This window comes from Prosopis cineraria, unplaced genomic scaffold (assembly GCF_029017545.1).
Source record: "Prosopis cineraria cultivar Desert tree isolate PC_DT_omini unplaced genomic scaffold, ASM2901754v1 PC252, whole genome shotgun sequence".
NCBI lineage: Eukaryota > Viridiplantae > Streptophyta > Magnoliopsida > Fabales > Fabaceae > Prosopis > Prosopis cineraria.
Window position 1 is genome coordinate 1 of NW_026555579.1, and position 58,915 is coordinate 58,915.

The 58,915-nt window shown below is 31.4% G+C and overlaps 4 protein-coding genes and 2 pseudogenes across 5 annotated transcripts; 3 read left to right on the plus strand and 3 right to left on the minus strand.

The window, feature by feature from the left end:
• Positions 1-125: 125 nt before the first annotated feature.
• Positions 126-3,853, minus strand: LOC129296076 (indole-3-acetaldehyde oxidase-like; annotated as a pseudogene).
• Positions 3,854-12,374: 8,521 nt separating this feature from the next.
• LOC129296077 (benzyl alcohol O-benzoyltransferase-like) lies at positions 12,375-14,934 on the minus strand (annotated as a pseudogene).
• An 8,778-nt stretch (positions 14,935-23,712) lies between these two features.
• Positions 23,713-38,183, minus strand: LOC129296082 (uncharacterized). Of its 2 annotated transcripts, XM_054934681.1 has the most exons (15): positions 37,944-38,183; positions 35,843-36,538; positions 34,911-35,117; positions 34,483-34,794; positions 33,375-33,499; positions 32,042-33,190; positions 31,151-31,292; positions 30,890-31,049; positions 30,512-30,675; positions 29,603-29,688; positions 27,951-28,050; positions 27,180-27,241; positions 26,207-26,363; positions 25,547-25,614; positions 24,564-24,671 (listed from the first exon to the last, which is right to left on the minus strand). In XM_054934681.1, exons 1-14 carry the CDS (start codon positions 38,112-38,114, stop codon positions 25,552-25,554), a joined length of 3,594 nt encoding a protein of 1,197 aa, XP_054790656.1. In that variant the 5' UTR covers positions 38,115-38,183; the 3' UTR covers positions 24,564-24,671; positions 25,547-25,551. The 2 variants fall into 2 exon arrangements, with proteins under 2 accessions (XP_054790655.1, XP_054790656.1); XM_054934680.1 differs by lacking the exon at positions 25,547-25,614 and having other exon boundaries at positions 23,713-24,671.
• Positions 38,184-42,451: 4,268 nt separating this feature from the next.
• On the plus strand, positions 42,452-44,624 carry LOC129296081 (uncharacterized protein At2g39795, mitochondrial-like). Its single transcript, XM_054934678.1, has 3 exons — positions 42,452-42,747; positions 43,725-44,053; positions 44,161-44,624. The coding sequence occupies exons 1-3, from the start codon at positions 42,511-42,513 to the stop codon at positions 44,318-44,320; spliced, it is 726 nt and encodes a 241-aa protein (XP_054790653.1). The 5' UTR covers positions 42,452-42,510; the 3' UTR covers positions 44,321-44,624.
• Positions 44,625-49,567: 4,943 nt separating this feature from the next.
• LOC129296079 (putative ubiquitin-like-specific protease 1B) lies at positions 49,568-56,155 on the plus strand. The gene is made up of 10 exons (XM_054934676.1): positions 49,568-49,669; positions 49,782-50,095; positions 54,466-54,625; positions 54,728-54,815; positions 54,906-54,992; positions 55,089-55,200; positions 55,293-55,441; positions 55,532-55,620; positions 55,709-55,784; positions 55,907-56,155. The coding sequence occupies exons 2-10, from the start codon at positions 49,798-49,800 to the stop codon at positions 56,153-56,155; spliced, it is 1,308 nt and encodes a 435-aa protein (XP_054790651.1). The 5' UTR covers positions 49,568-49,669; positions 49,782-49,797.
• A 925-nt stretch (positions 56,156-57,080) lies between these two features.
• Positions 57,081-58,825, plus strand: LOC129296080 (probable disease resistance protein At4g27220; the record flags this gene model as incomplete). Its single annotated transcript, XM_054934677.1, has 3 exons — positions 57,081-57,115; positions 57,254-58,059; positions 58,177-58,825. Coding segments are annotated over exons 1-3 (1,490 nt in total), but the record flags the coding sequence as incomplete, so codon positions are not given.
• Between the last annotated feature and the right edge of the window lie 90 nt (positions 58,826-58,915).

A 58,915-nucleotide genomic window follows, 5' to 3' on the forward strand; every position in this document is an offset into this window, starting at 1 on the left:
CATTACAGAATTGTTGGCATCAAAGATGGAATGGAATTTTTTGCATTTTACTACTTTCAAATGCCATAAATATGAAACGAAAAGAGGTTATCAAATGATTTTTAACTGGAAAGTAGGAAAAAAACCTGAAGCTTGTAATGCAGCCCCTAGTTTTGTTATTGGCTCACCAATGGGACGATACTCATCACTTACTTGAAAGTCTTGTTTCCTAATGATAGTAAATCAGGAGCTTTATCATGATGAACATGGCCATTACTCTCTTTTATGTCAATCAAAGGGCTTAAAAATGTATGAAGAAAGCCAACTGCCAAGCTTGACCTATAAGAGATTCTAGAAGTTCCATCTTCTGGTACAACACTAACTTTGAGCAAGTCGATAGCCTCATATAAAATACCAACACTCAACAACTTTCCGACCAGTAGCTCCTCAACTTTTCTTGCTCTTATTGCATGTTTGGTCCCAAAAGCACCAAAGGAAAGCCTGCAATTATCTATCACATTCCCTTCAAAATCTTTACTTGGAGAAACCTCAACCAAGAAAGCTGCATTCAAATAAGACAGTACATTTCCAAGTGGGCGAGGAGCAGCTCTAAAAGTTTCAAAGAGAATTTTACTTTGTGTTCTTCAGGATCACTTTTACTAGATTCCCATCTTGGTATTTTAATACTTAAAAGCACGCTTTGCAATCCTAATGGTGGTCGTTCCAAAAACTCTTGCAATGTAAGCCATTCAATTTTGTACCAGCCATTATATGAACCATCGTATCCACAGCAAGAAGTATTGTGGCTAAATCAGAAGGAAAATGATTCTTCTGAGCCATCACTAGATTGCCACCTACCTACGCTGCCGTGTTCCTTATAAACCTGAGGCTATTTTGCTCATGTGATCAGCAATTCTTTGAAGTATCATATCAAAGTCAGAGAGAAAACTCACACTTGCTCTTTGTCTTTAAAGCTTCAATAGCCTTAAATATAGCTACTGTTGCTCCAATCTCAATTCCTGCGGCATCCCTTTTTTATTTTTGAGAGCTCAGGAATTCCCTTCAGATTAATATACTTGTCATATCTTTCTGTATCTTTGTAATAACCCATTCCTGTATTACTCACAACAAGCTTTATCTTGGTTCCATCACTATTGTGGGTTTCTAGCATGCCTTGAAGCTCCTTTAGACTAACAGGACTGAGCCAACTTTGTTTTTCTGAAGCCATGAACACATCAGGCTTGATCTCCCTCAAAAACTCAGGAAATTTTCTCTTTTTGTGGTGACGATCATATTTAGGCAACCTACTTATCTTTACATCAATGCTTTCTCCCTTCCCCCAGAAAGAGTTTAACCCCAAATCCTCCATATCAACATCAGCACCAAAACTTTTACAGGCATCAGAAAGTGGTCGATAGCCGGTACAGCGACAAAGATTCCCAGAAATGGCTCTTTCACCTCAGAAGCTGTGGCTTTTGAGAAACCTGAAGGAGGCTCGGGACGATTGGTCTTTTCAGCATTCATAAGAGCTCCAAAAAGAGAAACACACATTCCAGGAGTGCAAAATCCACACTGAGTAGCATGGAACCCTGCAATTCTTTCATGAATGGATGGAAGCCATCTTTACTATTTCCAAGGCCTTCACTTGTAGTTATGGAACATCCATGTATGCTGCAAAGTAGTGTGAGACAAGAACTTGCTGTGAAATCCTCAATTTGGTCATGCACAGGATCGTATTTGGATATTAAAACTAGACAAGCACCACAACCACCTACAAACCATAAAGATTAAATCATGAAGTGAGAAGTTGACTAAATTTGAAGACAAGAGAGAAAGAAAAAAAATTACATATAAGTCCCAAATAAGGAACTTAATTACAAATAAATCTCGAAATTTTATAACAATGCAACCATGTTCCTTGGGATCAATGTAATTTAGTAATTTACTATGGGTGTAAAAAGATCACTTTGCCTCAACTTCAAACTTGTCCAGTCGTAAATCAAGAAATTTTAACTGTAAATTATGATTTTTCGATTATAAATTCACTATGACAAGTTGTAAACTTAAGCCCATAAAAATGTCATTTTCCTCTTATATGTACAACTGGTCCTCGTGATTTACCATTAAAATTTCGTAATTTACTATTGGACAGGCCAGAAGTTGGGGTAGTGTGGTCTTTCCACACCCATGACAAATTATAAGAAATAGGTCTCACAAGTCTTGACTGTAATTTTACAAATTCGTAGGACTTGTTTGCATGTAAATCCCTTATTTGAAACTCGTAGGTAATTTTCCAGAAAGAAACGCCTTAGACCTTGACCTTCATGTTCATATTAAAACTATCCATAAAAATAGATGAAGAATATGTGTATATACTTTCAATAAATTGTTTTAAACAACTTCTATTATAATATGAAGGAGAAAATAAACCACATAAGCCAACGAATAAATGAAAACAGGGAAGGGTAGTACAATCTATTCCCAGCTCCTAAGGCCCGAAATTATGATATACAAGGAAGTTTCAATATCTAAATTTTGTCATACCTCTGTTTCCTAAAATGCCCAATACGAAGAAGTACACCAACATTCAGATATTTCCCAACAAAAATAAATAAATAAAAATAAAAGCTCCATTAGGGAGTTCAACCATAGTAAGAACAGAGAGAAAGTCGTATAAACAGGGGAAGAGAGAATCGTCATTTTCTCAGTCTTAAGTGAGGCAAAAAAGAAATTAATGGGACAAAAAGTTTGACGTTGATTGATTAAAGAATGAATTAAAGGTATATAAACTTAAAATAAATCCGATCAAATTGACTTAAACTATTTAATAAAAAGACATAATATATGCCTAAATCAGTAAAGTTAAACACCCGATTTCACAGCCATTCAACGTGGTATGCCCGAAAAAAAAAAAAAAGAGAGAGAGAAAAAAGAAAAGAGAGGGGACAAAAAAATAGTGGACTTGAGACCTTTAAAATTAGAAAGAAGTAAAATCCTGTAAAAAGAAGAAGAAAATAATAAATGAAAGACAAAGACAAAACAAAGAAGTGAAAAAAAAAAAAGTAGTTAGAAGAATATTTAGAATATATGGAAAAAGTACCACGTTTATTCATCAAAGAATGGATTGAAGGTATATAAGTTTAAGCCTTTAAGGTAAATTCATTCTTTTAGTCTCAAGTGTGATGCTCTGTGTGATCAATATAGAATTAGTATATAACTCATGCCTTCATCTTCTCTTGGAGTAACCGTGCTCTGTTATTTTTCATTGCCAGCTCCTAAGGCCCCAAATTATGAATGAGCAGCTAGGTTCAGAGCCATAGAAACACTTTACACAAGCTAGTTTTTCAACTGAAGAAAAGTCTCAGATTGATCTTTTCTTTTGGTCACTTCAAACAACCTATATCAAACATTTTGATGATGCTACATATCATCAGAAGATACACTGAGTAAGGTTCTTGATTATCTACTACGAAGGAGATGAACGCTAATAACTCATGAATTTAGGAGGATTCAAACAACATGAGTGACTGATGATTAAAGTATTATCAGTGTCCTTTCGCATCCAAGTTGACCCGACTAACCATTTTCAGAATCAAGAACTCACTACAAATCAAGAACATGAAGATGATCATGAAACAGAGTGTGAGAGACAGACCTTCGCCGCAGCCGAGCTTGACGCTCTTAAATGGAGTGTGAGAACGCAAGAACTGAAGCACAGTGGTTGATGGGTCCACGCTTGAGAGCTCAAATCTCTCTCCATTTACAGCGAAAATCAAACTTTCTCTTCTTTCACCGTTCTCCTTCATATTATTTATGTTCAGATGAACCTAGAAGCCTGAGAACCAGAATGCTCAGCCTCCAGGGAAGTTCGTGCTAGTCCACGCACTCTGTTTAAAGAAATGATAGAGCGATTAGCTTTGAGCCATTCATTTTCCATATTATCAGCTTTGAGCCAATCAAATATGCACAAGTCACATTTCTTACTTAAATTCACAGTTCATTCTCCCTAAATTACAAATGGAGAATCTTACCTACGGCTTACAGAACACAAAATTATACATTTAGGGCTTTATAAAATTTGAAAAATACACTGTAAGCATAAGATCCTTCTTACAAATTTTGTTGTAGATAAAAAAGCATATTTGTTCCTGTCTTAATAGAATATCCATACATGCAAAGCACCATATTCACAAATCTCAACTCAACATTTATAAATACATAATACATTTGATGAACATTAACTTAAATTATATTATTTCAATGAAAGTATATTATTCATTATGGACTTTATATTATATAAATGTTACAAGTTTATATGTGTTCATTATGTTGAGAATTGATAGATATCATGTTATGAATTCATAAATATTGTGTTGTTCATCATTTGTTTACTTGTACATTTTACTTCAAGTTAAATTATATCTACCAAGTGTGTTGTGCATTCATGAATATTGTATTGAAAAATTTGTAAATATTGTGTTGTACGTACATGAATATTATATTGAGATTAAGACAAATGCATCTTCTTGTCCACAAGAAAATTTGAAAGAAAGGCTATCCAACTTGCAATGCATTTCCAAATCTTATCAGGTCCTACAAGCAAATTTTTGTATTCTAAAGGCTCTAAGTGAAATTCTTCCAATTACAAATGTTACGTAAATTTATAAAACTATATCTATTTATTCACAATTAAATTTGTATAAATTCATTGATGACTTTATTAAAAATGACAAATAACTATCTTTAAATTTATAAGTGAGATTCTTCCAATTACAAATGATACATAAATTTATAAAACTATATCTATTTACTCACAATTAAATTTGCATAAATTCATTGATGATTTTATTAAAAATGACAAATAACTATCTTTAAATTTAGAAATAACAATACATAAATTTATAAAAATAATATATTCATTGAAAATTAATTTTTATTTTTTATAACTAACATTTCTTAAATTCAATTACTAATTACTAAGTTTACCTAAATTCCTAAATCACATCTTATTAATATTTAATAATTATTTATTTTTAAATTACAATTAAAAACCATAGTCATGTCATGACATTTTAATAATTTAAAATATTCAATTATCATTAATAACTGCTTAAAATAACTTTCAAAAAATAATAAATTAATTAATTTATCAACAAAGAATATATTATCTTTATTCAAAGTACATTCTCTTGAAAAATAATATTTGAATAAAATTGACGTTCTTTGAAATCTATTTTTTTACTACACTTAAAAATTATGAATTCTCAGTAAATTGCGCTGACAAGGTAGAATTAATAAATGTTCAATGGCTCACAAAGGTTACACTAGGTTGGTGTCCATTATGTCTTTCGGGAGGAACCTCTTCAATTTTTTATCTTATTTTTTCTCACTTCTTCCATCGCAATCATTCATATCGTTTTATTAAATAGTTTTTTAAAAAAATAGAGGATTAATGAATGGTTAAGATGGAAAGGTGGAGGAAAATGGAGATAAGGAAATGGGGAATGTGTGTTACTCCTTCGTTTGTCCTTAGTTTCTTAGGGTGGGTCCCACAATATGCCAGGTGTCAAGATTCCATTGGCCACTTCCCTTCCTCTCCTTCTTCTCTTTCCTTTTCATTCTCACTCCGAGATTGTCATGTATCCCTGTGTTATCATTCACAAATGTTATTTATATATTTCACATGGGTATGCTATCGCACCACTGGACACAGAGATAATATATTCATTTACATGCAAACCCAATACTGCATGTCGCCATCTTCTTCTCATAGTCTCATAGAGTGGTCCCGACTTTCTGCATCATCTTCGTACCCATTGTTGTGTCCTTTTTCTTCTCACAGAGCCCCGAAAGTCCCTCTTCTCCCTCCCTACTCACCGGAAGCTCAGGGCAGCTTGGTCCCTAACGGCGTCTCCGGCCTCCCTCGCATCTCCTTCTTCCCCAAGTTCATGTGGTCTGAAGGTTCGGCCATTGTCGAAGCTGTGGCGAGGGTCCGAACCCGCATGTATGACGTCATCATTACTCCTCGCCATGAATGACCAGCCACTTATCGATGCAGCAAGAGTGAAAGTTATGCTTGCAGTGCATCTCCCTAGCCTCGTCCCTAACCTCGTAATCTTTCCAAGGAAGTTCAATCTAGCCCGTTGAGTGACTGTTCATATGGCATAAGCAGGCACTATTGAGAAATCCAAGACTCTGTAGTTTTTCATCAGAGTATGGGTCCAGTGAAACCAGCCGCCGCCATGAATCCGAGGGCTTTGTCCGCCATGACAAAGGAGTTGAGGAGGTAGGAGAAGACAGTAGAGAAGTTGAAGAGTGAGTTGCAGGATTCAGTGGCAGGACGTACGAAATGTTGGTTCTATATTTCCAGGGAAGGGAAGGGAGGATGAGAGTGGTTTCTGAGACTTGTACCGTATTTGCTCGCTGATGAACGTTGAATTGAGCAGATATGCTTGAAGCTATGAAGTATGAATTGATGGATCGGAAAACAATAACCTTGATTTAAAAAAAAAAATAGAAAATTGTAGGACCCACTTTACAAAATATAGGGGACGTCTGACACTTTTAACGGTCCAAAGAATGTTGCATCCTTTAAAAGTTTATGGATAATCTTACACCATTTTTTATTCAAAGAAATCAGATGCCTTAAAACAATAAGTTGGTAAGGATTTTTGACCTATTCTCCAAAAAATTAAGTTAAAATGCTGAATAAATTAAATTTAAGAAATTTGAATTATATTCTTTGGGAGAATCATAAAATTAATTTATTACACACATATATATAATTGTTGAAATAATATATGTGTGTGTGAAGGTAGGGATATTTAAAACAGTTCTATCTCATCTCAAAAGCCGTCCTATATTGTTTTGGATTAGGACAGGCTCAAGATGTGGAAAAGATACCTTACAATGACATTTATCAATTATTAAATTATATGACTTATTAGGTCCAAAATTAAAACAAAATAAGTATATAAATTTAGTTATTGAGTTACAACTATATAATCTAAAGTAAAAAAATATAATTATAACTTAAAGTCAAGTATACCACAATCACTGATAGCCTTGAGAATACAAGTACAACAACGGCAAAATTATTGTGTTACACAGTGTAAATTAATTAGCGAAACACAATATCAAATTATTGGTTATTCATTTTTAGTTGAGATAATTGAAGCTATTACACATTAATAAAAATATATGTATATTATTAAAAAAATAAACATTGAATTTGCTCAGAAAAAATATACACTGAATAAATGAAGCTATTATATATTGACAAAACAAATAATAATAATAATAATAATAATAATAATAATAATAATAATAATAATAATAATAATAATAATAATAATAATAATATGTGTATTATATTCGAGACGAGACAGAAAATCTCGAAAGTAATCTTGCTCCCATCATAAACTTTTTTTATTTTGTTATGCAAAGTCCCATCCCCTTTTTTCAAATTGGGATAGACCTCTCTTGATATAATCAAAACCAAACCAGGTTGATCGAAACGAGAATAAATATGAAAACCACAATATAAAGCTATCTTAAAAAAATAAATTAATTTTTAAAAGGAAAAACCTTCAAATTATGTAAATAATAATTTGATTTCTTGATATATCATAATACCAATAAAGTCTCTAGAGATTTCTTTATCAATAATCTTTTTTAAAAAAATTATTTTAATCTTATTGATAAATTATAATTTCTTATTCAATTCTTGTGATTATTTGAAAAAAAGCTATAATTCTTTAAACAATAGTTATAAATAAAGTTTGTTATTTTGAAAACTTTTTTTACTAATAAAAATTACATTTGACAAATTGTGAATTTTTGTTCAACTCTTTTGCAATTCACAAAATAAAAGTTGCTATTCCTTATATAAATATTATGATTGGGGCTTATTTTTTTTAATAATAGAAAAATTTTTAAGATTTACAGAATAAAAATTGTGATTGGCTCTTATTATTTTTAGTAAAGTTAAAATAGTCTTTTTCCTAAAAAATTATTAACAAGGAGGTCTCTAAAGACTTCATTTATGTTATGACATTTTGAGGAACTAATTTATTATTTATATAATTTAAAAAAAATTATCGTCATTTTTTTTAAACGATTAAATCAATAACACATAATACACACGCTGCCCTTTCCACACCATAGCATGCCGAGCCAAATAAGCACAAGACATTGTCGACACGTGCGGCACTAGCAAGTACATCCAAACAATGTCCGGCCAAAAAAAAAAAAAAAAGAGTATAGTCAAACGTGGTTTAAAAATTAATCATTTACTTCTATACTTTCCTACCTTTAATTTTATTATAATTTAATTTTTTTAATTTTAACTTCGTATAATTTAATTTTTATGATTTTAATTTAATTAAAACTCAGTTTTTCAACCATAACTGCAATTCAGTATTTATTGTTTTGTAAAAAATTATGTTTTAAATTAATTAAAATTATAAGAACTAAATTAGATTTAGTTCAATTTTAAAAATATAATTTTTGATTGAGTTAAAATTACAAAAATAAAATTATTATTTTTGCCAACAACTTCCCCTAAAAAAATTATTAGTCAAAGAATGGCCTTTTTATTTAACTTTTCACACATTTTGAATGACTAGACAACAATATGTATTTGTATTATACATAGAAAAATTAATCTGCAAGTCTTTATATTTTTTAAATTTTGAAGGAAGTCCCTATAATTTATTTTGTTACAATTAAATCCTGATAATTTGATTTATTAATTAGATTAATCCAAAAATTTAAAATTATTAATCAATGATTAAATTTCTCCAAACAAAAAAAATTTTAAAATTTATAAAAAAAATTATTGATTTAATAATTTTGGCCTAAAATAAAAAAGAAACTTTGATTTAATATAATCGTTACATTTTTATTGATTTTTAATAAAAAATATGTATGCAGAAAAATTGTTTAGAAGACTTAACTTAATTATATAAATTTTGAGTTATAATTAATTCTAAATTTATATAATATTTTAATAAAATTAAAAAATTCCTTAATTTTATTTCTTAAAAGGAAAAATTCAACGATTTTGATTTTTAAGGATTAACCTATTTAATCAATCAAATTATAAGGACTTAATCAAAATAAAATTAATTTTAGAAACTTGGTATTTCCTCCATTAAAAAATGTAAGATATTTTTTGAGAAATTAAATGTTCAAAAATATAAGACATTTTTAATCTTTCGAAGTGTAATTATTATCTTTTTTTTAAATGACTCTCTTAATAGTGACTTTATATTTATTATAGAGTATTTAATAGGGGTGAATATAGAAAGATAGGATTAGTTTGAAAGTAGATAACCACTTTATTGAAGGTGAGATTCGATTAAAAATATCTTATATTTTTAAACGGAGGAAGTATAAAATTAAAACAAATTGATCTTCAGAGAGCATATGGAAGATTTTGAGGGAAAATTAAAATAAATTATAAAAACTTGGAAATTAATTTTTCATCATATGTATACATGATTTCTCCGACTGCAATATAAATTATAATTAACTAATTTAAGATTTATAAATAATATTAGTTAAAATCTTAAATTCTTAAAACCCTTCATATCTTTCTATTTATATTATCATTAACTACCTTATATAAGAGCTTTATTAAATGTGATTAAAATTCTAATGTATGATTTTTTTCAAAAAAAAATAATAAATGAAGTAAGGGTATAGTTAAAAATAAATATAAAAATTATTTAATATCCTTTATTTTAAATTAAGTAAAGTTTTTAGAAAATATTTTATATTATGGTTCAGATACCATATCTTATATTTTATGAAAAATTATATACAGGTCTCATATAAAAAAATTAATTACTATAAAGTTCATTAATAATTAATATAAGTCCATTTACAACATTAGCCTTATATAAATTATTTATGAACTTTATAATAATTAATTTTTTTGTGTAAGATTTAAATATAATTTTTCCTATCCTTTAAAGTTAGACATTACCCTACGGCAGAATGACTAATGAAAGTGGGATTGTGAGTGGAGATAAATAATAAAATATTATGTTTGATATACCTTAATAAAAAAATTTTAAATATATAAATTTTAAATGTTGGACTTGAAATATAATATTTTAAATTTTAAATTCATCAATTCATACACTATTTTATGTAATGATTCACTTTCCCTGAGAAGTTATCCTAGGTATGTTTGTTTATCAGTTTTGACGTAATCGTTTAGCTTTTTTTTTTTTAAGTGAAGTTTTTTTTTCTTTAAAAAAGGGTCATTATTCTCATTTTGTGCGTGGAACAGACTTCATTAATTAAAGACAAGATTATTTAAAAATTATAAAAATTATTTTTTACGACTAAGATTGTTGTTAATATTTTATCAACTTACCGTTGGTTTATATTGAGGTTTTATATATATGCGTGTGTGTATGCGTGTGGGGCCAGCTATTGAGGTTAAATAATTACAATATAATTCGGACCTTACATAAAAAATTATTTTGCATTATAAATTTCACATGTGACTTGTATGCGGAATTCAGATTCTCTTAGATCATGATTCACCTAGCAGGAAAAGAATCAAATCCTAACCAATAAAAATTATCAATGTAAGGACTCTATTAATAGATGATTTATAAATAATTTTATAAGTGTTTTTTTGAATTTGAAGATAAATTTTTAAGCTTGAGAACCTAACTGATTTAAGATTTTTTTTTAAAAAAAGCAAGAGAGAAGAAGAACAAGAATATATGAACTTCACCCTTGACTAGTTCTTCTTGGGCTGGACCACCCTTGGACACTTTCGGACTGTAACTTCCAAGAAAATTCATAACGTGATTTTCCTTGTAGAACACTGAGATTTTTATAAAATATAAAAACATGTTCTTCGGTCCATAAAAAGTGAATTCAAAATAAGAAGAAAAAATTAATTTTTTAATTTTTTAATTTTTAATTCACTTATAGTCCATTCCTTCAACTATAATTCACTGTGATTTAGTCTCTTAATTATAACTTGCTGCGATTCAGTCCCTCAACTTTTGATTCACTTATAATTCGATCCTTATTTTTTATTTTTTTAAAAAATTTCCTTATCAAATAAGATAGATAAAAGAAATACTCATATATTGTTTTAAAATACTCTCTTCTTGCTCTATAATGTGAGATCTAAGTTAACATGAAAAAAATTAACAAAAGTTAAGATATTGAATTATAAGTGAGTCAAAAGTTGAGACACTGAGTTATAAGTGAATTAAAAGTTAGAGAACTAAAAGATTAATTTTTTCAAAAAAGAATCCAGCCTCCCAAATTTATGTTATTGTTCTATTGAGCAGGTTTGTTACTTTGATCCTTCCCTGTAAAAGGAGTATTTTCTCGAATTACAGAAGATTACTTTTGCATGTAAATGATGCAGCAAGAAGCGACTCAGGTGAGATCCTCTGACCTTTAATTATGAACTAATTAGTTCCTAGAGACCCAAATGGAATAAATTATGCTAATCAGCTCCAATCTATCATTGTCACTCATGTGAGTAAGCTCATTTTTCCAAACCATGGCTCAAAATGAACATTGTACATTCAGAGGAGCGAAGACCCAAGGATGAAGCAGACCAAACTGCTTGCTATATTGCAATTAAGAAAGAGATGGTTCCAAGATTATTCTTCCAATCCACAAAATTTACGTTTGCCATATGTCATCCATATTCATAATGATCATTTGTCATGAATCTCCAGAAGTTTTACAAGTAAATGATGAATTATTCTATCTAATGTGTTAGTCTTGTGGGATAGATTTTTCCTTTAAATCCATAATCATAATATTAGCCCTTTAAATCATAATATTCATTCTTGAAGGAGGTGGTATTATCATGATCGAGTCTTATATTGTGAGGAGCTTCACAAGTAGTGTACTTTATAAGTATATATAATAGGCTCTCATATCATACGAATTACCTTTCCATCTGCATTAATGAATCTTTGACAGTCATAATAAAGAGAATGATGTTTTTTGAATGGAAGAAAAAGTCTCTTCATCGTTATGTTGTCTTGATAGTTGTGTACTCATTTAGCTCTGTTATGCATTATAAAATTACCCACAGTTGAAAGAGTTGTTGTATAACTATTCTGCATTCGCCACCAGAGGCAACTAAAGAGGTTAACGATGGTAGTACCATCACCCACTTTCCACCAAATAATTAAACAATACATATGCTACACATGCAAGTGTTCCCCCCAATGTGTGTGTGTGTATATATAATACATAGGACCTAACATGTGTGGAGTACACGCAACAACAACGCAGATCTTCACAAAATAAAACTTCAAATAATTTCCTTGTCTTTGGAAAATATTTTAAAATAAAATTTGGCCTCAGCTAGCAAAATTTATTTTAGATATTAGACCTCAGGATCCGCGCGGCCACTGGACACCATTGAGTAAAAGATTCAACTCTTGAGCAAATGTCTCCATGCAATCAGGTGACAAGCATAGAAGTACCATTCTACCTTTCTCTCCTTTATTATTGGTGTGTCCAATGCAAGCTATTGCTCCTTGAAATTTCTCAAACAAATTCATCTCTGTAATACCAGCATACACTGCCTTGCCCCACCCAAAATCCACATCTTTGAATCCAAGATGAGTCCAATCTGTTACCACGCATGAACTTATTGATGAACAACATGTTGGTCCTCTAGTTTCTATCAGATCAACCACTGAGTGAAAATACTCATTGTCCACTTCAGCTTTTGCTTTCCTCACTAGATCCACTGCATACCCTAATGGGCTCTCACAAAGCTTACCAGCAGTTGAAACTGAAGTTGGAAACACGATAGCGTTGCCATAATAACCTTTTGGCAATGGAGGGTTTAGTTCATACTGTCCAGAACGTGCATTGACAACGACCATCATGCGAACATCTTCTTGTGGGTTAAGCTGTAATGCTTTTGTTCGGCAACGCCACAGACATGCCGTGACTATATCAAATGAGGAGGATTGACTTAGGCGGTCGGGGAGTAATCTACGAAGTGAAGAGACTTCGGTTGGTCCGAAGAAGAAGGATCTGTGAACTACATTTGTGGAGGGGATATCAATGATGGTATCGATCACTTCATCGTACTCACGATGGGTGCACGTGACACGTGGTGGGTCTCTTGCATTTAGAAGTTCTCTATGCCAAACAGGTGGAATTGAAGGTTTAGTTGCACCATTTGCTATGTCAGCAAGAGCTTTCATGAATTGGACAATACCAGACCCATCGCACATGGTATGATTCATGCGAAGACCGAGGATGAAACCACCACACTTGAGTCTTGTTACCTATGGAAAAGTGTTTAAGATAAAGAGATAGTAAGCCTCTCTTGCGCATATACATGTATTTAAAACCTACTTAAAAAATACTCCCTCTAGTCCAAATCCAAATTATAAATATAACAGATTATCAAATGATGTTTAATTTTTGGTCATATAATTTTAATAGCTTTATTGTAATTAACTTCGAGCCAAGGCATTATGAGGTCACACAAAGTAAAAGACTATGTATGTCTTTAATTAATAATGGTATAATTAGAATATTGAGATGTTTCTAATAAAAAAAGAATATTCTGATTTTTCAAACAAATAAAGTAATTTAATTTGACAACCTTTCTTAATCTGTGTGAAAAATATTTGAAACATGGGAAAATATTGTATCCTGTCCAATCTCTTATGGGCTCCCTCATGGCAAGTAAAACAAGTGGCATGTGAGTAAATATATTTGAGATATGCACAAACCCAAAAAATTGAAGTGTCATCGTGTTTTTTAGTGGAGCAAGATTGGACGGGAGAGAAGGAATAGGGAGAAGCACCACTAGAGGTTTTAACTAGAGCCGATAATTTGAGAGGGTTGAGTTTAAAATACTTGAACAAATAAAAAAAAACTCTCATATAATCAAACTCAATTATAACATCTCTCATTTTTTGACTTATTTGGACTAACCTAAAATTGTTAAGTATTATTTTTTTTTTGTTTTCAGAAAATTTAAATTTTTATCTGAAAAAATTAAGATTTTTCAAGCAACATAACATTTTAATATATCTTTTTTTCCTATCCTTGTTGAAGTAAGACCAAGTATTGAAAGAGTAAAAATAAAAACATCTAAAGTAACCTCACATGTTTATTTTTGCATGATATTTTTAAAAATATTCAAAACGCACAATTATTAGAACATTAAAACTTCATTTAGGAGCATGAAATTAAATGTTCAAACTGAGAGTTTGTGAGTGCTAACTGAGAGCTAAAGTGAATGTTAATTTAATTTTATTAATAATAAAAAATTTGGGTATTTAAACTTGGCTCGAATTTCTTTAGGCTTAAGCTTGGAATAAAAAATAATTTTTAAACTCTCAAATCTGATTCTAATATTATTTTTTTTAGCTTATTCGTCCATCAAACTTAACCTAAATTATTGGCTTTAGTTTTGATCTCTAAAACACCTTATAAGAGATCAGAGGGAGTAAAGTACTGTATAAAACCTGAATAAGCAAGATGGGGCAGTGAAAGATTTTGTCAGATCCAGGGGGCGAGTAAAGGTCTTCCACACATGGAGGTTGAAGATGGAGGTTGAAGATTATCACCAAACTGTTGCAGCGTGATGTCAGCGTCAGCTTCAATGAACATCACTCCTTCTCCATTACATTCCACCATGAGTTTACGACCTTCACCTTCCCTAACTCTTCCTGCGAATGGATAGTAAAACACAAGAGCTTCAGCCAATGCATCTCTAATCACTTTCACTGGGTCTTTTCTATCCATGGATGGCTTGGGACGATAGAAATGTAAGACTGGAAATTGGATACGTAAGAATTGTTGGTCATCTATGTTAGATAGAATCTTGATTTCATGAGGAGTAGGCTTCGCCGGAGATATAAGCTCCGGCTTTTGTCTCCTCACATTGAAGACGAGATCCAAAGCAGATTGTTTTGCCATTGGATATGTACTAAAATGCAAATATGAAATCTATTTTATAAACTGAGAAAGAGGTGTAGTTGAGAAAAGTCTTATAAAGAGTTGAAGTACTATTCAAAACCTGGCATTTATGTGGGGACAGTTAAAAATAGAAAAGTCGTGGGCTTGATTCTCCTGAAAGCCGTCTATAAATTATTAAAGAATATTAAAGAGTTCGAGAAAAAATATATAAAAAAGTAAGATAATATTAAAAAAATATTATTAACGAAGGTTTATTTTTGTTAAAATATGAGATAATCAAACTTTTGCTATCGATTTAGTTACTCAAATTTAATTTTTAATAATTGGTCCTTTTATGTGTTTTCTTAAATTATTAGGTAAGTCCTTTAAGTTTTAAAATTTAAATTAACTTTCAAAATAATCTAACATATAAATATATTAATAACTTAGCATGTATATGTAATTAAATAAGAAAAAATTAACCCTAAAATTAATTAGTTTAATTTTGTCAATATAATCTCTTACACTGCATGTGTTTTCCTCTTTTATTCTTTAAAATTTTGGAATATGTTTTTTTTCTGATCTAAATAAGTGTACTTCTTTTCATTAATTTACATGGTTGCCATTCCTCCTTTTTAAATAATAAAAACTAAATTGATAACTGAAATAAATTTAAGAAATTAAATTAATAAAAATTAAAATTAAAAAAATTAAATTGATAAATTTAAGGAATTAAATTAATAAAAATTAAAATTAAAAAAATTAAATTGATAGTTGAGAGAAACTTGTAGGACTAAATTATCTTTTAAAATATTTTTTTATTTTAAAACGTTAAATTTTTTTAAAAGTATTTTATAATTTGAAATGTGAACATTAACATGACGGCTATATGAAAAATATAATCCTCCTTCCGGCTCTTCTATTTAACTGTCCCCACGTGAATGCTTAGTTTCGATTAGTCTTCAACTCGTTATTAGACTTTTCTAAACCAGCCCTCTTTCTCAGCTTATGAAGTAGTACTTTTACAAGTTACTAGTCGTCACCACTCTATCGTCACAGCCACAACTACACTATCAATGTTATTGGAAAGTGATCGATGAAGATTTAATATCAGCATTCACTTTTTTTAATATTAAGATACAGTTTTCTAGAAGAAGAACGACAATTCATCTTTTAATATTCAACATTCAATTCCTTTGGTATCTCTGTCTTTGTCATTTCCTTAGCAACAACGATCAAGACAAGGAGTTACATTCCTAGACAGGAAAACGTGGGGAATTAGAGGGAGATATACAAACTACATCCCAGCCATCAGGTTGATTTTTCAAGAATAAATTCATCCATTGGTAAAAAAAAAAATCTTGTACCCAAAAAACATAAACCAAATTTTTTAAAAATTAGAAATATAACGGATTCATATTGATATATAATAGATTTATTATTAATATGTAAAAGATTTATTATTGATATACAAAAGGTTTCTCATTAAAAATTTAAAAATTTATTATTAATATAAAATAATATATCCTTGACAAATATAATAAATTTATTATAATATAAAATATAATAAATATTAGACTGGTTTCATATGTTGATCCTATAACAAGGAATATAATCTGTAAAAGTCCCTTTTTTCAACAAGTATGAGTGGCATTTGACTCCATATAAGTTACTATACGTTTCCTTTCGGCTTTGAACGGACCTCATATTTATACTACTTTAAATTATTGGCGATTGTTGCAATGGAATCAAAACTTTTTTTATTAAATTAATATTATAGCATTAAAACATATGAAAGTTACAAAAGGGAACGAAGAATTGAATCAATACTTAAATATTATTTTTCCAAAAAATATATTATTCAAAAACTTATCTAGTAAATTTCATTTCTAAAAAATAAAATAATTAATTAAAATTTTTAACACCACTTTTTATTTTTTTTGAAAAAAAATAAGAGTCATTAGAATTTTCTCCAACTAACAAATCTCTAGTGTCAAGATATATAGGACGACAAGGGATCACCCAATCTAATTATCCCTCTAGAAGGAGAGAATTCCAATGCTTTTGCACCATTCCAAAGAAGCTACATTTTGGGAGAGATACCACATGCCTCAACTGGGCATGGATTCTCTTAAATTGTTAATAGACCTAAAAGTAATTAATTATTTTGAGTGGGATTTGCATGTAATTCTCCCAAAAAAATCTGCTTTGTCTTTGTGATAGCAGGACAGGGACTAATCCAGTGGACCCATGCATGTAAACAATCAATCAGAAATTTCCATAAAACCATGGCGGCCTTTCAGTTTTCTCATAAAGTGAAGAATAACCTCCTGCACCAATATAATATATATTATCTGAACTTCATCTCCCTTGCACGAAGCTGCACTGGTTTGGAGCAACCACATGGGGGCATAATCTTTTCAAGTATTATATATCACATTATACAGGTTAATTGGACAAAATTCCCTTATAGGCTCTGGTCGTTCAACCTTGGGAATTAAGACAATATGCGTAGCATTTAGAGGTTGAGTGTGACTAGGCTAACCATATCTCAGTGAGTGACCCAAGCCCAACAGTGTCCCATCATTGGCTTTGAAAAAATTAAAGGACACAAGCCATCGTATCGAAAAGAGCTTGTTTAATTTCCCCTTCCTCTACCATTCTCTCTAACATCTGTAAGTCTTCAAAGCTTCTATGCGGTTCTTTCGTCTCCACTATTCGCCATAGAGTGAAAAAAACCGATTATTCCGATTGATGTACCACTTGCATCTGGAATTTTGCCACCATATTACTTCCTCTTGTTCTAAGACCGATTCATGCTCCATCCATGGCTCCTTTCTTCTCTTGTTAAGTCCTCAAAAAAAAAAACGATAGAGATGTTCCAAAATAATTAATTAATTTAAATTAAGTCTCAAATGTTAAATTCAAGAAATTTGTAAGTTCAGCTATCATTTTTATAATTTTATTAGAATGAATTTGTAACTTATATTTTAAATTTTAATAGAGAAAATAAATTTATTTATTCTTTAATTATGTCAAAAATTAAAAAACAAGTTACAAATTCATAATGACGAATGAAATTAAGAGATGAACTTTCAAATTTGCATTTGAAATTTAATTTGAATTAAATAATCTTTGTGGGACCTATCTGTCATTTTCCTTAAGTCTTTTATTTGGTCGATGTCACCAAAGTGTCAGATGCCACATCGGAGAGATTTGGGGAAGATCTTGGCTATATAAGCAATGGGCTGCACACCTCAATGAGCTAGCTTTTTGGGGAGAGAATAATAACCCCATGACAAAGTAGTATCAAACTCAAACCCGAGTTTACCCAATTGGTGGGCCACCTGTAATGGGGGTGTCACGGATTGGCTGGAGGAGTTGTCAGGTCTCACATCAGAGGGATTTGAAGAGGGTTCTGATTATATAAACGAGTGCGCTGCACACTTCAATAAGCTAGCTTTTTGGGAAGAGAATAATGGTCCTGTGATAAAAGATTTTCTTATTCCACCTTTTAGCTTCCAACGAGAACTTGGCCACGTTATCAGACCAATTACTACTCACATCCCATGCACATAATCTTCACAAAATCATCAAATCCTGCTTGCATCACCCGGGGATGTGTACGTGGTTCGTTTTAAGAAGTCTAGGAAGATGTGAGACTGAGGCATGTGGAAATATCTCACAAACCATGAGTTGTCATTGATTGAGACACGACCTATTCGGCTCTTTCTATTTCCCATGCACCATGTAAACTTGGGTTCAGAGAATCCAATAAAAAAAATAACAATCAAGAACCTCTATATAAAATTTATATCAATTAAGAATTAGTTATTATTAAAAATTAAATAAAAAAAAGTTTAAATGGACTGTTACTAATTTAAAATGAGTTGTTCTTAAAATTTAAATTAATTTTTGTTGATAAAAGATTAATCCGAATCGACAAGTATTCATTTAAATTTTAATAATAATTAATACTTAACTGATATAAATTTTATACAGAGGTTTTTGATTGTAATTTTTCCAATCATCCCAAGATCGTGGAACCAACGACGTAGCTGAGCATCCCCGTTGGTGCGTCTTATTGCAGGAGTCACCATTTCCTCTTCATTAATGACAGTGTTTTTCTCTTTGTGACTATTTATATAAAATTTAGACTATTCAAGGTAAATAAATTTATTAAAAAATTTTACAATTTGTATAAATTTTTTATTTTAATAAATATAAAATAAAAAAATTAAATCTGAATAGTCTAAATGAGGACGCTTCCCTCTGACTCCATATGTTGTTGCATGTCCTCGTGTGAGGATTTATAACAAAATCTTCCTTAGGAATGGTCACACGCTCGTTCGTTATTCCTCCATCCCCTGTTCTCTTAAAATGTAGGACTTGTAAGGTTTTGACACACAAGTTAAGAAACATAATTACTTCATCGGTTTAAATTTCCCCATCTATTAAATTATATTTTTTGAAGAACTATGATAACATTTTTACTAAATTGAAGAGAAAAGAACCCCTTGCCTTCTTTCCTTCCAATCTCTACATGCTAATAAATAGTATTTAATAATAGAAAAGCAAAAAAAATTAAAACATCCTGAAAATTTAATTTTATAAAATACATCTCTAATGTTATATCTAACATATAAAATAAAAAAATATTAAATGAATCATAATCAGTCCAATCATTTATCCGGAACCGTTTCCTTGCTCGAATCAACATGGTCAGTCCGACTTTAATTTAAATCCTTGATCCAACGACATAAAGTTAAGAAGTATTTATAAAAAGTTTATGATTGCGATTTCCTAAACAGTAGGATTTGGATCACATGATCAGTAATATGCATGGCTGGGAAGTATCATCATATTTGGCATCTGATTGATCTTATGGTTGAGAGAGAGGCTAGTGGAAAATTTAATTTACTTTCCACATGTGAGAAGCACGGGACATGTTTGATTGCCCAGGGCTTGAAATGGATTACAAACTGAGACTAGGTAATATTAGACCTATCATCATGCAGAAGAGCAGAAATATCATGATGTATTTCTTGGATAAAAGATATCCTTGAGTCAGCATTATGGCTTCCGCATGCTATGATGTCAGCATAGCAAAGGACTTCCCTATGTGCATGATGAATTTCAACATTGCTTGAATAGTCAAGTAGATCATGTGCTGCATTAATCTCCCTTTTCCATAAGTGATCTGCTACGGGTTCTCCAAGGATCATGTTAATTGCATCTAAAGAATCCGAGTACAGGTGGACCTTTGAGAGCCTAAACCTATTTGTATTGCAAGTAATTCAGCTCTATATCACAACAGGGATATCGCCTAGATTGCGTTTGAAACCACAAACCAGTCTCCCTTGGAGTTCCTAATCAGGCCACCACAAGCTGCGTAATTCCAAGGGTTAACTAAGGCATCCACATCTATCTGGAAAGTGTTCTCAGGTGGTGGGAACCAAAGTGCTTTCTGTAGACACGAAGTTGGGTAGAATGATATGATGGTATGATCCCAACAGTATGAGATTCATGAAGATGGTAAAGACAACTATGAATCAATTATGATGCATTCAGTCAGTATCCTTCAAAGATGAATTTACACCTGTTCTTCCAAAGCAACCAGCATCCGAGTCCAAAAGCTTGTGGCCAAGGCCATTTGTTGAAGCGATTATTTGCTGGTTTATGATTGGAGTTCCACTTAAACCAATCCTGCTAGTTAGAAGAAAAGAAACTGGGAAAATCGTGAGTAGTAATCAGTCTCTTCCAAAATTCTTTGGCAACTGCACAATCGTGTATAATGTGTATGATACTCTCCTCTCTATGACACTTGAAGGGACAATCACCAGTGGGGGAACGTCCCATTTTGGCTTTTAGTGAGTTAATTAGTAAACAATCTCTCAAGAAGAGTTTGCTAGTGGGCTTGTTTGATTCTGTTTTCATGCTCTCAAATTTTGAATAATATATTTATATATTAATTAATTATTTCATACACTTAAAAATGCAGTTTGGGCCAATATCAATTGAATTAAATAATACTCCCTCTAGCTCAAAATGTTAGTTTTTAGGAAAATTCATAAATCAATAAAACTATCATTCTCATAAAAATATATATTATTTTTTCCTCATATTCTTAGTCTCAATTATCAATGCACTCATGATGAGTGTAATTTTTTTTTTTGGCATATATTACATTGCTTATATTTTAAATGCGAGGGAGTATAAGGAAGAACTTGATATTCTTGAGTTAAAATCTTTATTTTTGTAAATTAAAAATCAAACTTCCCTTAACTAATATATAGTGCGAAATAGAATATCAAATACTCATTTTATTTAAAAATACAAGACATTTTTAGTCTTTTAAAATGTGATCATTACCTTATTTTAAAAATGTCCTTATTGAATAGATCATTTTATATTTTTTTTGAAATGAAACACCCGATTAAATAAAGATAAAATATATAAAGATAGAGCTAGCTTAAAAACAAGGAACTACTTTATTGAGCGGTAAGATTCGGTTAAAAATGCTTTAAATTTTTGAACGGAAGGAGTGTTTTTAGATTAAAGGATAATTTTGCTCTTAAATAATAGCTTTAAGAGTAGTGTTTAGAACTCTAGACTTTTTTTATGCACTATCAAGTTTTCGTGTCCCATTTTATAAACACTTTGTGTATATCGCTAAGCAAGACTTTGTAACACAGTACCCTAAATTATTATAAAGTCCTAATTTGAAATCATCAAATTTAATCTGTGTGGAGTCCCCAAACTTTTAATTATAAATAAATTTTAGTTTGTATTTACTGAAATGCTATTAATTTTAAATGTACCCGAAAACTAAGGGCACAAGGCATTTCTCAAATATATATATATATATATATATATATAAAGAGCTAAGAATTTAAGAGGAATCAATTATTTTTCCGTGCTTTTCTGTGATATGCATATGCCTATTTAAGGGTCCTCACTTGCCATTCTCCAGTTATTGAAGCAACGAAAATAAATTTAGATATAACATTTAATTATCCTGCATTGACACATCAAGTTTATCAATCTAGTAAACTCACTTGTGAGAGAAATATGGGAAATAAAATAAAATAATAGGTAAAAAGGTAAAGGTGCAAATTTAGTCACATACAATTTTTTCTGGAACATCAGATAACACTATCAGGTGGCATAAAATAAATCCTCAACTTTAAAAAATGAAGCATCTAATAATCCACCATTAACTTCACCTAATGAATGTTACGTGGGGCTCACAAATGACATGTGGTGGTACAAATTTATTCCCAACTATTTTTTAAGGAACATTAGATAGCATCTACTATAAAAAAAACAAAGCATCCAATACCTTTTTATCAATTTTGATTAAACACCATTTATTTTTAAACTTATGAGACTCAAGACACGTCAATCCCTCTAATCTTCTTGCCTCTATTCTCAGTCTCAACTCAACAAAAAAAATTGAAAAAATTCTTATTTGAAGACATTAACAAAGACGCTCAACACCAACAAAGTAGAATAAATAATTCATGGCTAAATTAAGCTAGAATCAAGCTTCTTTTACACCTAGTAAAATCAAACTTCTATTTTATTGGCATCGTCATCGTGAATATGTTCAACTAAAAATTCTTTGAATCTCTTTTTCTTGAGCTGAAACTGAAATGAGGGCAAAAAGATTGAAGAGATTGATGCATTGTGGTTCATATAAGTTTAAAAATAAATGATATTTGGTTAAAATTGATGAGAAGGTATTAGATGATCCGTTTTTATAGTAGAAGCTATTCGATATATAATTTGTAGCTAAATTTGTACCTTTACAGATGCTGGCATGGAATACTATGTGTCATTTGTAGGCCCCATATAAGGTAATGTTAACAACAAGCTAGTGGATGTTTCGTTTTTTTAAAATTGTAGATTGATTTCACACCGCCTGATAGTTAATATTTTTTAAAAAATAATTCATGATTAAATTTGTTACATTATCCTAGATAAAAAAATATCTTTATATTTTTAAATAAAACTTATTTAAATGTTAATGTTATAATTATTATTACGTATTTTCTTCTTTAAGTGAGAGAGAAATTTAAACATGTTATCGGCAATGTTGTCAGAAATTGACTGACCAGTTCAATCGATCTAATGAGAAACCGGCCAATGGTTTGATTTGGTTAGGGTACAAAACTGAGGGGAAAGTGAAACGGTCAAGAATCGGTCAAAATCAGCACTAATGAAGAATCAGTTTCATTTTTTTAACCTTAATAATCCAAAATTATGTTATTTTGCGTTTATATTTATCTTAGTTAACAATAAAAGCTTGTGTTAGTTTGGTTAGATAATTAATAAAGGATATTGATTATTTTGATCATTGTAATATTTCAATAAATAGTTTTATTATAATGTTAATACAATTGACCATAAATTTGACGTGTGTAATAATTGGTAAGAATTTAATTAAACTTAAATATTGTGAGAAATATTTTTGTTTTTCATATATAATAATTAAATGTTATTGTTTTAATTAAAACCAATCGAATTACTCTTCAGTGAACCAATAACTAATTAGTTCAATGCATGGCCCAGCTCCAACAATGTTGGTTACATTGTTATTTTATGGTGGCATATTCATATAAGAGAATAGGGGAGACAGTAAATCTCGTGAATTGATACAAAATCTAAAATAGGTTATTCTATTTAATATGAATTATCACATTGTTCAAGATATGAGCAACATAACTCCACATTGTTTTATATTGATATTTATATTTATATTTAAGCCTTGAAGAGATTATGGTTGCTCGAAAAAGAAAAGACAAAAGGTGGAAGATTACAAAAGCCACCAAATATTGCATCACATCTATAACTGAACACAAGGCCTTTCTTCTGGTGGGGTGATAAATTTACAAAAGTAAGATTCAATCTAACCCCAGAAATCTAATTCAAATACTAAAAAGCAAATCTAAGATATCAAACAATGAGATTAACAAACTTGCCACTCAAAAAACATGATCTTTACATGTAGACCAAGCTGATGTAGCTTCCCTGTTATATTCCTTTTTCTAAATTGGGTCACTCATTATCAGACTTCAAAGAATAAGTAGACCGAGTCCTTCCTTTCTTCCTCCAAAATCACCTGGGAAGCAATTGCATTCTGCATTTCTGCTCACCTTGCAAACCGTCCAAAGATCAGATCTTTGCATTAAGACATCCATCCACATGTTCCGTTGAACATGACCCAGACCTCCGACCTGGACCAGCAGCGGATTCAAATCCAATCCCCGGACAAGAGTCCAGACGCAAACAGCCTCAGCATTGGCAGATTCTAACACATGCTATGAAAAATTGAAATATACAGAAGGTACAAATGTTACAAGGATTAATTATCCACACAGATTTCCCAATGCTGAAGCTTGATTTAATTTCCCTGCTTTTTAAATCCTAAGAATTTTTAAGACTCTCCATCCAAACAGTTGAACCCACATAACTATATCAGATACCCATTACCCAATCACCCTCTAATATTTGAAATCACCAAAGATGGCCTCCATTGTCTTTGCCAGATATGGCTTACCATCACTAAGAGCCTCTGCAAGTCAGAAAGCATAATGATAATACCCCATTTCATTGCTGACATCGGAATAATATTCATTATAGTTGAGATATTCCCAGAAACGAGAAATCCCAAAGCCCCCATGTTTAGGTGCCTTGATGTAGCAACGCTGCAATTCTTTTAGATTTTTTTCAAACTTCTGCTTTATCGAAAGCACCTGCAATTCAATACAATTAGCATGTCAGTCCCCTATCTATGACACCTCAGTTATTGAGAATATACCAAACATTTCTGCAAAAAAAAAAAAAAAAGAATATACCAAACGTTGACAAAAGATTCACCTGAACCCTATAACAAACATGAATAAATTGACTTTCTCCGTTTTTTTTTTCTAGTCTAATTTATGGAATTATCATAGTTATGTCAATGTTATGAAAATGGACCAACCCAACCAGCTCAGTAAGAAAAATCAGTGAATCAGTTCCTAAACTGGTTTGAAACCTCCACAAAACCTCTCATTACAAGGAACCAATAAAAAACTGGAGTTACATGTTTTATCAATTCATAATGACATCATTTTTGGAGCTTCAGTTTTTTTTTTTCCTACAGTCTGATGGTATAAGTATTAATCTTGTGCATAATTATTATCATTTTTCTACTTAATATATAATTAAATGGTGAATATATGAATAATACACAAACTCTAATTTTAGACTTCCTTTAATAATCTTAGAATTCAATTTGATGATTGTTGAGGTTCTTTTGATATAAATGCTTATGGTTTGGCATCCACTGGATCTAATCCAATAAATACTATCATGATTGGTTATTTTTAGTTCAATTTATGATCACAGATGGGTATTCACTTATTTGGATTTAAATCTATGTTACATTAGTATTTATATATATATATATATATATATAATGACTCAAGACAAATATGCAACAACAAGAAGTCTCATCCCACTAGGTGAGGTTAACTACATGGATTACACAATATCATTGTGCTCTATTATCAACCAAGCTTTTAGAAATAATATTAATTAGAAATTCTCATTCAACAATTTTCATAAGTGATTTTTTTTCCTTTACCCCTCTTAAATCAGGCGAAGCCAAGTCAATCTTGGGTGCCCCCAGACCCTGCAATAGATGAAAAGGCCCTGTAGAGCAAAGGTTATCATGTACCTTGTCATTGTCATGCCTTTCCTAATACCAGAAAACCTAAATGAATGTTTGGTACACTGAAAAATGTTTTCTAGAAACGAAATGAGAAATATATTTGAAAAGAAAATGGGAAAGGTGCATTTGCCATTTCTTTACCAGAAAAAACATTTTTTACCTGCCAAACATTACATAAAAGACACAGCAAAGCATTAACGTATTTTTATGTTCGGAAGAACACTAGGTAGGATCTGCTACTCTAAAAGCTGCCTCATTCCATGACTCTTTGCAGACATGATCAGTCATCGATGCCTGATATTTCCATGTCATAAAAGATAATGCTTTGAAAGTCTTCCTCAAGCATGAACAAATCACCAAATTAACCAATAATTTGAATTGACACTATGAACTACTGGAATTTTAAGCCTTTTCAAAGTATTTTTACAGCAAGGTAACTTAGCAACAACCAAATATACAATCTGATAATGCCAAAGATCTTTCCAAATAAAACATATACAGCTAGTATTTTTGTCATTTTTTATTTCCACAATAACTTCATCAGACATGTCATTTAAATGTTGCAGGGCTTACCTGAGACACATTGATTCTGAATCTGCCAAACAAATTTTCCTGATCAATTCCTGCATCCCAGGTTCCTGCTGCAAGACACAACCGGAAATCTAGTGCACATTGTAAAATGCTCTCAATAATGCTGCCTACTGTCCGGGTTTCATCAGAGAGGAAACATCTGCAATAAGCAATATCACATGCCTTCTGTCAGACCTTCCTGAACTTGAAACTGCAGCCACATCAAAATCTTTTCCTAAGCATTTATCCCACTAAATTGAGTCAGTTACATTAATTGCACAACTATCAATTACCAAAACTTTGGGTATATTGTTAACCAAAAAGTCCCATTCAATAACTTCATTGAATATTTTCTGACCTTTCTCTACTTGTCTTCACAGTACTCATGAATATCTATAACCCCACTTTACAGACTTTTTTATGACCAATTGGCTATAAAAAACTATATAAAAAAAAAAGAGCACAGTGCTTAATCTATCTGACTCAATCAACCCCTTGCTACCAAATGGAGGATCAGTATCAAGAATCAAACTTAATAACTTATCAGCATTTGGTCATTGAGATTTCATTATCATGTTAAGGACCACTTAAATCCAAAAGCATAAGGTCGAAACTGAAAACCCAAGATATGGTTATATGATATCTCTAACACTAAATGTTAACGATGTATAAAAAAGACTCACTAATCAAAATCTAATTCTGCTAGCAATCAACTTTTATGGACTACCATAATAAAGAAGCGGGTTAGAATGCCCAATCATCAGAACAGAAATTGTGAATATTTAACATTAGACACAGCTTGTCAAGCCAGAAATGTATCACTGATCTTACCTAGCCATGTTACAAGGATAAAATTTATGAGGCATAGACAAAATTACGATGTACTAAATGATCATAAGGAATTACTGTTATATATCTGCCTAATATTTACTAATTGTCATGTAAATCAGCAAAAAACATATAAGTATAAACTTACATGCGCAATGCATTGGCAAGATAATCCATGTGAACTGACTCTAGATCCATCATATCATTCGCCTACATAAATGGCACATATATCCAAAAGATGAATCAAAATAAAGAGAAACAAAACAGGTCAAAGTTATCATATCAAGCAAACTCTGTCACATACATCAAAAGTGGTATGACTAGTGGGTCCACAACAGAATTGGCAAAAAGAAAATTGATACGACTCCTCATTCACTGCCCGCTCCCATCCGTATGTTAGAAGAAATAAGCGTCCAAGAGTGGCAGATGTTATTCATGGGTCTGGTATGGTTTTGCCATCTGATGTGGAAATGACTATTGCTGAATATTAGCAAGTTATTAAGATTGGGTTTTTGACTCATTACTATTTGTTTTATTTTATCCTATCTATTTGTCAGTTATTTTTATGACGTATTATTGTATAAGGCAGTGAGTTGTAAGAATCAAATGTCAAGAAAAAAAGTTTATCTTTCATGGATAATTAGGATACATGCTGATTAGAGTTTGAATCCTTCTTATGTAACCAATATATAGAGACAGCTCTAAAGTGGGTTCCCATTTCAGATAATCAGATACATTTGTTATCACAAAAGTGATCTGACTAAAGGTCCTCAACATGAAATTCAGCTGACTACAAGACAGAACACTGTTTCTTTGCCAACTATCATTAAAAAACAACTAAAAAAAAAGCCATGAAAAAAAGGGACCCAAAAGTATAATGTCTAAAATAAATAATTAACTAGTACAAGAGGCTCCAAACCTTATGCTGAAGGGAATGAAGAAACCTGCACCATGATACATGAGATAACTGTGACTCCACATACTGCTGCAAAGTACAAACAAAATGGCTGACCTGGTGCCTGGAATAGAAAGTAGAGCCAAAAGTACTCACAGTTACATACATGTATGGAGAAGAAATTCATAATCAATAGTAAAAATTAATTCAAGGAACTCTCCTAAACGCTCATTAGATTCCGCTAAAATTACAGAGTTTAAAGAATTACAAATTCTAATAACTTAAATCTAACACAGTGCTTGGCAAGGTAGAAAAGTCATGGGGGGAAGCAAACAGGAAGGAAAAGTGCATTTTCCCCTGCTTGGATAAGGAAAGAAAAGTGGGAGGGAGAGAAAAATAGAGGGAAAACATGTGGGACCACATATTTTACCTCCAACTTTTCTCTCCAAAAATGGGAAGATTTAGGAGAGTATTTGCCCATCATTTTTTTTTTTCATTTTCCTATCAATTTTAGAACCCACATGCATTGCTTCTTAATGCAACGTTCTATATTTTCAATTTTATAATTATTTTAAAATTTTTGAAATCACTGAATGGAAAAAAATTTAAAAAATTAAAAAACTAAAATTGGATAAAATAATTATAAATTAAGATTAATATATAATTATACTTTAGTTTCATTTAGTCATATTATGCAAATTATATAAACTATACAATAGATAACAAGCTCTGTTATATGTAAACATTTTTCCTAAAAATAGTAAGATTATTATTGCCCAAATGAAATTAACCAATTTTCTCTACTCCCTATTTTCTCCTCTCCATTTTCCCATGTCAAATACCACACATGACAAAGAAAATATTTATTTTTTTCTTGGGGGGGGGGCCCTTATATCAATAATTATAAAAATATGATTTTAAATGCTGACCAATGTAATAAAATAGTGATGATAATATTTATTACAATTAAAATAAAGCCAGATAATAGTAAAAACAATAACATTAATACATTTAAATTAGATATAAATGCATATTAATATATAAAGAAAGTGTGTGGGTGTATCATATATGATAAACATGTAATAGTCAAAAAGCTCGTAATTATTATTTTAGTCAAATAGAATTTATTTATAGTTTCTTCTATCATTCCAGAGCATTGTTTTTCATTGAGTGGAAAGTATGGTTAAATTTTTTAAAAAATAATTTTAAAAAAAAATGATAATATGATAGTCGATAACATGTCATACATTATTTTTAAAGAATGGTGATAGGAAATTTCTTGAAAAAATTAATTTGTTCTATTTGTTTGGTAAATTTACTTTTATTATCAATATAAGAAATAATTATACCTTTAAAAATATGCAATTTAAACTACAAAAAACTGGATAAATAATTTTGAAGGGGGTGGAGTAAAAAATTCTAGGGGTAAAAATAAAAAATTTGAGGGGTGACAGGATTAAAAATTTTATAAAAATAATATTATTTACATCATTGATACATGCACAATACAAGATCAACAAAAATTAAGGTGGGCGTGGGTTTGTCCTTGTTGGTATAACTGTCCGAGTCCACAAAGAGGTAAAAAGATCCCATGAAGAGGTCAAAGACATAAGCCATTCTACAAAAGGTGATCCAAATTAAATGTCCACAAAAGACAAAGCAGTTTTAGTTCATACCTCAGCTTTATCAACATATTAAGATAGCCCACTTCATGTTGGTAAAGTTCAGAATTCAGGTTTTTACTGGTCATGTGCACCAAATCCTGTTCACCAAAATTCGAACAGAAGTTCAATACTATTACACAATAGAGGCCCCACATTTTCACTTACCACGAGCATTCAGAATTTAAGGCAACTACAATGTGAAGCATACTAAGATATCAAATCTCGTACATCACAAAAATTGCAGACTCTTGAGCATGTCATTTTACCGTCACAATTAGAAATAATTTAACTTTCAAAAGACAAAAAGGGGGAGAGGATATATGTTTCAAATTAGTCCTTTTTCCAAAGGCAAAAATCCGTCCCAAACACAGGAAGAAGCAAATGTGACCGATGAATACATAAAGAAACAAGCAGAACGCTTGCTGGTCAAGAACAACACAATGAAAGAACAGATTACCTCAGCAGAGCACAATCAGTAAGAATATATATACAAGTAAAATTCAATGAAGAGGGCATGGCTAATCACACAGAAGAATAAAGTTTCTAATAGTTAATTTTACCAAAAGCTCATACAAAGAAATCAAGGCATATCATGTTTGTGTTGTGACACCCAATAAGATTCTATAGTGTAACAAATATAGAATGTGATTATTTTCTAACTATAAGCTATATGAACTTTCCAAGGCCGCTCCCTCTCATCTCATGAGATTCATAGGAAGCAATTGATGGAGAGTTATATGATACAACAATGAGCCTTATTCCACTAGGTGAAGTCGGCTATATAAATTGCATGATGTTATTGTACTCTCTCATCAACATGAAGAGTTTTATGATATTTAGAAGATATGATATAAACAAATTTATGCCGATCAATGATACAAAATGAAAAATGGGGGGGGGCAATTTTAAGACAAGCCAAACCTTAAGAGAGCACCAAACATCAGTCAACGAGAAAATTCCAAGCTTCACTTGTATTAGAAAACTGAATATATCAGAATATATCTTCAATGCAGCAGGTGTTAAAATAATATTGACTGGCCAATCCACGCGGTAACCCAGTCCTAAGAAATCAAAAGAACGGACTCCTGCCAATGTTTACAGGTTCCAGTCAGATAGCAACATTCATTTTTCTACCACTCCTAAGTGGACGGAGTTGCTGAAACATTAATCAAATCTGAAAGGAAATGATAAACATAAATAACAAATCTCAACAAAAACCAACAGTAATAATATTTGGCGCCGCTTTTGTTAATATGATAGAGGTTTGCTTCACATCAATGAATATAGTATAATGTATACCAGAAGTTGATATTGAGAATGGCATTTTCCCATCTCCTTTCACGTACACAAACAGCCTATCTTTATGACGGTCATTTTCACATGAAGACTTCTGAATTGACGACTCAAGGAGACCTTGAATTTCTGGAAGTCTCTCATTTGCTTCTGTAACAGACCACCTCTGTCAAATCAAGTCAGGCAAAGAAGGGTCAAGCATATAGCATTGTTATTACAAGTGTGTTATGCGTTAAAGAGTCATTTTGAGTAGAGACATAGTAATACATGATGCCAAAGAGACAAAATAAACAAATCAGCCCAATCTGCTACTTCCATAAAATGATAACGTCGCAATGCCAAAAGATGCTCTTTCAACTCAAATGCTTCTTCAAGCAAGTAGATGGTTAGCTTGCTGACATACTTATATCTAACATCATTAAGGAAAAGTATCAAGCAGAAAATTAACCTATCCAACAGCAACTATTCAAGTGTTCCAACTCATAAATTCCCAAAAGCTGTCACCTGAACAATTATGAACAAAATTAAGATTTTTAACTCGTGGCACTCATGCAGTAATCAAACATCATCACATCTAAAGTCTAAACACAGCCCACTTTACCTTATCTCCCAGTTCTGTGTTTCGATGCATGCCAGTTAGAAAAACCTAATAAAATTGGCTTTCAAAATTCATACTGCAATTGATGGCTGGTATCACTAAGAAAACACACGAAAAAACAGAGCTAATGTCCAAGAACAGAGACTAACAGGTAGTATTTCACTAACAGACGGAGGGCCCACTAGTATTAAAGAAAGAAAACAGATTAGCAGAAGATTAAAAAAGAGAAAGTCAAAATAAAGCCAAGCCCCAGCTATTTCTCTAGCTCTTGCTCCAACAGCTAAACTTCCAGACATCAGAATCCACACATCCCTTTTGACTTTCAGCTCATAACCATTATCCAGACCTCACCTCTCTCTCTTTTCCCCCCTCTTTGTAAGATTCCTCCAGGTGAACACCTCAGTACTAGAGGTTTTTCAAAACTAGGAGAAGAGTTCAAGTGAGCTGTATTTGGAGCTGATGCAATGAAGGAATAAAATAATACAATGAAGGAATAAAATAAAACCTCTATAAGCAAACTAATGAATAGTTGTCCAAAGTAAACAAAAAATTAAGGATACTGAAGAATGATTTCCTGCAACAAGCATTTGTCAACTATAATATCAAGAGGTGTTTCAAATGCTGAAAAACAGATCTTCTGGGTAGCATCACAATCAACAGATTTTCTAAAACTACCTAGCAATCTTTCCCAGCTACTGCCACCATGTACATCAGTTAAAATATGCCGATTATGGTCCTTCAAATCCAATAAGGAACTACCACAGTTTTGGGTGGTACTAATCAAGCTTTCCTCTCCACCACTGCCTTCTTCACAATAGTGATCGGTCTTATTACCATTAGCAGATCCATGACAATCCAATGATACAGATCCAATGCTAAATCCGGAACTTAATTGTAACTTGTCCTTGTAAACCTTACAAGGGTCCTCCACAGTTGAAAAATTGAAGTAAGGTAAAGGCTGTCGATGATCTGTGATGTACTTTTCTCCATTTCTACCCATCATGCAAAGCAATGAATTCCTTGTCAACATAGGGTTCATGCTAAGGGGATTCATACTTGAATTATGCTTATGGGCAATATTTTGTGGTTGAAATCTATATAAATTAAAGGAATGCATGTTATTATCAGATAGATTCTCACCCATGGCTTCCATACTGAAAGCATCATTAATGGCAACAGTATTAACATTGTATAATGTGGCATCCCTAAGCAACCCCAAATGTTTTCCCATCACCTTTCGCTCATCAATTTCATCTTCATCAAGTGATCTTTTCAAAATGTGATCGACTGACCAATAACTATCAATTAAACTGTCTCTATGTTGAGTACTGACTTTAAGTGAGCAGCTTGACTTTCCTGGACTCTGGGAATTTGACATGTGACTTGCCATTGGTTTTACATGGGAAGACTTCACAAAATGATCAACAGCATCGTTTTTATCACAGATTTTATGATGATTGCTATCTGACTTTTCAGATTGGCAAGAATTTTGCATTGAACTATTTATTGCAGTACTCTTGGAGAAGCTTAAAGCAGATACATAATCTTGTTGCTCAGCTACTTTATATGGCCATCTAATCAACTGATCAGTCTCAATTTGCTCCTCAGAGTTGTTTGAAGCTGAACCATCAGACAAATCATATGCTTCATCCACATATGAGAATTCATCAGCAGTGCTTGAGACATCAGAGTCCAAATTGTCAATGCCCCTGCAAATTGATATAAACTATCAATAAAGCAACAATGATGTTGAAAAGAATATCAAAAAGATTGCTAGAACATAAAATGATAAAAATTAAAATTACAAATAGCAAAGAAAAATGAATTCTGCCAACATATGCAAGTGTTTGCACACAAAAGGGGATGGAATGCAGAGGGAATATGATTAATTACATCATTGAACTTCTTTTTTCTGCTGTTTGCAGCGCAATGAACTCATCTTCTGACATAAATAGATTTAGGCTGTCCAAATTCCCTCCACCATTACCAAAGAAAGGTACTGAGGTATGTGTAGCAACCTGTAAAATCAGAGTTTTAATGAATAAAAGAAAATTAGAGCAGAGAGAAAAAAAGAAAAGAAGTCAGGTCACCAACATGGGATCTCAGTCCTTTTTTTCAATTCCATTCCATTTCCAATCAGACAAGAGTGACCAAAGGAAAAAGACATTATATACAAGACAGCACGACAAGAGGCATGAGAAAATATAAATACTATAGTTCGAGGACTATACTGCACAACAATAAGATAGCAGGCATCAAGCTTTCAAATGTCACAACTTGTAATAACAGAAGGTTTATGAAATACACAGAAAGTGGCAGAACAACAAAAAACTATACCAAGTTTTCAACCATGAGTACACTGTATACTATGGAGTGTGTGTAGAGGCTCATTAGGCATAGCATTTTTCTCAGTCTAGGCAGATTAGGCATGAGAGAGCAGTAATCTAAGTGCAAGACAGTTGGAATGTGTGTAGAGGCTCATGATCAAAGTGTTGCGCAACAATTTTCTACTTCCTATATCTCTTATCGTCTCTGTATTCTCTTGTATTTGGATCGGCGGGCTGTTTGATATTTGTGTTCTAATTTTAGTAATGTGTACTTTTCCATAGCAGAGCTTGTCTTGTTTTCCTCTCTTCTCTTATGCTATGGTATTCATGAGTATTTGCAAGTTAATATTTTTCATGCTTTCATCTCTAATCCGACCACCTGTAGTAAATATTTGGATGTTATAGTGAGACCAAGAAATAGGAGATCTAAGATTAGATCATGTAACTTTTAGGGAGGGATTATATAGAGCAATTTGTTAACTAGGATAGAAATATATCAGTTAACTTTTGGTTCTTCATTGGCAAGGAGAATGTCTTGTATCTGCTAGCCATATAACATTATTTCTCCCCTCAATAAAATTCCTTCTCATATCACAGGAAAAATAATAAAAAAAGAAAGCTGAAGGAAAAAGTGCATTTTTTATACGGGGAACCAAATTAGAGGATTTGCTTACCTGTTGATATCTTATTTCTAAGTCACTGATAAGGCCCTTGAGCTTTTCATTCATCCTTTTATAATAATTGTCCCTTGCAAGCACCATAGCTTCAATATCATCTCGACTGAAAGTCAATGGAGACAAATATGATGGACCATCGTTTGCAAAACCACTCCAGCAGGGAAGAAAATCCTGAGAACTGTGGTCTCTTGTAGCAACATGAATGCACAACTCAAGCAATTTCAGCAGTACCTTGAGCTGCTGACCAGCTCTAACAAGTGGAATCAAGCTATCTCTAAGAAAACATGGAACAGCAACTCCAACTCGTTCCTAAGGTTAGCAAGCCGCAACCAACAAAATCAATATAGTAGCACAACCCAAAGTTATGATGCACGTCAAAATAGTCTCTGGATCATATTTTTAAGCATCAAAGAGGAAAACATTACCCTAAAACTTGCCATGGGAAAATCAACAGAAATGCCAGCTTTAATGTGTGGATTAGGAGGTAAATGGTCAATATCCTCAACAATAAACTCCTGATATGGGTCATTGATTTCTGCTTTGAATATCCATGATCTGATAAAACCACAGTATGGTTCAAATGATTGAAGAAAGAGAAACTTGAGCAGATTACAGTGAGCAGGATCAGCAACCTACATCTTAAGTAAACTTTGAGTTAGAAGAAATTCCAAAAGGAGAGAAACCTTGTAAACATTCAACATACGTTTGTTTAGAGAACACATCACCTAAAGAACTTGTTGCAACAATAATCTAACAAAACTAGGGGGAAACTATATATTTAGTAGAAAAGGAAGAGTTTAAGCACCTAAAAAGTAGGAGCAGCCATTCATTCAATTGCATCCTCTCTTTAGAATCTATAATTCTTCCCATTGAAGATGTTATGAGATTTGCATGGAAAAACACCAAGAGCCAGCTAAGTTCTAACAATTACTCAACAGTCTTTTTGAAACATACAGGTGATTCAATGCTTGGAATGAAAATCATCTTTCTTTTTCACCATGTAAAGCATTGGAACCCTACCATATATCCAGTGTTTTAGTGGGTTAAAACCATGGTTGACCATAAAAACGTAGTCTTGATTCTACGTATACTAAGACCAACTAAATTCTTGTTTAATGTTTTAATCCTTCATTATAATTGCTTTGGATAAGTAGAATTTATTGGAAGAGAAAAAGTAAGGCTGCAACCAGGATTATGAGAATAGTTCTTTTCAATTTTTCTTTAACTTTTGTCACAGTTTCAATATGAGTACCAGATACTTTGGGAAAAAAAAAAGGAAAGGAAAGGAAAGGAAAAGTGTATTATTTAGAACAGCAGTAATGAATGAAAAGATAGAGAAGAAAAGAGACAGGCTCACATTTAATTGTGTATACAAGAATGTTAGCAAATCTCCCCCTCTGTAGAAGTTACGAAATTCAGAAGTAGCATCAGCAATCAGATCATCAAAAGAAGTGCCAGACAAGCAAAGTGCCAACTTATGTAAATTACAAATATTTCCTAGGGCTTCAATCTGAGTCCTCAAGTCCTTTGCGTGCAAATAGAACTCAAGAAATGTAATTTCAGAATGCACCACACTCTTCAAACATCCTGATACAGAGGATAAGTGCAAAGACAATTCAACATCACTTGATGGACGCCTTAAAACTGCAGATGCATAAACTGTGTCCAACGCACAGATGTACCCTTCCAAAACCTTCCCCACAGCAACAGCAAAGGCTTGATTGACCAGTGTGTTAGGAGGGCACTTTTCTTCCCCCATTTCATCTTTTTGATGATTTTTGCTTTTGCTAGTCAAACTGTCCTCCAACTTCATATTTGTAAAATATTCTACAAATTCACGAAGAAGAAAAACTAGCAACCCAGTGCAACCTATAGATTTAAGTACATTTCCCAGAGAATGAGTGCTTAAAGCTCGTTTCCACACACTTGAAATGCAATGGAAGGTCCTATCTGCTGGATTAGAACAGAAGATAGCAGAGAGCTTTTGAATACTAATAAGGGATGATTTTGCACCTTGCATAGCATTCATCACCAACCTCACCAAACTTGCTTCCTGAGGCCAAATTTTCATAACAATAAATATGGATACAGACATTGAACAAGGGTGATTAGTATAGTCAAAGTATCTGGACAAAGTAAGATCATAGTCTCTTGAATCTTAATGCATCCACAATAGTAGCTTAAAAGAAGACTTGGATAAAGTAGATAAGTGAGAGGTTAGCTTATTTAAAAATGCTGTATGTGCTGGCAAATGTAAGAATTTGCTCAAATGTGTTGCATTATAATTCAAAAGCAATATACAGATCTGACATAAATGTTCCAAAAATTAATATCTATGCACGTTATCATGCCATTCTATAAGAGAATGTTGTTAAATGCAATGATGTTGAAGAACTGAAATCCAGAGCCATATTTTCTTCTTTAATTTTTTTAAAGAAAAAGAATACCAGTAAGGTTGCTTAAAAGGGTTAGGTAGAGCTTCAGCATCATCTTTAATTAGCAACAGCCCTCAATAGAGAGCTAAGATCAAATTTTGCATCCGGAACAGAAAAATCTTCAATACATTTCCAAGGCAGGAATAATATGTGTAAAGAGTGATATCAAGAATTTATCGAACATTGAAAAATGTTTACAACATATGAGAACCAATATTGGCCAGTCATGTTGGCTTGAAGTTACACAATTTGAAAGAAACCCAAAGACTCCTAATGACGAGGTGGTTTAAACCTTTCACAAAGTGTATTTGCATTCATGCTCACAAGTCAATTTGCTAGCTCTTCACTAAAGAGCCACAATTCCCCAATGGTCAATGCCTAGTGGGCATTGATCTTTATAATAAATAAATAAATAAGATGTACACTGTACATAATTTTTCATGACATTTTAATTCAGAAATATCTGCAGCTGAAAATTAAATTTCTACGTCCATTTTAGCTTTAAAGGTTTCAGCTGAATCAAGATTAAGAAGATTTTACATCTCAAAATTCAAATAGCATGCCACGTGGAAGGAAATATATACAATCCCACGTGCAAGTGAATAAAGTAGAGTCACCCTAAACATCAATCTTCCTAAAATTCAGTAAGCCGAGTTATTTATGTGCTTATCCAACAACAGGGGATTTTACCAAAATTCAAGAAATGAATCCAGCTAAAAATTTTGAAAGTGCAATGTGAACCGAGCGACGCAAACCTAGTTCCCAACACTCTTGTCATCTGACTATCAAAAATTTAGGGAGTTAGGTAGCCAGCATGTCTCTTAACTGTGTCAAGATGCCCACAGATGTACATGACGCAGGTACTTACGCAAGCTGCTGGGATCGGGGAAAAAATGTAGCATGCTAGACTACATTTCTCACACTTTCCAGGCCCAATAACCCTCAAAATGATTACTTCCGAGAAAAGAAAACCCCAAAGCAGTCGCAAATTCAATCAAGCGAGACGATGGAGTATAAACTTACAGAGACAGTGGAGAGGTCATAGAAAGGTTGGTTTGAAGAGGAAGTTGAAGCATCGGAATGAGAGTGAAGGCCACTTTCAGAAGGGATAGATTCCCAGGTCTTCGGGGGAATCAATGGATCTTCAACCTTCAAATTGTCGAACAAAACCGCCAGATTTGTGTCAACAGCCATTGGATCGGCTGCCTCTCACTGTGTCAATGGCTCTTCTATGGTGTCCTCCTTCTGGCTCTGGCTGCTGATTCCCGCCCAAGTGAGCCCGATGACGACGAACTGGCCTAGTTTGGAAAGGTGCTTAAACCAGATTTTTTTTTTTTTTTGAATATTTTGCCGCAAATAAAGAAAAAAATTTTCAAATATTTATTAGAAAAAACTAACCTAAAAACTATGTTTCTTTATTTTTAAATTAAGTCTTTATAATTTATTTTATTTTATTTAAATTTTTATAAGTAAATCAATTAAATATATTAGTTCCTAGAGATTAGGGGAAGGGAGAAAGAAATCTTGTTTGGCTTAAATAGAGGGAGTTGGCTTTTCTCCATTTCCTTCCCTCTCCATTTTCTCTCCACTTCCCATATCAACCATTGGATCTATTTTTCAATGGTTCAGATTTGATGTTTCATAAAATTATTATTATATTTATTTTTTATAAAATTTTACATTTTAATAATAATTTTATGAAACATCAAATCTGAACCATTAAAAAATAAATCCAATGGTTGATATGGGAAGTGGAGAGGAAATGGAGAGGGAAAGAAATGGAGAGAAGCCTACTTCTAAATAGAGACGGATAAAAGGAGAAGAGGTTTTTGGATAATTTGAGGATTAAATATTATTATAAAAACAATTTTGTCTGAAAATATTTTTATTAAAAGCTCTACCTTCACAGGAGATGGGTAAGAGAGAAGCCACTGCAATTGGTGACGGGATTAAAGAAGGCTTCGATCAGCAAGAAAATCGATTAATGGTGTTGGGATCTTATTTATGACCTTCGTCCTCTTTACGTGCTCTTTTATTTTCAGATTCTAAGATTTATTTAGAATTGTAATTTTGTTGCTGTTTTTTTTTTTGGCCTGTTGTTGAACCTCTTTTACAGTTTATATAGTTATTATATAGTTATAATATTTTCTCTTTTTTTTTATGACCAGGGAATAGAAAACCAAACTAAATAACATTTTTTTTCCTTAATATGAACATAGGAATGTGAAACCAAATGACAAAAACAAAAATAAAAATAAACCATTCACTCATAATCAGCTAATAAGTGGGGTATCAAAAGCATTGAAATCACGGAATAATCTATGAATTAACTTAGTAAGATAGTCAATCATCTTATTATCATTCTTATACAAAAAGTAAAAGTTCACAATCTAATTTCTATATAAAATAAAATTTATAGAATTGATGATATTCTAAAAAGAGTTATAACCATGATTGTTCTCTGTGATTATTAAAATAATCAATGCATAATTATAAAAAACCGCACATCTTTTTATCTTTTTGGCCAACATATCCCAAGTCCCTTGAAAACATTATATATGCCCTGTTGCAAATTGAAAATTGTCTAAGTGGGGAGAGAAAATAGGTTAAAACCCATTAACACGCTAAAGGGTTTGTTTAGTGAGCAAATAAACAGCATTGTTGGTATCTCTTGAAATTCTTTGAGCATCAACTCTACAGTTTTGAGCTAGGAGCACTCCAATTTCAATGACAACATCATTCATCAAGTGGTTTGGAGGAGTCTCATCCTTTAATATTTGAACAACTTCACACAAATCATATTTAAGGACAAGTTTTTTGTAGCTAAACCTCCATATCATTTTAAAACTTTACGAACACGCCCGACGTTCAACATATAGCAAGTCACCATTAGTCATTTTGAACATAAAACTAGCTTTAAACTGACTTTTAGAATCACTAATCAAACCTTTGTAACTCACAAGATCTTGGCTTGTAGAATAGGCATCATTCACATTAAGATCAAACCAATCCCCCTTTATCAGGCTCAAAGTGCTGCACAAGATAAGACCATTTGTTTCCTCCACACAATGCCTTCTAGCTTGCTCCTATATTCCTTAAAATGTGTTGTCAATAGTTAAGGCATGTGCGTTAATAGTTACATTTGAGGTAGACCTATCTTAAAATATTTTCTCAATCCTTCTTTTCCAAAGAGACTGGCAAGTTATGGAAAAGCATGATTTCTATGAAGTATCATGGTACTGCTTCTACAATCATATTTTCTATTTTATCCACTAATTGGGCTCTACATTATATAATGTCCTGCTACTCTCTTGATCAAGATGTTCCATCCATAGTCTTTTCATGTCAAGGCAATCATGAAGTGCATGAATGAAATCTTCAACATCTTTATATATTTCATAATGATCATTCACATGCATACTCCACCTCTTGCAACAACTTCCATATCTTCCTCCATGAATAAGAGGATGGGTAAGAGGAAGATTCCCTCCATAACCATAGGAAGCTTATAATAAAATTAAAACTATAGAGACCAATTTGAGAGTTGGCCTAAAATATAGGCATAATATAAAATTTCTCTAGTCATTACACTTCTCAAACCCATTTTTATTAAAAAAAATGATGAACCATCAAAGATTACAACTAAATTTAGCAATTTAAAACAGGGAAAATCACACAAAGGTTCATAGATGATTTTAATTATCAAAAAGTTTCAAGAAATGTAAATATAATTCTAAGGTTCCATGGGCTTTAATTACAAATAAGTTTTGGGGGTGCATTTACCAAAATACTCTCATTTAAAAAAAATCCTGGAAAAAAAAAATCGAGGATTGGGAAACCTAGAAAGACTGGAGCGAGAGCCTTAGTTGTCTTCCACAGAATCTCTTTGATTCACTCTTGTGCTTGCTCTCACAGGATTGCTTAGTCCAAGGTTTATGAGAGGTTGGTTTCCATGTCAGAGCCCGTTTGAGGTGCTTGATTAGCCCCATAGAATCAAACTCACCAAGGCCCAATTACATAAAGCAATGATTCAAGAATCAAGATCTAAGACCTTTGGTTTAATAAGAATCTTGTAAGAATGTTTGTATCAAATTATGATTTTTCAACACTAAAGTTTTTAAATTTCAGTATTCCTTCTATTATTAGTCAGTACTAAAGTTTTTAATTTAACATTAATATTTTAACAAAGTTTTTACTTGTTATTTTTTCTTGGATCAATTAAAAAAAGCCAAACTCTCAACACATGGGATCTTAATTAATACTTTACAAGAGCTAGAGGAACTGTACATAAAAGGTTACGAGAAAGTGCTGAAAAAGATTTGGTGTATAGGCCCAATTTCTTCGTCTAATAAACTAATCTCCAATAGATTTGGGATGAGTGATCATCAAAAGTGCATTGGTCAAGACTCTAACTAGTTGAAATTTCTTAATTCCCATCAGCCCTGTTCCATCATTGATGTTTGTGAAGTGACGAAGAATTCATATCTAGCACTGTCGCCACAATCAACAAGAAAGACTTGGTGGAGTTAGCAATGTTAGTGTCTATTGCTGACGGCAGAAAACTCAACCCACCACAGCAGAAAACCCAAGAAGGGAAGAGTTTTTCAAATTTTATAACCAAGAGCATTTTGGTAAATGCCTTCCAAAACTTACTTTTAATTAAAGCCTATGGAATCTCAAAGTTATTATCGTATTTCGTGAGATTTTTGGTGACTAGAATTCATTTATGGGATCTCTGTGTGACTTTCTCTTAAAAATATTTGTTTCTAAATTTCAAGAAATAATTTTAATATTTATAATTTATTTTTAAAATATAATGAGAATATTTTAAATGGTTAAACTAAAATTATAAGATTAAGTACACTGAGTTTATATTCAAGAACTTTAACCTAATTAAAATTATAAATACCAAATTGCATCAAATTCAAGTTTAAGATTTGGATTTCAAATTTTAATTGAGTTAAAAATATAAAAAGATGAAATGATTCATTATTAATTTTTTAAAAAAGATTTTTTTTTGTAAATAAGACTTAAATATGTAGTTTTATATGTTTAATATACTTTTATATAATCAAACTAAAAGAAATAAATTTTAATACATTGATATTATTATTAATGACAGTAGTTTGTTATGGAATGATAAATAATCTATAAATAATTCATATATTTTGATTTTAATTTAAACCATGTATTTGTAAGTATTTTCCCAATTTTGTATTTAGATAAAATAAGACTACTCCCTCCGTTCAAAAATATAAAGCATTTTTAATTGAATCTCACCTTTAATAAAGTAGTTACTTACTTTCCAACTAATCTTATCTTTTTACATTTATTCTTATTAAACAACTTACAATAAATATAAATTTATTATCAATAGGAATATTTTAAAAAAAATGTAATGATTATATCTCAAAAGATTAAAAATTTTTTATATTTTTTAATATTTAATTTTTTAAAAAATAATATTTTTTAGCGGAGGAGGGACGTTTGTTCTTTTACATTATTACAAGTCATCTGCAAGGGAAAACGGAACAGCTGAACAGCAGATGCAAGTGAAACCCTCCTTCGTTCCCAGCTCTCTGCTTTCTTAATGGCTCGTCTTCTTCAAATCGCTCAAAGAAAGCTCGACGCTTCTTTGCCTTCGATTAGAAGTCGGACACACGAGGTCTCCGGTTGCGTCCACTCACTGAATGTCACTTCAACTTGTCTTCATCAAACTAGACGTTATGGAGCCCAGGCAACGCCCAAATCGCTCTTTGAATCTAACATTTTAAGAATTCTTCGAAATGAGATCGAGTTTCAGTCCGAGTACGCCCCTCCAGAACAGGTTTATACTCCTTTCTTTTCCAAAGTTTGATTTTGCTGGTATTTTTATGCAGATTTTTTCACTTGGTTGTTCATTCCCGCATTTTGGGGTTAAAATGACTTGGAGTTAGGGTCTTGGGAATTTACCAATTACCATTCCTATTACCTTGTTGTTAATAATTTCTGAATCTGCTTAGGTATGTAAATCCAAACTGTAAATATTATGAACAATACTATAATGATTGTGTGCACTCAAATCAAATGGTTTTCTATTTGAGTCTTGGCTAGATTTTCATTTGTTACGTTAGTTCCTGGAAAGAAACGACATAACTTGGTGAAAGAGGGATCTGGGTTAGATGTTGCTGGGAATAAATCCATGCCTTGAGAATTCATTGACTGGGTTAATTATACTAAAAAAATCATATTTATATTCAGAAGGGTTTTTTGTTTTTAAATTTGAATATAAAATTTTCGCTGTTTTTTATTCCTTTTAGTTATAATGGTCAGGGCATCCATAGATTGGGCTATTCCCTTAATTTTTACCAAGTGTATATTTATGTATGGTTTTTTATTATATATGTTTTTAAAGGAATTTTTATACATAGCATGTAAAATATTTTTCTTCACATGCCCCAAACCCTCTAAAATTCTTTTAAATAAAAACTCACTTTTGACATCCTTCCTTGGTCTGATTTATTCTATGTTCTCCAAAGTAAAGAAATAAGTATAAAAGACTTAAGAAAGTTGTTATGGAGTTACAATTACCATACTTGTATCATCATGAAAATTGGGAGAGACTATGTAATGTTGGAAAAGAAAATGAAAACGGATTTTCAGATCAATAAGTATGATATATGATATTTCATTATATTCAATACTGTTCTCATCTTTCTCCTTGTATTTTATAGCTTTCCATTATTGTTAAACAACTTGGAAAGTATCCACATTGTAATAAAGCTTGTTTCATTAAAAAAATGCCTTTTTTCCTAAACAATGCAGCCTATGACAAAATTCAACTCATTCACTGTTCAAGATCGACCAGGTGAGCAGTGGATTACAATGAAGGGAAGTTTTGGGGACAAAGAAGAAATAAAAATTGAAGCTACCATGTTTGATGGGTATGCACAGGTTCCCAAGCTTGGAGATGACAGTTCCGGGGTGAATGTCCATCTTCACTTTAGTCTACTTGTGGATATTTCAAAGGAGGAGTTTGGCAGTGAATTGGAATTTGTCTGCTCAGCATGGCCAGAATCTTTAGAAATCCAAAGAGTTTACATCCTAAGGCGTGATCGGATGCATGCTATGCCTTACATGGGACCTGACTTCAGGTTTGGCATGTTACAAGCTACTTTGAACCTGAAATTTTTTATAGCTGGTTTGAAGTTTCTTAATGGGAATTGTTAGTGATTCTGTTCTGGTTCAATTGCTGATTCAGGACTCTCGATACTGAAATTCAGGAGAAATTTCGGGAGTACTTGAAGACAAGGGGGATAAACAATGAATTATGCATTTTCTTGCATCAATATATGACTAACAAACATAGAATCGAGCTTCTAAGGTATTTGAGAAATGTCAAGTCTTTTGTAGAAAAATAGAAGGATAAGCTTTTGGCTGGTAAGATTATTGGTATGAACACTTCACTTTTTCGACTGATTTAGTTTCATCAGATGAAAATTCATCCATCAACCCTTTCTTCAATATTTGACTATGGTTTTCCTTTTAGCAAAGAGATTCAGCAGGGAGAAGAAAATCTGCAATAATAATTATAATTCTTTTGTAAGTAGTGTGACTCTGTTTTTGACGTCGAGGAACTTGTACTAGTGGTTTTGCAAAGTGCTACAATGTCTGCTGAATCATGCTATAATACTCTGGAATCAACTTGATTTGGACCTCCGGAAATTATTTGCATTGAAATTTGACATAAATGCTAAGAAATACTACCAAACATATATGAAAGGCAGAATGCTTCGAGTATAACCAGAAATGGCAGAATTATATACAACCAAAAAGACAACCCTTAAATATTTCCATGCTATATGTAATCATTCATGTTCCACATCTTATTGCCCCTTTCTTTTGGGTAAACTACGAGGAACTGATAATTTTGGTCTACTGGATATTTCAAACTGTCTAGTTAGTGAGAATGATAAATGATTTGTTGTGTATGTTTGGTATACAGAAAAGTATTTTCTAAAAAAATATAACAAGTGTTCCTATTTTCTTTTTAAAAAACACTTTTTAATTCCTTACCAAACGGTGCATTAGTGCTTTGACATTGCTGACACTTTTCACATGTACAAGGCACTCAAGGGAAATTTTATAGATGCAATGCAATTGCTGCTCTTATTGATAAATCTCCTATCTAAAAAGATCAGAATCTAACTTTGTAAGGCATGGATATGCTGCACCTTAATTTATATTTATTTTTTTGAAATTTAGGAACAAAGTCCATCCATCTCTCTCATTTCTGCTTCTATTTTGGATCCTTCTTTTTCTGTTTTGTACAAACTTTGCATGCATTTCCTTGTAGTGGTTCTGTGCAATGGATTTCAATAGACAAAGGCACAGGGATCATCACTTTGATTGGCTTGAAAAGCAGCTTTGCTCTTCTGGTTTTTCACTTGGTGAATGAGGCAACGTGAATAAATTGTCGTTGCTTTGGCTTTTTCATTCGACATTATAAATTATAAGTTGTTCAGGACATCTTTAAATAACAATAAATGCTATGTTACATAAATTTTATTTAGAAACTCCTTATATGGGAGAATGACAAATAAGAATCTTGTAAGAACATTAATGGCAAATTAAGAACTTAGTATTAAACATGATAGAAGGAGTATTGAAATTTGAGAACATCAGTGTTGAAAAATTTTAATTTAACATTAATATTCTTACAAGGTTCTTATTTGTCATTTTCCTTAATGTTATTTTTCATATATATATATATATATATAATTGTTTTGGAATTAGTGTTATTAGTTTTAGAATCTATCTATCTTGTCACATTTTTATGTAGGATTAATGTTTGTACGCACGTGTTTACTAAGAAAATGCGATAAAAAATATAAGAGCTTTCCATGATAATGATCTCTTGTAAAAAGAAAATTACACTTGATACAGAAAATATTAAAGCCTTCTCTTATTAACGAAGACAATGCTCAAAATAATGAGCAAGCTTGGTTGGCTCACCTTTAGAGAGAAAAGAAAAAAAACCAAAAACACTATTTTTTCTCTAAATTCAATCATCAAAATGTATAATATATTGTGTGGATATTATTAAATTGATGAGAGAAGATGAAAGATCTTGGTCCCTTATCAGCTGTACATCACCCATAAAATTAAACTTCATAGGCGTGAATCGTGATTGTCCTTTTTTTTTTTTGAATAAAAAGATACGATCACGTGAATCGTGATTGTCCTTTTTTTTTTTTGAATAAAAAGATACGATCAAAATTGTGTAAGGGTTATAAAAGTCAGGTCATATCAAAATTTAAAATAGTCTTACATCCTATAGGTGATTTATTATAAATAATGAGATCGTAGTTGTCATGAAAAGTTTTGCATGTGAGCAAATTAACGCATTCATTTGTTTATTTAAAGACGTAATCAAAGGTGATTGTTCAATCTTTCATAGCAAGCTCCTTGATTTTCTTGATGTTTGTCGTTAAAGGATGACTATCAAAAAAATTATGTTAAATAAGTGAGAGAACTTCTATGGAATCAATGTATAAATTGATCTTTTTAAGTTTAACATTTCAACCAAGCTGGAAAGCTTCTAAAATGCTTGATAATTCAGCTGTAGTATTAGGTTGATAGTTAAGATATCTTGAGAATTTCATAATCTAATTTCCTTTCTCATCGTGAATGACTCTATCACAAGTCAAAGCACTAAAGGAGTTAAATCGTGATTATTCTTTTGGTAACAAAACATATGAGTTCATAACACAACATGAAAATTTGAATTAACATATTCAACCAATGAATCATTAGATTAATATTTTGATTGATTTTATAAAATATTTTGTTCATGATCAATTTAATTATAACTTGATTATATTTTTAATTATTAATTTTTAAACTAGTGTCTTAATTAGTTCAAGAGAGTAGCTTAGTCGTTACAACGAATGATGATTATTTGAACAGTGCATAATGGACGCATACTTGACATTGTAAAAAGGACAAGACCATAGGTGGGCGCAGTGGGCAAGCGTGGTGAGATTTGAGAATCCAACTGTCAAAAGGTTGAATGTTGGATGTGGCCGACAACAAATATTCAGTACTATGTCATGTTTGATGAGTGAGTGCATAAAGAAGTTGCTCGGTAATTATAAACACAATGACACTGCTCGGTAATTATAAATAAATGGGCGGCGACGGGCCATTGAATCCCTAATTTTTTAATTTTTTTAATAAAATGTAAGGATTATTTTAACTTTTTTTTAGTCAACGCATTATTGAGATTTAAAGATTTTAAATAAAATTTTCATTTCAACTTTATATATAATTTTTTAGGCATGTATTGTCTAACTATTTTAATATTTACTTATTTTTAATAGGATAATATTATACTTGTTTTTAAAGCATTGATGATGTCATTTGATTTCAATTTTATTTTATATTTGATGAAAGAAATTATGAGTATTATTACTAATAAATTTTGTCAAGCAGTGCAACAAAAATTTCAAGATATATTATATATTATATGATTGATATCTACTATAAAATCACTTATATAAAAGTTAAAAGATTATTGTTAACATATATTCTTTTGGAAAAAAATTCAAACTACTAAAATTTATCATATGAATAGTTTTTACTATAGTATACTTAGATCTTATTGATATAAAGAATTTGTGACAATTGAACATGACTGCCGTGTTAATATATATAATATATAATTATAAAAATTAAATAGTAAATTTAACAAGCAAGTAGTAGAGTTGTTTAGATTGAACAAAACTTTAAATCTCAATGATGCATTAGTATTTTATATTGAGAAAAAAATTGCTAAAAACTTTATCATCAACACAATAATTAATTATTCTTATGTAATTAAAAATCAACGAGCAAAACTTAAAAAATAAATAATATATTTATTTTTATTATATATATGTAAAATTAAATATAAATAACTACATTGAAATATTTATATTATATTAATGAGATATATATATATATATATATATAATTTTTCTTTAATTATTATATATGTTTTATTATTTTAGCCCTCTAATAAAATTTTCTAGCTCCACCTATATATATATATATATATATGAGAGAATTTTAGTAAAGAATATGAACGTAACATATTTTCATATCACAACCAAAATACTTTGATATTTTATTATGAGACCAAATGATTAAATGGAAATTATATTTTGACAGACAATTATTGAAGTAGTTTTTATTTATTTTTGAAAACATTTTAGCCATCATTGTTAGGGCTTTGGTCACTAGACCTCTGCCATCTTCACTAGAGCTCCAGTGACTAGTGGGCAGCAGTCAATTGTTGAAGGGAAATTTAATCTCACAATCTCTTGACTTGGTAAAAAGAGACTTATCATCGAGCCTCTTAAGTAATATAATGCAAGCAATAATATATATATATATATATATATAAAGAGCCCATCCCCTAACTATTACTTTCTTATGATATGAATATAACATATTAAATCCTAACTTTACTTGTTAAAACACTAACTCAAATTATTTTAAAGTAAATCAAGTTTTTAAATAAAAAATTGAATGAACAATTATAGTTAAATAATTAACAAATTCTATTGATGAATGAACAAGTAATACAATGCTATTGAGAGAGTTAAGAATTTAATAAGTAAAGTTATATGATTAATAAGTAATATAATTTTGTTGAGAAATTCATAAATTTAATAAATAAAACTAAACAAATAATATGAAAAAATTGACACGTAAATTTACCCTAATAAAAGCACCGTACATTTTATCCCAAGAAAGAAAGACAGTAAAGATTGTATGGTCTATATCACCTTCCCTCAAGGAGGCAAAAAGAAGCATCCTAATTAAAGTAGAAAAATAAGAGTTGGGTTTGAAGGGTTGGACTTAAATGTCCTATTTAAACAAAGATTTGGATTTAAAAAATTGGAATTTTAGATCTGGCCCTGATAGGCCCTTTAAAAAAAAAAATTTGGACTTGAGCTTGAGCTTGGACTGTCCCTTAAATCCTATTTCCCAAAAGATTGATACTGATCTTAGTATCTCATTGTTAAAATGATTGATATTGATTCTTTTGCCATTTATGTTAACACAATTTTAACAAATTTTTATTAATTTCTTAAACACAATTACTTTGTAGGGTCTGTTTCTTAATTTTGATTAATATTATATTCTATGATACTCAAATTTTTGTATTTATTGAATTTGATAAGATTGATTTAAATTGAAAGTTTTTGTTGTCATTTTAAAACTTAATCAAGATTCTATATCTAGATTTGTATTTATTTATTTTATTAAATTTATATTTTTTAATTTTAAAAATAAGTTTACAAGCTTAGCCTTAATTCTTTTAAATAAGGGTTGAGTTTTAAAAATAAATTATTTTTAAAAAAATCAAGTTCAAGAACCTTAGCCCTTAAGATTAGCCTGCCCAATTCCCATCACAAGTTAATTCAAGGACATACTTCTAATAAGAATTTTGATACTATAATTTTTAATAAATCATTTTTTGGGTACAAAAATTATATAATTTCTGACATATTTTAATTCCACTTTTTTGTATAGTTTTCCAGGGCCTTTTATTCCAGGGGTAAAAACAAAAGACGCGTGATGTGAACCTAAATCCAGAGACGACTTTGCTATTAGTGACTTATTGTTGCCTCCTCTTCTTCTTCCTTCTTCTCAGGCACCATACTTCACATCATCGCTATCTGCTCGCTCCTATCATCTTCCAAACCTCAAGTAAAACTCGAGTAAGCAAACCAACTCTCTCTCTCTCTCTCTCTCTCTCTACTTGCTTGTTCGTTTCAGACTCTGTCTCTGACATGGGTTTCTTTATCGCTTCACTTTGCTTTGTTTGGAGAGATTGAATGCGAGAGTCATGGAAAAAGCAGGAGCTGGTGGAAGGCCAAAGGCAGTTGACATGTGGGAACACGTCACGGTGTTGGAAGGGAAAAGAGTAAGGTGTAAACATTGTGGCTTTGAATTTGCAGCAAGTGCTAATCGCATCAAAGCCCATATTAATCAGATCAAGGGTCAGGGAATTCGACTGTGTCCTGGTTCTCCTCAGCCTAACAATACCAATTCCAACAAAGTCACCAGTGATCTCAACGAGAAAGAGGACTTCCTTCTTGTCATTGATGACTTTTTTCCGCAAGAAGACCTCCTTCATCCACAAGGTATGAAATAATATTATTTATTTTTTACTATAAATGGGAGAGTGATGTTTCAGTATCTTGTTAGGGTATTATTAAACCATTTATTTGACAGCTATTATAACAATAGTATACTTTTATAACAATTTTTTTGGGCTTTGAAGAAGGGAATGAAGTGTAATAATTTTCTTGCAAGATTATCATTCTCTATGAATATACTAAGATTATCATTCTCTATGAATATACTCATTCCCTTCAAAAATATTTCGCATTTTTTGAAGGGTTTGACCTTAAAAAATATAAAAAACTTATGTAATCATTATCTTTTTTCCTAAAAATATCTCTATTAAATAAATTAATTTATATTTATTTTAAAGTAAAATACTTTATTAAATAAGAATAAATATATAAATATAAAATTAATTTAAAAATAAATAATTAATTTATTTAAAGGAAAAATTCAGTTAAAAATTTCTTAAATTTTTAAACAAAAGGGGTATTAATTGCTTGAGCACGTATTATTATTTTAACCCGCAAAAGGGCTTTTTGTCTCGGACCTCATATGCAGAGCTGCAAGGGTTGGGATGCATTTTTCTAATTTTAAAATTTAAAATTTTAATTATACTAACAATTTAATTAAAATATTAATTTTTTTTAAAAAAGCTTAAAGGCTCAACCTTAAATCTTGTAAATAAAGACTGAACTTTAAAATTAAATTAAATTTTAAATAATTAAATTTTAAGACTTAAACCCTTAGAAGTCGGGCTTCCTCGATAAGGCAGAAAGAAGGCCCCAATGACTTCAAAGCTTCAGAATTTTACCGTGTGAAAGACGCGCTATCTGATTTCGGGGGGCCAAAAAAGGAATTTTGCCGTGTCAAAGGCGCGTTATCTGACTTAAAAAAAAAAAAAAAAAAAGACGCCTTACTTGAGCCTAAATTCAGAGAGGACACTCCCACTGTTATGGCCCCATCCTCTCCTTCCTTCTTCTCAGGCATCAGATTTGAAGTTTAACATTTTTTTTCCTAAAAATATTAAATTAATCACAAAAATATAAATCAAATTAGTCACAAAAATATGTGTAATCCCTTGTGCAGTTGCTTCTCTTATTGATAAATCTCTCATCTAAATAGATCAGAATCTAACCTTGTAAGACATATTGAACATATATGTACACTTTGCATGCATTTTCTTTGATTAGCTTGAAAAGCAACTCTACTCTTCTGGTTGTTCACTTGATGAATGAGGCAACGTGAATAAATTGTTTCTTTTTTTCCCTTTTCATTCGGCGTTATAAATTACTACTTTTGTCTTAATTTATAAGACAATTTTAAAAATTATTTTGGTATCTCAAAATGTAAAATAATTTGAAAATTTTTTTAAATATATTTTTTAATATTAGCCTCTCTTTCTAATAATTAAGTGTAGATTTATATTAAAGAAAAGGTATTTCAAAAATTTATGTTTTTATCTTAAAAAATAATATTGTAAAATGTATTTAATGAATTTAATTAATATGTAATTTTATTTAAAAATATCCTAAAAATGCAGATTTATTTGCACATTTTACATTCTTAAATTAAATTTTAATTTAATGTTTCAATAATCATTTGTTTTGAATACTTTCTAAAAATATTAAGAAAAATAAACTTAAAATATTATTTTATATACTTTTATTTACTCTTTCAACACTTGGTAAGGATTAATAAGAATAAAAAAAGGTGTCTTGTAATATTATAATGACCGAAAAATCTTAATTTTTTAAAATAAAAATTGAACTTGACTGAAAAAATTAAATAAAATATTATTTAATTATTTAGAAGACGCGTTATCTGATTTTTTCCTTTTTCTTTTGAAAAGAGAGACGCGTGATCTGAAACCAAAATCCAGAGACGACTTTGCTATTATCGACTTATTGTTGCCTCTTCTTCTTCTTCCTCCTTCTTCTCAGGCATCATATTTCACATCATCGCGATCTGCTCGCTCCTCTCATCTTCCGAACCTCAAGTAAAACTTGAGTAAGCAAACCAACTCTCTCTCTCTCTACTTGCTTGTTCGTTTCAGACTTTCATACTGATTCCCTGTCTCTGATATGGGTTTCTTCTTTTGATTCTCTTTGCTTTTGTTTGGAGAAATTGAATGCGAGAGTCATGGGGAAACCAGGAGCTGGTGGAAGGCCAAAGGCAGTTGACATGTGGGAACACGTCATGGAGTTGGAAGGGAAAAGAGTAAGGTGCAAACACTGTGGATTTGTGTTTGCAAAGAGTGCTAATCGCATCAAAGCCCATATTAATCAGATCAAGGGTCAGGGAATTCGACTGTGTACTGCTTTTCCTCAGCTTAACAATACCAATTCCGACAAAGTCACCAGTTATCTCAAAGAGAAAGAGGACTTCCTTGTCATTGACGATTCTTTTTCGCTGGAAGACCTCCCTCATCCGCAAGGTACGAAATAATATTATTTATATTTTACTTTAAATGGGAGAGCGATATTTCAGTATTTTGTTAGGGTATTATTAAACCATTTATTTGGCAGCTATTATAATAATAGTATATACTATTCTAACAATTTTTTTGGGCTTTGAAGAAGGGAACGAAGTGTAATAATTTTCTTGCAAGATTATCATTCTCTATGAATATATGAATTACTTGAGCACATTTTATTATTTTAACCCGCAAAAGGGCTTTTTGTCTCGGACCTCATGCAGAGCTGCAAGGGTTGGGATGCATTTTTCTAATTTTAAAATTTAAAATTTTAACTATACTAACAATTTAATAAATTGTCTCATTTTTTATGTGTTAATTCAAAAATTAAAATCAATCAAATAATTTTAATCATATTATTTTGCAACATTCATAATTTCAACTAAACAATTCTTAACAATTTCAACTACCTGTTAATTGGATAAAAAAGCTGGGCCTAACGAGTTAGCCCAACCTTATTTTTTAACATGTTTATTAAGGTCAAGCTTAAAATTCCTTTTAGGCAAAAAAAAAAGCCTCATTTTTTATTGTCTGTCTCTGAAAAAAAAAATGTGAGATTGAAACTGGCGTTATTAGTTTGAAGGCCTGGCTTGTGTTCACGGGTCTACTCACATGCAAACTGTAAAATCAAATCTAATACCTGCAACTCATCAACAAAATTATCGCCACAACATGATTCTCAGTTATGTGTGTGTATATTATATCATTGCTTTTAAGAAAAAAAAGGATTACACCTACAAATTTTATTGATAAGTTTTCATTTACAGAGGATGAAAATACTCAACTCTCAAATGCCAATTTTGTTTTTAGGGGAAAAAAAAAAAAGGAAAACCACAAACTAAGGGCTTGTTATTGTTTTCTGTTTTTTAAAACTTTTTGTTTTTTTGTTTTTGAAACTATAGAAATTTAAAAACTTGTTGGATGAAGTGTTTTCAATTTAATTATTTTCAAAGCTATTTTTATTTTTTGTTTTTAAAAACAAAAAAATAAAAAAAACTTCAAGTTATTGGTAAATAAAAAAAAAAGAAATAACTTCAAAGTTGTTTTTGTTTTATTTTTCTTGTTTTAAAAATATTTTACATTTAATTATTAAAAATTTTAATTATTTTAATCAATTTTTGTCATGAATCACCACCATATTAATCACCTATAAGTATCATTATTAGTTTATTTTTTAATTTTAAAATAGTTTTAAAATTAACACGACCAAACATATTTTCATTTTATTTTGTTTTCAAAAATAATTTTAAAAATTGCATTACAAAATAGTTTTAAAAATAAAAAAAATGAAAATAGAAACCAAATAGGTCCTAAGGTCCTATTTGTTTTTTTTTAAAAGCTATTTTTTTTAAATAAAAAAAATTTAAAAACTTGTTTGGTTAAGTGTTTTCGATTTAATTGCTTCTAAAACTGTTTTCATTTTAAAAAAAAAAACAAAAATAGAAGCAACTTCAAGTTGTTTTCATTTTAATTTTCTTATTTTTTAAATATATTACATTTGATTATTAAAAATTATAATGTTGATCAATTTTTATCATAAATTACTATCATTAACTGCTTGTAACTATTACTATTAATTTATTTTTTAATTCTAAAGCTATTTTTACATTAACATAAGCAAACAAATTTTTATTTTATTTTGTTTTGAAAAAAATTTTTAAAAATTATATTATACAACAATTTTTTTTAAAAAAATGAAAACAATAACTAAACAGGTCCTAAGACCAATATCCCTGGTACTAACTTGACACCAGCACCAGAGACCTAAGCCTACGAACCCAGGCATATGAGACGCGTACGGACAAATTAATATTAGTGATAAACATCACCCATGTTTTTGTATATATTGCGGATTGTGATGATTAGTATATTAATTCTAAATAAGATATCAGCTTTTCTTATTATTTATAGGAGCGAGGAATGAAACATTATTGCTTGATTGTTATATGTCCTCCAAACACACTGAAGCTATACATCAAGAGGGGATTCATGTGGGCCCTTCCTCTGTTTCTCATATGATGAATGAAGCCGACTTGCGGTTGATTCAATATGTTTTTGAACAATCACGCAGGTTAGATTTATATACATTCTTCGAATTATGTTACTAAATAGTATTTATGTGTATTTGTTTTTTTTAGCTTAAATATAATCACTTATCTTATATTTTATTCAGTGATGAGACAATTTTCTCTTCACCACGTTTACATTTGAAACAATCTGAATTTACCACTCTTAGACCGGAGACCTATTTGGATTCATGGGTGAGTATTTAGTTATACTTTTATTCTAATTTGTTATTATTGAGGATTGTCTTGGTTATGTTAAAGAGCCCAATTTTTCTGTTTTCCTAGGTAATAGATATTTTTGTCTATATCTTGACGGAGATTGAAAGGAACAGAAGTAAACCTTTGAATTGCTATGTTCCAGTGATATTTTCGGTGATATCTGATTCCCTTTTTAATTTGATGATATATGTTAGTCCTTGAATCTAAAAAGTTTATTGACAAGTATTTTTAATGGTTCTTTTGTTATAGAATAAAGCGCTCCAAAGTGATGTAAGTTCCTTCCTTAAGTTTGTTGAACGGCATAACATGAGAGAAAACTACATGTTTGACTTGAAATATTGTGAGAAGGTATTATCTATTTGTCTTGTTGTCGTTGATGTTTCATTAATTGTCCTAACAATTGCTCTTTTGGACTATATATATCAATTTGATTTGTTTGATCACATATTGCAGATATTATTCCTGTTCATGTTGAAAAAAATCGATGTGGACATTTTTATTTATACATTATTCATGTGGAGGATCAAGTTGTTGAAATATGGGATTCTCTTCGCGATCAATTTATGGATAAAACTGAACGTGAACAAATAACAAAAAAAATAGTAAGTATTAAATAATTGTAACATTCATATAATTAGTAGATTGATATTGATATTTTAATTCTATATATAAAATTAATCTCGTACATGTAGCTGCTTGTCATGGAGACACTCTTCGAAGATGTTATGTCCACAAAATTTCACTGGAGAATGGCAAGCAATATCCAATCACAGTCTAATGGGTGAGTTTATGAATTTTTTTATTCTAAATTATAAGCTTTATTAAAACAAGCATGCATCCTGACCATGTCATATTTCTTCAACATGTAGATACGATTGTGGTGTATTTGTTATCAAATATATGCAACAATTAGATAATTATGTGAGGCAAAATCCTTCATTTCAGGTATGGTCACTTGCAAACTATTATTGTTAACCGCTCTATACATATTCATTCACACATACACACGCATATGTACATTGTGCAAACACTTTCAGTCATATAAATGATATGGACAAAATGTGTAGTTTGACAGTAATAAAGAAAGATTGGATTTGGCTTTAGAGTTGCTCAACAGTGACTTCAACCAAGAAAGAGAAATACTATCTCATAAAGCAACAGGAAGCTATGCGCAAGTCCACAGTGAAGAAGATATAGATTCATGTGGAATTAAAAGAAAGCAGGTTGATACATGCAAAACAATATTTGGTGGTGGAAAAGGGGCATATGTGGAATTGGATGATTTCAATGACAGAGTCAAGAGAAAAAAATGTTAGCTCGAAGACAGGTATATACTTCAACTTCAATTATTATTTTTTAAACAGAAACTTCAACTTAAATTATATAGAACCCTTTTTTGTAGTCATTTATACAACAGTTTAATTTGTATATATTTTTTCTAACTTCTCTTAAAGTAAGTAATAATTATCCTCATATCGTACTATATTTTTATATTTTATCCTTAGCACTTCCTGTATTTAAAAGAAATAATTCCTATCGTCACTTCGTGCTAATCGATTATTCCTATTTTTGCTGCTAGGATGTGTTTATGTATTGCCGACAACCGAGTTAGTGGGAAGATGTTTTAAATGGTATAGTCAACGAATATGGAAATGGATAATGGGAGATGAGGTGTCAACAATTGGGATATGGGGAATGGGAGGGGCAGGGAAAACATTTCTAGCAACTCATGTGCATAACAAGCTTTTAGAAGAAGCCGGTGATGACTTTGACCAGGTTATTTGGGTTACTGCATCACAATATGGTAGCATTTATGAGTTACAAAAGGCCATTGCAAGATCAATTAATTTGGACATATCTGATGAGTGTGATGTGAAAAGAATATCTGGCTCGGGATCCTATCCTTTTAGGAGAAGAAGTTGGATTTCCTGTTTCAAATGATAGGATTAAATTGATTTTGACAACTCGTTCATGGGAGGTGTGCCAGAGTATGAATTGTATGGAGAACATAATAGAAGTAAAACCTCTAGATGATGAATTTGGAGAAGATTGGGAATTGTTTGAAAAGACTCTTGGAATCCATCAAATGCAATCTAGTGGAGTGGAGTCTATAGCAAGGACCTTGGTAGAACAATGTGGGGGTTTGCCCCTTGCTATTGTTACGATAGCGAGAAGCATGAAGGGAAAAAAAACAATATAGAGAATGGAATCATATGTTGGAATGCCTTCAAAACTTGCGCAATGGGCAAACTTGATAGGAGAAGTGGATATTCCCGGTGTTGAAATCTAGTTATGCTTGCTTAAATAATAAATTGTTGCAAAGTTTTTTTTCTTATGCTGCATTAAGTGCTGAATATTATAATGAAGAGATATTTGGTGTTTGATCAAAAGATTTTTCATTGAGGGATCCACAGATATGAGACAAAGAGCTTGGAGATGCAATATAATGAAGGTTACACCCTATTGGATAAATTAAAGAATGACAGTTTGGTTATTAAAGGGGGGGGTCAATGGAGAATCCATCCTTTGCTAAGGGGCATGGCTATTAATATTGCAAAGGCGACTGAGGAAATTATAGCAAAATCTGATATGAATTGCATAGAAATACCGGAGAATAGCGAATGGCATGAAAATCTACAAAAAGTTTTTTTGAGAGGAACTGGAATACAAAAAATTGTAGATGGCACATCTCCTAAATGCTCTAAACTTTCCACATTGCTTTTAGATAATAATGATTATCTCGAATGGATCCCAGATAATTTTTTTAACAACATGCCTGCTCTTAAAGTACTCGATTTGTCTAGGACTAGCATTAAGCGTTTGCCTGAATCTGTCTCTAACTTGAAATGCCTCATCACATTACTTTTGAGATGTAAGAAATTGAGTTACATGCCTTCATTAGAAAAATTGCAACGGCTAATGTGGTTGGACCTTTCAAATACTGCCATTATTGAATCACCTTATGGCTTGGAATTGTTGATCAATCTTAGATATCTTAATCTAGCAGGTACAGTACAGTTGAAAATGTCATCATCAGTGATAACCAATATGACCGATCTGCAGTCTCTTAGGTTGAACTGTATCCCAAAATCAATGGATGGGAGTGCACATGTTCTACAATGTTTGGGAAAGTTAGAATATATGACAGCCAACTTTTATGACATTGAAGAGTTTAATTCCGATGTTCAGAGTTTACAGGTCAAAGATCGCGCCCTCAAAGGTTATTATTTAAGTTTAGCTACATCATATGATGGTTATCTTTTATTTTATCCTGAACATGAGGTCCATTCCTTAAAATGGGTTGTCTTTGGTGGTATTGATTTGGAAAACCGAGCAGAGTTATATCTTCCAGAAGACATAAAGGAGTTGATGATTACACATGCACATCACCATTGGACAGGAACAACATGTCTATGTCAGACTTTGTCATTCCCTAAGCTAGTCAAAATTGAATATTTGAGGATGCATGAATGTGATAAGCTTGAGAACTTGTGTTGTGGCTCTCCCACTTGCCCATTTTGGTGCAGTGTCCAATTTATGCAAACATTGAGGCTCACATGTTTGAAAGACTTGAAACAAATAGCGGCATCATTTGCTCCATTTTCTCACCTCCGAAAGCTCAAAATGCATCATTGTGGCAGCATGAGGATTCTGATGATGTGGATTATTTGCACACAGCTCCAAAACCTAGAGGCCATTCATGTAAGCGGTTGTGATTCAATGGAAGAAATAGTTGGAGACGATTGTAGCGGTGAAACTATTCCCCCTACCACCATCACCCTCCCCAAACTGAGACTTGTGGTCTTGGAGCAGCTTCCAAAATTAAAGTCCGTATTCAGAGGAACCCTACTCTGTCCTTCTCTCAAATCTTTTAGAGCCATCTATTGTGAGAAACTAATTAGCCAACCTCTGATAGAGATTGCAAAAGGAAATGCGCTTCAGATGGAGAAGAAGGAACTCTTGAATGGATACGGTTGGCAAAAGAGGTGCATGTCTCCTCCAAAACTCAACTTTCTTTTATTTTATGGTGCCACTTTGTCACTGTTCGTTTGCTCGTCCACCCTCTTTTTTTGTTC

Coding starts and splice junctions, on each gene's coding strand:
- LOC129296079 (XM_054934676.1), top strand. CDS start 49,798: ATGGAAAAAGCAGGAGCTGGTGGAAGGCCAAAGGCAGTTGACATGTGG. Junction 54,626..54,727: donor GTTTTTGAACAATCACGCAG/GTTAGATTTATA, acceptor TATTTTATTCAG/TGATGAGACAATTTTCTCTT. Junction 55,621..55,708: donor ATCCAATCACAGTCTAATGG/GTGAGTTTATGA, acceptor TTCAACATGTAG/ATACGATTGTGGTGTATTTG.
- LOC129296081 (XM_054934678.1), top strand. CDS start 42,511: ATGGCTCGTCTTCTTCAAATCGCTCAAAGAAAGCTCGACGCTTCTTTG. Junction 42,748..43,724: donor AGTACGCCCCTCCAGAACAG/GTTTATACTCCT, acceptor TAAACAATGCAG/CCTATGACAAAATTCAACTC. Junction 44,054..44,160: donor TACATGGGACCTGACTTCAG/GTTTGGCATGTT, acceptor TTGCTGATTCAG/GACTCTCGATACTGAAATTC.
- LOC129296082 (XM_054934680.1), bottom strand. CDS start 38,114: ATGGCTGTTGACACAAATCTGGCGGTTTTGTTCGACAATTTGAAGGTT. Junction 33,500..34,482: donor TAGAAATAAGATATCAACAG/GTAAGCAAATCC, acceptor CTGATTTTACAG/GTTGCTACACATACCTCAGT. Junction 24,672..26,206: donor TCAGAATCAATGTGTCTCAG/GTAAGCCCTGCA, acceptor ATTGAATTGCAG/GTGCTTTCGATAAAGCAGAA.